This window comes from Heteronotia binoei, chromosome 8, assembly GCF_032191835.1.
Source record: "Heteronotia binoei isolate CCM8104 ecotype False Entrance Well chromosome 8, APGP_CSIRO_Hbin_v1, whole genome shotgun sequence".
In the NCBI taxonomy this organism is placed as follows: domain Eukaryota; kingdom Metazoa; phylum Chordata; class Lepidosauria; order Squamata; family Gekkonidae; genus Heteronotia; species Heteronotia binoei.
This window is the reverse complement of record NC_083230.1, coordinates 41,521,909-41,593,997: the sequence shown is the minus strand read 5'-3', so window position 1 is coordinate 41,593,997 and position 72,089 is coordinate 41,521,909. Positions and strand designations below refer to the sequence as shown.

At 42.2% G+C, this 72,089-nt stretch overlaps 1 protein-coding gene across 3 annotated transcripts; it reads left to right on the top strand.

Moving 5' to 3' along the window:
- The first annotated feature begins 16,176 nt into the window (after positions 1-16,176).
- Positions 16,177-62,883, top strand: SLC38A4 (solute carrier family 38 member 4). Of its 3 annotated transcripts, none has more exons than XM_060244958.1 (16): positions 16,177-16,312; positions 23,559-23,796; positions 26,027-26,117; positions 29,499-29,614; positions 31,516-31,589; positions 32,556-32,648; positions 38,932-39,013; positions 39,108-39,190; positions 39,311-39,369; positions 40,089-40,364; positions 40,853-40,932; positions 42,484-42,584; positions 46,903-47,027; positions 57,775-57,919; positions 60,149-60,246; positions 60,872-62,883. In XM_060244958.1, exons 2-16 carry the CDS (start codon positions 23,678-23,680, stop codon positions 60,971-60,973), a joined length of 1,644 nt encoding a protein of 547 aa, XP_060100941.1. In that variant the 5' UTR covers positions 16,177-16,312; positions 23,559-23,677; the 3' UTR covers positions 60,974-62,883. The 3 variants fall into 3 exon arrangements, with proteins under 3 accessions (XP_060100941.1, XP_060100942.1, XP_060100940.1); XM_060244959.1 differs by lacking the exon at positions 16,177-16,312 and adding an exon at positions 18,886-18,908; XM_060244957.1 differs by lacking the exon at positions 16,177-16,312 and adding an exon at positions 20,269-20,373.
- The last annotated feature ends 9,206 nt before the right edge of the window (positions 62,884-72,089 follow it).

The following is a 72,089-nucleotide window of genomic DNA, read 5'->3' as shown; positions in this document are numbered from 1 at the left end:
TCCCAGCAGTGAAGGATAATGAGCAGAAAAGAAAGATATTTGTAGTCATGGTAAAAAGAGAAGGAGGGGAGATATATGTGCAGGTGTTAAGGTACATTCAGATAACTCAGGTGTTCTTCCTACTGACTGCAGAATCAGTTACACAGTAGCTTTGGATTTCCATGGAACCGGTTCACCTGAATGTGGCCACTGCATAATAGACACTGTAGCTGCCGTATTTCTGGAAACCCATATGTCTTTCGCAATGTCTTGGCATAAATGCAAAACAATGCCTAGGAGAATTGCAGAATTTATATTCTTATTCTAATTAATCTAGACCTGAATTCATCCCAGATTATATTCACTCATTCATTGCTATGCAGATATTTAATTATATTCTATTCCAAGGGGGGCCAAACTTGCTTAACATAAGAGCCATGCAGAATAAACATCGGAGCTTTAAGAACAACAGATGTTTGAGAGGGAGGGAGGGGATGGAAAATAGATTGGGAAGGTGAAGGTGGGAGGAGGTGGAAAGAAAGCAACTTTAACTTTAAATGCATTCTCTAAGCTGCCAGCTGGCTTGGCTTGAAGAAATGATTTAAAGAGAAAAATACCTTCTCCAAGCTGACTGGGGGTGGTGGGGGGGGGGGGGGCTTCAAGAGCCACACAGTATGTGTGAAAGAGCCACCTTTGGCTCCTGAGCCACACTTTGGCCACCCCTGCTCTATTCCATATCAGTGCTCTTGAATAAATTATCACTCAGGAACCTTAGCTGGAAATTTATGAGTGGAAATAAAGCTTATATTACGATAAGATTTTTAAGCAAGTTACAAAAATAATGATAAACATTTTTAAAAAGCAAATTACTGAAATGTTCACTTTATCAACTTTTTTTTTTGGTTCTTACAACCTAAAAGTTTCTCTCGAAAACCTCACAAAAACCCACCTGTTAAAATGCACAAAATTGGTATCATATATATATAACCTCCCACCCTTAGTAGCATGTGAATATATCATCCCAATTGTCTTCTTTAATTTGCAAGAAAGTATCTGTGTCCCCAATGCCCAATTTCAACAATCAAATCTGTTCGCATACCAAATGAGATCTTTCAGTCTTACTGCTATACTGCTGATCACCAGAAGGGTGCCCCAAAACTTCTGCTTATATTTTTACTACAAAAATTAGGATAATTTATACAACACATGCCAGGAAACAATGTAATTGTATCAGCATAGAGAGAATGTCATCTCCAGGTTAGCATAACAACCTTCCCTTTGACATCTGATTGTAGCTTCATGATAAAACCTAATAGCATATCCAGACAGCTCTGAAAATCTTCCTCGTTTTTGTCACTTTGTTGCATTCTCATCTCTACTTTGAACCAGGAAGCAGGTATCATATTCATATCACGTTTCAAGTTAGACACATGGAACCAACCAACACAAGCTCTTACTTTCCCCTTTAAAGTGAATGGTGCCCCTGCCACACAAGCCTGAAGAGGTATTAATAGAAGCATCTGGGAAAGTAGCCATGTTCCCCACATGCTAGTTTTAATATGAATGTACCACACTTACCACAATCTGCTTAATGCTGTTGATTTTAAAAAATTGACTGTAGAGTCCTTTTATGGCTAGCCTTGCTGGACTAGGGGGAAAATCCTATTTAGTGCATCAACATATTTGACTAGTGCCTTTGAGAAAGGATTCAGGAACAAATATGTACCATGGCACTGAACGGCCGCATCTACGGATTTCAAGCTAAGCAAACATCTGTTGGAAAGTCTCATAATGGAATTGTTTTCTCAGATTCTTTTTTACCCAGGGGTCAGGGACATAACCTTGTGAACTGTGTTTTTGACATTAAAAAAGTTGCTAATCAGCATTATCACAAAATTACACAACAATGTAATGACAAGGCAAATGTGTTACTAAATGGGGAAAGGCATTTGTTGTTGAAAGCAAATCTTTATCCTTTTTCATGGCTATTATGAGTAGGTAAAACATTTCATGAGGGGTCAAATACAAATACTTAAATGGCTTCAAGTGAAAATAATAGGTTTTAAAATAATATTTTAATGTAAAATTATGCTCATATGAAAGTATAGAAGTTCCATTTAACAAGTTTTAAAGTGAATTCACACAGCTCATGATTTCCAAGTAAGCACCATTTCTATCATATCTTAGTTTCATGAAACAGAAATATATAACAACAGAAAGGGCAATTTCCTCTGCCAAGCTGTTACAGATTTCAGCAGCACAATAAAATATTTTGCTTATACTGTTTCTTCTGAGACTTTGCAAACTTAGCCCAAAACTCTTTTAATTCCTTGTCTGCTACATTAAGTGCCATTTTAAACACAACTGCAGAATCTCCAGTGCTTGAAACCTAGAAACAATACATATTTTTAAGGACTCTAGGCAGAGTGGGCAAGTGTGTGGACTGCCCCAACACTGATTTTCTCAGGACTTTTTTTTTTTCCAAGAAAGAAAGTAGGTTTTCAAGTTTGTGATATAATAATTGGAAAAAACTTCTTTCTTTAGATTAGGAAATGTAAAATGCAAGAGACAGGGTTCCTCAAAAGTGTGATACTTTAAACTCCATTCACTGTTCCTGTCCAGCTGTCTCATCCAAGGATCTTATTCATTTATTTATTTAATTTATATTCCGCCCTCCCCTCCAAAGGCAGGCTCAGGGAGGCTCACAAATTAAGGGTCACACAATCACATTAGTGTGACCAAATAAGATAAGACATCAATAAAAACATAAAAACAATTTCTAAAGCATCTACATGTGCTAATATCATGGTTTCAGACAGCGATTAAATTCTAGTGGTGGTTAGTTGTTCTAAGAGGTCCCAGGATCACCACAGCATGATGAGGTGAACCGTTGGTAGTATTTTTATGTGCCAGTCCAATTGCTGCAGGTGTTATCATCATGAAAATGCATGATGGAAGAGTGCTGTTTTGCAGGCCCTGCGGAATTTAAAGGTAATGACCAGCATCTTGAAGCGAATCCAGTACACTATCGGTAGCCAGTCAACTTCAACTCCCCCCCCCCCCAAAAAAAAATTCTTGGTCAACTTCATGTCCTGCCAAACAAGCTTGGAGTTCTGTGTTGGTATCTCCCAGCAATTTTTGAAACTTAATTTTCAGTTGCATGGAGCTCAGTTCAAATTAGGACCATAGTGTGCAGGGAGAAAGAGGTTTAAGCCTTTCCCCCACCCCTCTGCTATCACAATATGGCCCCAGGAAGCCTCTATTTGCCCCACAGGTGAAACCTCCATATATACTATAAGCTCATGTAACCAACATGTCTGGTCTGCATCAGAATCCAGCGTACACCTTGGCTTTGTTCATATATTCCTTCTTTAAAGTGTGCCTCGCCTGTCACGACTCCAAGCCAGCCTCCCACTGGGAAGCCAGGGGAGAACTGGAGGATAACAGTAGGCTGGGTACTACATGGTGAGCAGCACTTGGGATGAACTCTGCAAGCCTCTGACCTTGATTGAGTGCAAGTATTACTAAATGCTGTGTGTTGTTTGTTACTGTGATAGTCAGGATGGCCACAAGAGGCTGGGAACTGCCTAGTTGGGATGGTGAGGAAAGACCTTGTGGACTGTTCTATTTGTCGGGGCTTTGCAGAAGCTTTCAGTTGCCAAGGGTCTAGACTATGTGGCTGGATGGCTAAAATAGAGTTGGTTGAAGCTAAACCGAGATAAGGTTCTTTGGATGGAGGTGGACTACATTCGGGGTGCCAGCTCTCAGCCCTTCATGGGGTGCTTCTGGTATCAGCGCCTTCTGTCAAGAGCCTGGATAACTCTGGATGTCTCGCTGTCATTGGAGGCCCAGGTTGTGAAAGTTGCTAGGCTGGGATTTTACCATCTATGCCAGGCCCAGCAGCGGGCTCCCTACCTGTCCTGCACCAAACTAGCCATGGTAATCCATGTAATAGTCACCTCCAGAATAGATGACTGTAACTTGCTCTGTGTGGGCCTTGGGGGTTGACCCAGAAAATCCAACTGGTCCAGGATGCAGGTGAACGGGTCATGACAGGGACCCACAGGATGGCACATATACAACTGGTGCTACATTAACTGCACTGGTTACCAGTGGAGCAGCAGATCAAATTCAAGGTGCTGATATTGCCCATCTAATTACCCTCCATTCACCTTTCTTTTCTTTCAAATGTCTGCAATTCTTCCTTAATATTTGCACATGTAAAAATAGGTGGGTTGCACCATTTTAGCCTCTTGTAACCATATATATGCAATATCACTTACCAAATCTGCATGTGACATTGCTGGGAAACAGTTGTCTCATTTTCAACCTGACCAGAAAACATTTCATAATGTAACAAGCGGGGTACTGAATTAACTTTTTTATTACGGTCATAGACCAATATAAAAACTATAACACATAATGTAAAAACCCTCCTAAACTAGATAAAATACAATAAAATACATAAAACTTTTCCTCACCTATGCAGGTCAGGGATAACTAAAATATAATTTAACCAATTTTAAAATCCAGAATTAGTTCAAATTAATATAAAATCCTTTAAATCAGAATATATAAAATCGTTTATAACCTAAAATTCAAACAGATCATACAAAACCTTCAATTTCTTGTTTCTTAGTATGGAACTTCACAAGGTAATGGCAGAATTTAGCTATCTGTCTAGAGATAGATGGACTTGCATCCACCAAAAGTTTCTCCAAACATGCCCTGTCCGCATCTGCTATTGGTTTGACTACAAACGGGGAAACAAACCTGTCCCTATATGCTTGGTGGAATGGGCATCGAAAAAACATATGAGTCATCGACTCCACCTCTCCCGTAGCACAAGAACAGCGTTTATCTTCGTACGGAACTTTTCTATATTTCCCTTCTAACACTTTTGAGGGCAAGGCTGCGCATCGAGCCAATGTAAAGGCTCTTCTGTGAGCTGATACCTCCACATAAGAAAAATACTTGGCTATCCTCATAACATATTTGGTCTCAGTAGACGCCAAAAAAGAAGGGGCCTATTCTAGATCCCTTTGTCTCTCTATATCACAGATTCTTTGTTTGATAATACTTTTTGCTTTGGCATTACTCTGCGTCAAGAGGTTTTCAAGTGAGAATTTGGAGAATACTTTCCAAATTGCTTGCAACCAATTGCTGCCACCTTGGCCTATAGAGGTCTTGAATTATTAGAGGAAAGAGGCCATTTTTGTTTGTATAGATTCTTAGCCATTGGTATGCCGAAGATAACATAATTCTAGCCTCAATTCTCATTTGCCCAGTTTCTAGTCGCAAAAGGGCATTTGACACACCTGGCGGGAGCTGCAAGATGTTACAGAGAAATTTAGATTGCACTTTCTCAAGAGCCTGTAATTTTTTAGCCGAAATGCCCAGGTTAATACCATAGAGCAGTTGTGTTAAAACTTTATATTGGAACAGTTTCAGTGCTACCGGAACATAAAAGCCCCCCTTAGAACGAAAAAATCTCAGGATAGCATACATTGTTTTCTCAGTTTTCTCCACCCTCATATTACAATGTTCAGTATAGGCGCCTGTTTCCTGAATTACCATTCCCAAATAAGTAAATTTTGTTACTTGTTCTATTTTCTCCCCTTTCATAGTCCAATACCTCTTCTTGGCTTTTTTACCAAATGCCATCACTTTCGTTTTTTCAAAATTTATTACCAAACGTTCGTTTTCACAATACTTAACAAAGCTGTCTAATGCCCTCCGCAACCCAATAGGTGTTCTAGATAACAGTACCACATCATCTGCATATAGCAGTACTGAAAGGTGGCGAAGAGCCAGCTTTGGGGGGTGTAATTTAATATCAGTCATATGTTCCACCATATCACTGATGTAATAATTAAATAAGATGGGGGCCAAAAGACAACCCTGTCTTACACCCTTCTTAATTTTTATTGGTTCTGTAAGTAATCCTTGCATATTGCATCTCACCCTAAGAAATGATTCTTCATGGAGGCCACGAATAAGAAATAGGAGCCTTTTATCAATATTGGAAGCTGCTAGTTTTTGCCACAATCGTTGCCTTGAGATGGAATCAAATGCTGCCTTTAAATCAATAAAAGTCGCATATAAAGCGGTTGTACCTTTGCCGGAGTACTTCTCAATTAGCTGTTGCAATATCAGGCAGTGCTCAGTTGTCGACCTTTCTTTCCTAAATCCAGCCTGTTCCAAGGGGATAATTTCTTCTTGTTCCATCCATATTTCTAGTTTTTCTAAAAGATGTCTTGTATAAATCTTACAATATTTAAAAGACTTATGGGCCTATAATAGGCGGGATTATTTCGATTGCCCTTCTTAAAAATAGGGACAACTATAGCTGTTCCCCACTGCTTTGGAATTCGACCTGTTTGATCAACATAAGTAAAAAAAGATGCCAGAAACTGTGCCCACCAATTTACATTCTCTTTAAGCACCTCAGCTGGTATGCCGTCTATACCTGGGGCTTTCCTATTTTCCATTTGCATTATATGGGCTTTTATTTCCTACGTACTAACTGGTGGCCACTGAGGAAGGTTCTCTATGTTACCTGAAAAAGGGGGTTGAACATAGTCATCATATAAATTCTGAAAGAAAGCAGTCCATGTTTCCACCGGGATATACATGTCCAGGGGAAAGGTTGTCTTAAATCCCCCAGTCTTTGTTAGTTTCCAAAAAAGCGTGGAGTTTTTTAGTTTAACAGCCTGTATAAGTTCCTCCCATAATTTCCTAGTATATTCTTTCTTCTTCCTTTGAATAATGTCTTTATAGGTTTTTTTAGGCTCACTAAGGCATTTTGTGTCTCTACCCTTTTTTCTATGCTAATTCTCATCGCAAGGTAATGCAAATGATTTAGTTCTTTTTTTTTTGCTTGAACACATTCAAAATCAAACCAAGGTTTGGTTTTCCTATGATGCTGATGTAATCTATTCCCTATTGGTACAGTCATAACAGAGTAAATCTCCTGAATTATATCTTGGTAAACTATTAGCGGGTCTTGGTTTTTCTCTAAAGCTGTAAATACTGACACGTGCTTCAGCAAATTTTCTGGAATTAAGATTTTTTTCACTTTTTTATCCAGTTCCCCACCCCACCATACTCTTCTCCCCCTAATTCCTATCCTTGTTGTATAACGTGCCTCTTTTTGGTTAGTATTTAATGGGAGCACTATCTGCAGACATAGAGGTAGATGGTCACCCTCCAAGTATGAGAATACTTGGAAATTTTTAATCAGAGTTAATAGAGAATTGCATACCAGCATATAATCAATAGTGCTCATTCTATTCCCAGACATAAAAGTGTATTCGCCTGGATAATCAACATAGAATGCCCCATTTAAAATATGGAGCTCTCTTCTACCTGCTAATTTAGGTAAACATAGGCCAGCAAAGTTTGCCTTACAATCTTTAGAATCTCGTGTGAAGGGGAGTCCATTCTGACCTTGCTCCTGTTCATCTAGCAGGGAATTATATTTGTTTAGTAAAGGCATCATTCATTCCCATACAGGCATTAAAATCCCCTGCCACTAAAATTTGAGCTTCTGGATGTTTCAGGGCAAGATTTATTATAAATTGGTCTAGTAATACCCAATTTTCTTCTATAGATGACTGTTTTGTTAGAGGTGGGATGTATACATTTATGATAATCAGGCTTCCTCTGTCCCATCTCACCAATAAAGCCATAGCTAAATGGGACAGCGAGGGTTTCAGCACACATTGAACCTTAAGGGCATTAGAAATAAAGATACCCAGGCCTCCCCTTAAATTCCCTGGGCCCTTTCCTGGAACTGCCGGTAAATTATAGGAGGAATAACCATCCAACCAAAGAGTTTCTGCCATCTACGTTTCCTGCAATATAATAATATCAAAATCTCTCTGAAAAAAAGGAACCTCTATGTACGAATGGATACATCTTAGCCATCCCGCCATATTCCATGGCAAAATTTCAATAGGTTTATTAGTGATCCCCATATCTTGCACTGAGGACAGTCATGAGCATTTTCCTCCATCAGGAGCATGGGTGACACCCTTATTTCACATATTTTGGGATCGTCAGCTGCGACAATCAGGTTGGAATTATGCTTTCCTTTGTTAATTATTACAGTTGGTTCCAGTGGGAAATAATGGGCCTCCTCTGCAGAGTGGATCCCTTCACCTTCACTCTTCCTCTGCTCACAGGCCTTAGTACTTCCCTCTATTTCCATTTCCCTGCAATCCATAGAACCTTTGAGGCCCTTCAGGGTAGATGTTAGTTGTTCAAAACGGTCTATCAAGGACTCTTCCTCACAGTTTTGTAACAACATAAATTTTGTAAGCAGTTGTTTCTCGAGTTCTTCCTCTGGCCCACTGGCATCCAGATTTTTCTGACCGATCCCAATATCTCCTGATGGGAGTACCTCTTTGTCTATGTTAGTCGGGGCAATAATGGGCTTCAGCGCAGATTCCATGGAGGGGGTAAATTGGAAGGAGTTGGTTGATCTAAGATTAATACAGAGTTGGTAGGTTTCAGTTCTGCCACCAGCGACTGCTTTTTATAGTCCTTCTTAGCGCCAACATCTTTTATTTTTGAAACTTTTTTTAAGTTGTAGAATTATTAAAATGTCTTTGTAGTCTGATCCCTAGCGCCACATATCTGTTGGCATGAGCAAACAAGTACAAGGGAATTTTGTTTGTATTAAAATGAAGTAAAAAGTGTTCAAATCATATGGGACCTGGCAGTCTTTCCATTTGTATGAGGTCAACCAAAGGGGGAGCTATCCCAAGTAAGTTGGCTAGGAGTCCTTTTGCCTTCCATTTGGGGCTCCAATCAATTAATCTCCCATGCAATGGGAAAATATTTATAACAATGCTTTTTGGATTGTATACCAGTGAAAATAAGTTTTCTTTAACATCCTTTGGTTTCTTCAATGTCCTAGTAGCTTTAGTCCCAGTACCTATTGGACCTCTTAGACCTCCTTTCTTAGCAGCATCTGCTTTATTCCCCTCCTGTGCCTGTTCTTTATTTTCTTTTGCATATTCTCCACCCCTCTCCTTTAGCAGGAATACTATTTCTCGTAAGTAAGTAAAAATTGTCTGCAAGGCTTCTGCCACTAGGGTTGTTTGCTGTGCAAGCAACTCCAGCCCATCCGCATGCCTATTTAATTGTTTATCACTTAGTTGGCAAGGGATATTATCATTCTGGGCTTCATTACGGTTACAAGAGGACTGGCCCACAGGACAAGCTTCTCCTCCTTCTTCTTCTCCCAGTACTCTCAGGACTTCAAATCTGTTTTGTAATTTAATTGGTGCAAAAAAGGCCTCCAACTTGGATTGCTTAGGTTGCTTGTGTGTTGGAGATACATTCTCTCCTTCAAAGGGATATGGTCTTTTCTTCTGCCTCATTTATTACCAAAAGAGAATGGAAGCTCCTCTAATTTCCTTGCAAATCTTCCACATTCACTTCTGCCACTTTAAATCCTGCACTTAAGTCCTGTAGTTTCTATAGTATGTGCTTTTAGTAGAATAGCTTATAAAGCTCTTTTGACACACCCCATACAACTTCAAATGCTGTCCGGGAATTACTTTCATTAGAAACTTTTTTTATCTCCGTGCCTTGTTGACTCAGCAGACCCCTGCTGGAAAACAGTTGTCTCATTTTCAACCTGACCAGAAAACATTTCATAATGTAACAAGCGGGGTATCAAAAGAATATTCTCTGCTGTATCTTGAGCACTTCACTGTTTTGTAACCAATTACGTATGTAAACTGCCCTCTTAAGAATGATTTCCCAACTTACTAAATTTGAGTGGTCATTTTTATATCTGTGTTGTGTGTTATATGTTATGTGTTATATGTTATTTTGCCACTCTTTAGATATGCCAGCTTCCGATCAGAGACCTAGACTTTGGAAGAGTGAGGAAGGAAGTTGCTTCCAGCACCTCACCCTTCCTGCACCCAGTTGATAGGCCTAAGGTAGGCCTTATCACCTGTCAATCTTGGTTGATGTTGGAGAAATATGAGGAAAATTGCTAACATTGGAGCATCCCCACTCTGGTATATTTCAACCTGAACGTTCACTCAGGTATCCAGGATCTAAGCCAGTTCATTGGTCAGGAATGGGCACCCAATTAGGTGCCACCAATGAACTTTCTATTGGCTCTCGCAGTAGTCCAGCCCTTATGGTCACTGCAAAGCCTCCCCTTTTTGTGAGGTCATGCATCAGCTGACCACCTTCCTCCTCCCTCATACCTCCCATCCCCTAAGGGCTCAAGATAGTCCTTATAACCTGTGGACTAGCTACTCACAGTCTATAGAAGAATGGGGAGAATCCTTGGGTGGAGGTGTGCTTGAGTTTATCACACTTATCTAAAAGGTGACAATAGAGAGCCAAATTGTTATATAAGGTAACACCTGGTTTACACAAAGAAACTTGGCTCGGGCTGAAGATGGTCTTCCTCTTCTGTCTTCTTCTTGGTACCAACCTTTGTTTAGAGTTCCGCTGAACAAAGACAGTGGCGGTTGGACGATTAGCCACTCCTGGTGTGGGTTGATGGCTTGCAATCACAGGTGACATCTGAGGAGTACGTGATCTGTTCACTTCACTGGAATGGAGTCTGGCCTGGTAGGAAGATGGCTGCGTGTGGTGTTAGCCCTCCACGGTGGATTCCATGGTCAGTGCTTCAAAACCGTTTGTTTGGATAGCTCCTGGCGGCGCAGTCTCCTCCGCTTCATGGCCGAGATGGACGTCATACAGAACCATTCTCCACAGGGAATAATGGAGTGCCCAACAGACATTTCCCTCCCCTCCTGCATTCTGATAACCCTGAAGTAGCGGGAGGGCCTCCAAATTGGGGGATCCCCTGCCCCCAACTGGGGATTGGCAACCCTAAATGTTAGTGTGGTATAGCTGTTAAAGCGTCAGACTGCAGTCTGGGAAATCCATGTTCAAATCCCCATGTTGCTGTGGGAACTCACTGGGTGATTTTGAACTAGTCACATACTTTCAGCCTAACCTACCTCACAGAGCTGTGAGAAGAAAAAGGAGAAGAAAAGAATGTAAACTACTTTCACTTCACTGTGGGAAAAGGTGAGGTATATATGAAGTAAATAAATATTAAATATAGCTCAAGAAGGGAAGCAGATGAAAGATAGGTTGGTGAATGGCTAAGAAGGAGAAAATGAGTTAGTGAAGGGAAGATATGGAAGTTGCCAGGAGGAAGGAAAAAGGAAATCATGGGAGAGGGATTCAAGGGAAGGTGAAGTGCCACCCCCAAAAGCCTTGAGCATTCCTACTAATCAAGTGGCCTGGCCCAATTTCTAGCACCACACAACTGAGCCACTGTTTTCCAAGGTTGATGCTACCAGGGGAGGTGGGGGTAGAGGGAAAGCTTAAGACAGAGGGGCAGATAAAAATCAGTTGGCTGTTGGTAGAAGATAAGATTTATCAACTCCAGGTTAGGAAATTCCTAGAGGTTTGAGGGTGGAGCCTGGGGAGGGTGAGGTCTGAGTAGGGGAGAGACCTCAGAGGGGAATATTGCCGTAAACTCCACCCTCCAAAACAAGAGCACATCACCTGGAACTATAGCTATTCTCCAGGTGACAGAGATCAGTTCCCCAGAGAAAATGGCTGCTTTGGTGGGTGGACTTTATGGTATTATACCCTTTTGAAGTCACTTCCTTTCCCAGACCTCACCCTCTTAAGGCTCTGTTCCCCAAATCTCCAGGAATTTTTTGGAGTCAGCAAGCCAAACAATGAGAGGAGAAAGCAGGAAAGGGGGGAGAGGCTATGGGGACTTTCAGGAAAGCAAAAGAGGAAATAGTGGGGCAGGGAGAAATGAGATTCCTCCCACAGGTCCTTGGGGGTTCCCACTTGTCTATATCTACTTGCCTCCTGACAATGAGTCAAGATGCTGGTGAGAAAAGACCTTAAAATTATGGCATTAAACATGTACTTTTCTCCGCTACCTGATGAAGCATTTTGGAGAACCTGAAAGCTTGCACGCTTATTTTGTGGCAATTTTTGTTTGCCAGATCTGACTTGGGAAATTCCTGGAGATTTGGAGGTGCTGTCTGTGGAGGGGAGAATTTGGAGAAATATTTCACCTAAAATCTATAATATACTGTGCAGAGTCCTCCCTCCAAAGCAGCTATTTCTCTTGGGAACTGATCTCTAGTCTGGAGAGCACTTGTAATTCTGGGAGATCTTCAAGCCCAACCTAGAGGTTGGCAAACCCAGTGGTTTATTATTATTATTGTTAGGGAGGTCTTGTTGCCTGTGATCTTGACACTAGTGAAAATTTCCTCTCTCATTTTCCCATCCCATTCATTAGTAAAGCAATTTTTTGGGGGGGGGGGCGTGTCCTAGGCAGCTCTTTCCCCTCACTTGTGAAACATTATTAGTGTCTTGGTCTCTTACTGTATAAATTCCATTCACGTGGGTAGCCATGGTGGTCTGAAGCACCAGAACAAAGTTCAAGTCCAGTGGCACCTTTAAGATCAACAAAGATTTAGCCAGTGTAAGCTATTGTGTGCACACACACTACTACAGATAAAATCCAGAGTTTATCCAATTGACTTTTTAATAAAGTGATTTTGAAGTTTTGTTACTGGACTGGAAGCAAGGCATAATTAACTTTCCTATTTGAGGTCTAGAAAGGATACCACTTTACCAGATAAGATTTGTTTAAATCACGGGGGTTTGGGGTTGTTGGGTTTTTTTGCCATCACGTCTCAGCCAACTTATAGTGACCCCTAGGGTTTTCAGGGCAAGAGATATTTGCCATTGCATGTCCCTGCATAGGAACCCTGGTAATCTTTGATGGTCTTCCATCCAAATACTAATAAGGGCCAATCCTGCTTAGTTTCCGAGATCTGATGAGATCAGGCTAGCCTGGGCTACCCAGGTCAGGGCAAAATTATTATTGCATAATAAATATGTGATGTTGCTTCACGGATCTTACATCACATATGAACTCTGGCTACCTTCTATTTTAACTGTTGCTGAGTAAAGGTAAACTCCATGCATTAGTATTTTTGCACTGTGAACTAACAAGAGGTCTTCATCATGGTGTTTTTCTTTCCCCTAACATTTTGTGGTGGAGATATTGCTTGTTGTTTACTTTCATATTTTGATAAAGTTTTGGGCATGACCTGGAGGAACATGAATTTAAATTGCTATGCAGCTTGGAACTTTCTGAGTGTCTTTGAGCAGATCAGATGGTTTTTTGGCAAGCAACATTAGAGTAAGATCTTTCTATTCAGTAGAGCATATTATCCTATGCACTAATAACTATTCTTTGTCTAATGAGACTACATATTAATGCAAATTGCTGTATTATCATGCAATTTGATAGAAGTTGCTAGATTATGCTAAAATATCTTCCAAGTATTTTATTTTTTTTGCTTTAAAATGATAGTGCTGAATGAAAATCTGCATGCAGATTCCCCTTTCCACTGTACAAGTAATTCCACCCTAACATTCTTCTGCTTATCATTTAACTATGGTATTGAAAACAGTTTCTTCTACACCCTGGTCAAATGAAATTCCAACAATTGTGATAATTGAAGTTTGTAAGTGGGTGTATTGGATAACATAAGAAATTAAAATAAGAAATTAGAATCTCATAATATTACAGTTTTAAATCATCAGAATCTTCCTTCCAGTCACTCTTGTTGCTGCATTTGTGAAGTATTCATATTATGGTTGAAAAGAAACAACGCATAATGTGTTTAATTTGTCCTTGGCAGAGCTTTTTTTTTGTAGAAAAAGCCCAGCAGGAACTCATTTGCATATTAGGTCACACACCCTTGATGCCAAGCAAGCCAAAACTGTGTTCCCATGCATTCCTGCTCAAAAAAAGCCCTGGTCCTTGGTAATTTTTCCCATCAGTTCAAGTAGGTAAAGCACATAAATTTTTATAATAGCTTGGTTGGAGGTGTGATTTCAGAAAAGAGCTGTCTATGCCCAGAATGTCATTCTTGTCTTTTTGTCGGATAGATGGATTTGATCTGGATTTTGTCCAGAAGAAACTGAACAGATAGGGTTGCCAGCCTGCAGGTGAGGCCTGGAGATCTCCCACCTTTACAAATGTTCTCCAGATGGCAGAAATCAGCTCCCCTGGAGAAAATGGCTGCTTTGAAGTATAGACTCTATGGCATTCTACCACGCTGAGGCCCCTCCCAAACCCTGCCTTTTCCTGGTTCCACTCCGAAAGTCCCCAGGTATTTTCCAACACAGACCTAGCAACCCTAGTTTTTGAGTTATCCTTAGATATTTATTTGTATTACACATACCCAACTTAGGTGATGAGAATACGGACTCAGATGAGAATATGCTAATATAGACTCAGAGCTTCAAACTACTTTTCTGCATTTGAAAGAAATATTTTATTTCCGCTTAATCAGACTGTTGTTGGAGTAGTGCAAAATAAGTAAGGCAAATGTATCTTCAACATGTCAATTCACTTCTAAATTTTAAGAGTAAGTGGGTATTTGCACGAGAAATTTCATTTTATGTCATGATGAGAAGTTTGATTCTGTTAAGGCATACATCACCCACCGGATGTTCATTCTTAGAAATAAATTCACACCTACATTCTTTTCTAGATAACAGAATAAATGTTATTAGTTGCTTTTGTGCATTGTGAGGGCTTATCTATGACAGATGCAGATGGCTGAAAGCATGGGGTTTAAAGACTGACTTAAGGTGTGTAACCATCTATAATGCAGATTTACCCAATTTACATTTTAATCTTGCAGAAATAATGTTCTATATTCCTCTGACTAAAGGTGGGGATTACATGTTGGAATGTTCATCCACATGAAAATAATTTCTGTGCATGTAGTAAATGATCACATCAAAAAGAATGGCTTTATAGTCAACTAGTTCTTTATGTCGATATTTTAACATTAAGGAATTATGTGGTTTCCATTCTGAAGCAATGGAAACTGGGAGGGCTGTATACCTTATGATCACTGAACACCATAGAACGAAGATAGCATTCTTACTTGGGTTGCCAGGTCTGGGTTGGAAAATTCCTGGAGACTTTGGGGGTGGAACTGGGAGAGGTCAGGCTTTGGGAAGGGGAGGTGCCTCAGCATGGTACACTGCCATAGAGTCCACCCTTCAAAGCAGCCATTTTCTTCAGGAGAGCTGATCTCTGCCAGCTGGAGATCAGTTGTAAAAGTGGGAGATCCCCAGGCACAACCCAGAGGATGGCAACTTTTATTTATACAGTGCATTACAGGCATAATATATATGCTTATACCTGTTCTTAGACATTGATAGATCCCATAGTGTTATGGATGGGAATCTGAATATGTCACTAAGGCATAATATTAAAATATCCAATAGTAGAGATCTAAAGTGAAAAGGAAAGTCAATATGGGTCAATAAACAGTATTTTTTGTAATAGTATTTCTTTACATTATTCAAATACAAATTGATAAGTTGTGACAAAAAATGGTTCATCAGCCTCTGAGTTTTATCTTCTGAGGACTGCACTGGATACTGCACAGGAGAGCCATGACTGGATCACCCAACATTTTCTGTAAGAGTAAAGAGCAACTATATGGGATTGGGCAAATTGTATCAGGGCCATGTGAAGAAATAACAATCCAAAACAGAGTTACATTCTTCTAAACCCATTGATTTCATTGATAGGATATAACTGTTTAGAACTGCACTGTAAATGGCATGTCAGGGAGCAATTGTGTAGTTGGAAAAAGAGAAGGTAGTTGCTGACTGCTAACAATAGGATGCTTTGGAGAACATTAATTCATAGGGTCACCCTAAGTCAGAAGCAACTTGACAGCATTTCACACACACACACACACATACACGCATGAGTTCCTGGCTTTGAGCCCATAGCTCTATGTGGCTTAATACTTTTGGTTTATACTGAAGCAATTGTGTTGTTCAGAAAGTTACCACACAGCCATTGTACCTCTTGTCTCAAAGTCATATTTAGCAAAATAGGCCATCTACAGTATATTCTCTGCATGACAAAAGTCTGTCAGACTACAGATGTGCATTTTGTAATAATGCCAAGTTCAAAAAGCAAATAGCTTGAGTAATGATGATGTTTGCCCTGGACGTGCGCTAGAGAATTGACTTATCTTTCTTCTTTAAAAAAGAAAAAAGAAAAGAAAGAGTTGACGCAAGTCTACAAAGGGAGGTGTTGAGTTATCTTCTTCGTTGATTGGTTTATCAGATACACTCCCATTTGCCTTTAAAACACTGTCCAGCTGAGGAAATTCTTATATGAAGAAACTCTGAGAGGCAGGTGCAATATTTTAAATAAATGAGCCATAACTTAGTGTAAACAAAGAAAGGAAGAAACTTCGAGGTAATTATTTTTGCATAGTTGGTTATGCTTGTCAGTAAAGCATTTTTAATTAATATAAAATTATAGTTCATCTTTAGATATAGAAGGTGTGGAAACTATTTTTCTGCAGCTAAATTTTTAAAATAGTTACCTTTATTGGTCCATTTATTTTGACATTCAATTTTTGTTGGGCAGGAAATTCAGTGCTGTCTTTGATAATAAATAATTTAGCTGTCTGCTATTTATTTTGGTCTAGAACAGATTTATATTGCTAATTATGACATTAGTAATGTTTACCTTAGTATTGATGCATGAAAGTATCAACCAAAGTATTAAGACTGTATTTTACTCTTCTTATTATAAAAAATTAATACATTCATTTCCCAGACCAATTTGCTTTTTGGAAAATCTGTCTGTGATCTGGCTGACAAATTAATACATCAATTAAACTAGAATTAAATGCGATTAATCCAGTTTACCTGATTGTTGTTTGTTTAATTTATATCCTTTAATTTGTCTCCAAGATAGTATTCATGAGGTTTTTCTTTGGGCTCCCGTTCAAGTACTGATCATATCTAGAACTACCTGTCTTCAACAAAGTTACTTTAATCTGTGCATTGAGCACATGGAATTTTTCTTATAAAAGTCACTTTTATAAGAAAGTGAAAGACTGGTAACCTGGAAATAAATATTTCATCAAGTTGATCTGAATTTGTGCACATTCTTCAGAATATAGGACCCAGCTCTTTGGCTTTTATTATGATTATTTCTATGCATGCATAGCCTACTGAAACCTAGCAGAAACCAAATTCCTGTGACAGCCTAGATTATATTGGCATAGGAAATGCTGAGGCAAGCAATCCTGATTCCTGCTAGAAAACCTGACCGATGATTGAATTTCTGGAGGGCATACAAGGAAAGTTCTCTGTTGCTTTGCAAACTAATTTTATGTTATCATTTTTAGTGGTAGTATAGTTGTGCAGAAATAATTCTATAGTTATTCCACATGTGCTATTGATGCAATGCTTATAGCTAGAAGGTCCATGCATGTGGTACTTTAGAAAACTGTTCATGATAGTAGTAGAAAACATCATAGACATTTGATTACATCCAGACTAAATTTGCAATTTTCACCAATACCCCCTTCTACCATGGATCCCTTCACATCATTCCTCAGGGTCCCCAAACCCCCGGAAGCAGCATGTGAAGGAGATCAGTGGGCTGAAATGGGATGGGGGGGGGGAGAAAGTTCCATTCTACCATTGGAAAATGTAGTCAAGGTCCAACCCATTAATACGTACCTACATCAATGATGGTACATTACATCTTTTAGTGGTACATTGATAATTGTAGAACATAATGTAGACTTATATTTCAAACCTTGCAACTTTATTGTTTTAGAATGAAGGTAAAATGTAAAATAATCCACTATACTAAAAATAACACAATATAGCAGTCAAAAGAAGAGGATGACCAGAAGGAACTGAATTTATAAATATTGGTTAGAGTTCAAACACTTCCCAAAGTGCAGCTGAATTTAGAAGTATTAATGCTATTAATAATTAAACATGGAGGTACATGAGAGATATGCACTCATAAACAAATAGGTAAACAATGGAGATTTGGTCAGTTTTATGTAAGCCAGGCAACAATGTGACCATTATAATTTGAACCTAAAGTAGCTTACAGATGCTTCCAGATGCCTTACATACAATGCTTTGCAATGATTTCATATTGCCATGGAATGAATAACTGTGGCAAAATCAGGGTTTCTGCAGCAGGACTGCAGCTGGCAGAACAGAAAAAGTGCTTTGGAATGCTGATGCCACTCGGACATCCATATTCCGTGCAAACACCTCCAAGCTGTAAAGTTGACCATCTATAGGGAGTGCAACCTTTCCAGAATAGGTTGAATAGCCCTTGCTCACTCTCACCAACAGAACTTCACCTGGTCTGGGTTGAGTTTCAATTTCCTAACCACAGTGTAGCCCACTTCTGATTCTAAACATCTGTTCAGAACATTCATTCACATTTCATCTACTGGATGAGATGAAAAATAAAAATAAAGCTATTTATCATCAGCATACTAATGACACCTTCAGACAACCTTCACCAACATTTTCATATAGATTTAATAGCATGTGAGATAGCACAAATGCCAGGGAGAAGAACAGTTCCCTAGCACCATCCCATGGGATCACTAGATAGGAATGGAGCCAGAGTAGTAAAGTGCTCCCTAGAGCAGGGGTGGCCAAACTTGCTTAACATAAGAGCCACACAGAATAAATGTCAGATGATTGAGAGCCACAAGACATGAATGTCAGATGTTTGAGAGCTGCAAGACAGAAAGGAAGGAAAGAAAATAGATGGGGGAGGAAGGGAGAGGTGGAAAGAAAGATGGCTGGCTTGGCGAAGTGATTTGAAGAGACAAATGCCTTCTCTGAGCTAGCCAATGGAGCAGCGGAAGCTTTGAGAGCCACACAATATGTCTGAAAGAGCCACATGTGGCTCCCAAGCCACAGTTTGACCACCGCTGCCCTAGAGAATATGATAATGTTCAATCTTAATCATGTTTACTCAGAAGTATATCCCACTTATTTAAAGGACTGACTTTCAAGTAAGTATACTTAGGATGGTGTTCATATCTTGTTATCAGTCTTGGTTCACTATGATCTGCCATGAACTATGAATTCTCTCACCTCCTTGCATAGCCAAGATATTGGCCTCGCTTGTGCTGTGATGATAGTCACTTTCCTGCGGTGAAAAAGATGACAAGGAAATGACGTTTACTTTTATTCCTTTAAATAAATTCAGTTTCAAATTACTTGACTTAATTCCTTAAATTAATTCATGATTAATTTTCATTTAATGTAATTTGATACTGTTTGGGATACTATTTTAATAGCAAAAGGTAGGCTATACATTTTCTTTTAAAAAGAGTGGAACAATTTACTTCTTTCTTACCAGGCATCTCAAATAGGCCCTTAGCTATGCAGTTAGACCAGGGGTGGCTATACTGCAGCTAGGCAGCCTCGTCTGGCTCTTTCACACTTACTATGTGGCTCTCAAAGCTCCCACTGCCCTGTCGGCCAGCTTGGAGAAGGCATTTGTCTCTTTAAATCACTTTGCCAAGCCAGCCAGTGGCTTGGAGAATGCATTTAAAGTTGCTTTCTTTACACCTCTCTCCCATCTATTTTCCTTCCCTCCTTGCGATTCTCAAACATCTGACAGTCAAGTCTTGCAGCATCCAAACATCTGACATTTATTCTATGTGGCTCTTACTTTAAGCAAGTTTGGCCACCCCGGGTTAGACCCAATAATGTTGGCCCTGACAAATTTCTAATGTAGTCATTCTTAACAGCTAGTGATCCCAGCGAAGGATGCACATCTGCATCCACATTAAAAATGCAATCTTGCCAGTTCAGTTAAGCCCATGTGAGCTCTGGAATTCAGATGCGCATCCAGACGTGCCTTTGCAGCTATATGAGATATGAGCGATGCAACAAAGACCACTGACATGTAAGGGTCTATGCTGGATCAGGATCAGGTTAGTTATCATAACAGATTTTGTAAACTAAAGAGTTGAAAACATAAATTGACGTTGCCTGGAAGTATTACCTGGCTGGCTTAGATAGTTATACAATAACCTAAATCCTTGTCCAGATAACCTAAATAGTATCTTTGCTAAACCATTTTCCCCCAGAAGTGAACTGATAATCCCAAAAGTAGAGGGTGGCGAGGAGCAAAGACTATATTTGTGTTTGAAACCCATGTTTTCCTACAGTCTTCAAATTTGATTCCACATATCATTTAAAACTCAGTTACACTTCCCAATCATTTTAGCATCTATATGTAGATTTTAAGCATAATTTGGCCATTAGGCAATTTCATTCTGCTTGCCAGAGGATAAAATACCTGTTTTTATGCCTCTAGCAAAGGAAAAGCAATTTGATTTAGTGTTGCCATAACTGGAGTTCCTTGTAGCTCAGGAATCAGGCCCCTGGAATGTAAGCCTGAGCTAATGCCAGATTCAGTGTTCACTGAGTGATCACTGGAAGGAATATACAGAACGGCATTCTCTGGTAGGAAACCCTGTTAAACAGCTCGGCATAATTTTGTCTCTCCTCTGGTTTTAGATTACAAATAATGGGTCCTGTGGTCTACTTGTAACTTTTAGCTGTTGTGCTAATACTAGGAAATGCTTTTATGATTTATGCACATCCTTTTTATTGCTCTCATGCTATAACTAAGTGCTATAAATAAATGTATGACTGAGTGTTTGTTTGGAAGGGCATATTTAGACCCAGAAGAACTGTGACACATAGGAAAAAATACTAAAATTCTTATCAAATTAAAAGAAAAGGGGCTAAAGACAAAGAAGGAAATTGCAATTGTTTATTTTTCTGAGGCTTCTTATATAATCTTTTCATTTTCAAGTATTGTAAATATTTCAAATACATGTTGTGTTTGATATTTAATGGTGCTGAATTTTCTGAAATATTTAAGGTAATGTGTTATACTAGCAGACCTAGGATTGGTAGTCTTTTGGCTGATAACTGTGATTCATTTGCTTCTTTTGTGTAAAGGTTTTATTCTTGGCAGTAACCTTCATTGTAAGTCATTAAATAGTTTTTGAACTATTGAAGGAAACTGGCATTAAACAATTAGCATGTACGTGTACATTTGGATAATAATGATAACTTGGATTCAATGTATGTGAACTCACATCCCTCCCAATATTACTAGGAATATATTCTAGGGTAAATAATCTGTAATATATTAATGGGTGTGTGGAGTTTATAAATGGTGATTCTTTATGGTAAGAAATGTATATATTGGTAATGGATGACTGCTTGATAGTGATTGAAGTGTCTGTGTGATTGTTTACCACTCCTTTGCCCTTTTTAAGCTTTTTGTACTGTTAAGCAGAGATCGTAACAGTTCGTACATGTTGTTCTATCAAATGGTGCAATACGAACGAGTTACCACAATGCAGAACCTCACATGGATGCTAATTTATACACAGAATTTCTAGACATATACCTCTTTCAATAAAAGGATCTGTACCGGTAAAGATTCTATATTTGAATTTCATTACCCAGAAGCAACCACCATGTCACAGCAGCTATATTTCTTTACAATAGGTACTCATAGATTACCAATACTAATCAAAAAGGAAAGCAGGTGAGAACTAGGTTTGCCAGCCTCCAGGTGGCGTGTGGAGATCTCCCACTTTTATGACTGATCTCCAGGTGGCAGAAATCACCTCCCCTAGAGAAAATGGCTTCTTTGAAGGGTGGACTCTATGGTATTGAACCATGGTGAGGCCTTTCCCTCCCCAACCCCTGCCTTCTTCCAGATCTACCTGCAAAGTCTCCAGTATTTTCCAGCACAAACATGGCAGCCCTAGTGAGAACCCCAAGGATACTGGGAAAGCGAGAAGAAGTGGGTCAGTGAAAGAGGAGGGGAAAGTCATATTGCAGTATCTCTAAAAAGGCTTCTATGGTTTCCACACTGTGTGTATAATGGTAGGACTGAAAGGGAGACCACAACTATCCGAGAAAGAACAAGATGCAGAAAGAGCTGGTGGCTTCTGTAGTTGGAGGTGTCCTCTACAAGGAAGACAGCACTGTTTATATCAAGGAAAGAATGACTGAACTGGACAGTGTCCCTGCTGCGGAAGAGGCAGCACTTGTAAGCAACAGGAGAAAAGAGTTTATCTTGAAGTTGGTGATGTCTGAATAGAATTAGGATATAAACTCGGTGTGATTGGGAGGAAGCTGAACTTTTGAAGGGCTTTTTTCTCGACATCAGGTTGGAATAAAAACAGATGATTATTATTATTGTTTGACATTGTGTGTAGTATAGCCAGGAGATCCTAAGATTGTTTGGCAGCCAAAACTTGGCTCTTTAGTGTTATGTGCCACTAGGTGGTAAGCTAGACTTGTTTTTAAGGCAAGAGATGTTTCAGAGGTGGCTTTGCCATTGCCTACCTCTGTATCATAACCCTGGTATTCCTTGGAAGTTACCTTTGCAAATATTAGCCAAGGCCAACCCTGCTTAGCTTCTGAAATCTGACAAAATCAGGCTAGCCTGGGCTATAAAGACAGAAATAATGCAGAAGAAAGAAAATACATGAATAAGGAAAAGCAGGTGACTTGGTTATGTATGTAGTCTTGAGTCTTTAAATATTTCTTTGGTGTCCTTCATCCTCCTCAGTGGGACTTCAGGGATATTGCACCTGCCTTCACAATTGTACTTCATGGTGCAGCTTTTTTGTCACAGGGGTGTTCTTCTCCCAGGAAAAGCTGCCAGAATATCCAGCCAATCAAATATGGCTGAAAGACAGACACTTTTCTCAAACGTAGGTGTTAAATTGCAGTTACAATCAGTTACAATAAAATTACTGCATGGCATAAAGTATACATCACTTCAAAAGCAGGGTTCTGCTGCTGTATCGTTACATAAACACATTTAGTGTAAACAGGACATTTCCGCACATTGCATACTTTCATATGGAAAGCACCATTTGTGAATCTTGTCAATTAAAGACAGAAAACAGAAATGAGTCCATTTTAAATTGATATATATTTTCAAACAAATATACCCAAAAGAGGAATATCTTGATTAAAATTAGGGTCTCCTGACTACACTATATACATGGAAATCAACTATACAAGGGGTATAGGAGATTGTATCTGTCCCCAAATACTCCATTATATGAATCTGACCAAGGTAAAACATTTAGGACTGTGTTTGAAATTGAACATTGTTTGCAAACTGTAATAGGGTGTTTATAGCACTTTTATAGCACTTTCTTTTTAGGCATGTGTTTCCTTTTTTAATTGAATAGTATAATCCTAAGAACATTTTCCTGAAAGACCAAGAGACCTGCAGCCTGCAAAGGGTTCTGTGTAGACCTGATTAAGATTGCTCTCTAAAGATTGCTTTCTACAATATTTGGTATTTAAAGCTGCATTTTTAGATATCAGTTGTGTTTTTAACAGGGTCATTTTAAAAAAAAAAAATAAGCTTCCTTGGTCCCATTTTGGGGGAGGGAGGGTAAATCTGAGTCTCACTATATTAATTATGCTGAGGTAAATCACATGATTATGGAACATTAGAAATATTTCTTCTTTATTTGAAAATAATTTCTTATTGCCTAAATTCCTGTTTTATTACAAAAAAAACCCCACTAAGAGTAAATCTAACTAATTTATATAATTTGAGGAGAATGCTAATGAGGGCTTTTGTGTCCTGTTTATAGAACAGAGTGTTCTGATAGTCAACATATTGTGGTGGCAGAACCTTTAAAGCAGAAAGTACAGTTCTGTTGACACTGAAGACGCCTCGGGGTGTGTATAGTGAAAATTGCTGACAGCTCAAATGGATCGCATGGAGCTGCACAAAATCAACATAGAACTTGATGAGGAGAGCAGCAGTGGAGAAAGCACTGAAGACAACTACACTGAGATGGGGGATCCAGAAAAGGCCACTATTAGCAGGTATGAAAGGCTTTAACTGCACAAGAGAATTGGCAAGCATAGTGCCAAGAGCCCAGATTTCACATTTTTGCAGTGGTTTCATTTTTCAGTTCATTTGCTTTCTTTAGTTTTGTTAATAATTTAAATATATTAATTTTAGTTATTGCACTTGGTTTGGGTTCCCACCACTTTCAATGAAAACTCATTTCTGACTGTAAATCCTCATCCACTCCCAATCCAGTTGAGCAGAAATGGTAAGGGACTGTATCCCTCACCTAAGGGATCCTACCTGTCATATTTCACATTAATAGAATAAAGCATTTTAAGGAATTAATTTTTTTGCTTGCACAAAGAGGCAGATAGAAGCTGAGAAAGAAGGAGCAATGCAGAGTGGCACAAATACTGTTACAAATAAAGTGCAACTGAGCACTTCAGTTACTGGAAGTGTAGGGCAAACTCTGTATCAAGCATGCAAGGGGACTGGGTGAGGAAACAGTTTGCAGAGTCAACTCAACAGTGAACACCAGTGCTCTGTGATGTAGGTGTATAAGTCATTCCTTCTTTTCTCCAAGGCAGAACAATGTGCAATATGCAATTCATGATCCTTTTAATTGACATTATTTTACTTCATGCTAGTACTTGGAGAGCAGTTTCAAAAAGGCTGACAGGGATTTTTAAGAGCTTCCTATGAAGTCATTTTCTCCTCCAGTACAGAAAACTTTACACTACAGCATCTGTGTGTGCATATGTGTGTGTGTTCATTACTGTGGTGCATATTATTCACAAAGATGGCAGGAACTCCCTGGAGTCCAGAGGAAAGCTAGCATAGCATTAAGGAGAATGAAACCTGTATACCCACCAGTGAATCAGTAATGTGATTAGAGGAAACACTTTGAAAAGAGAGAACTATCAGTGTACTTTCCTTTGATAACAAGATTTTAGTAACTTTGTTGCCTGGAACACATTTCTGTCAATTCCATTATTCACTGTTTCCAGGCCTCAGATTCAGTGGGAGCTCACAGGAGCGCAGCTTCTGAACCTTTCTGAGTTCCTCCTCCTCCTTCTGAGAGTTCCACCTCCCTGTCCAATGAATAGTGTGTGCAGCTGCATAACAATCCCTCGATGAGCTCCACCACCTATTTTTCTACAAAACAACCCCTGGCTGTTTCAGTCTCTCTTCACTTACGTCATTCTTTCTAACTTCTGTGAACTCTAAGCCAGAGAGCTAGGTACTAGAATGACCTGTAGCCATCTAGCCATCTTAGGTATGATTGTGACCTATAGCACCTTATAGCACCTGTTTATCTATTTTAATTAATTTATATAATTGAATTGTATTTTAAACTCTTGTTTACATTGTATTTTATTCTACTCATGGTGTTCCATGTCTGTGAGCCGCCCTGAGCCCGCCTTTGGCGGGGGAGGGCGGGATATAAAAATAAATTTACTTTACTTTACTTTACTTTACTTAATAGAATAGTGGGACAATCTGAAGATTTCTAGGTACTAATGTTGTTTTTCATTTTGGATTTAGTTGAAATAAGTTTATTCATAAACTTAGAAATTTGAGTTGCCACCTTAATTATTTACTATCCATATGCACATTCCCAGCTTCTAATAAAAACTTTAAAAATAAATGACATGATTTAAGAATTGGATTCTGCTGGTAAAACTTGTGTTTATTGAATTAAGCAAACTGTCTTTTTAAATTCAATTAGCTGGGTGATTTCCCCCTACACCATATCAAAGATATTGATTTATATACAGTTTGTCCATATAAGGTTCTGATGATATGATGATCAATTCATAATTATTCAGGTCAGTTTACTCTGCATTTTAATGTGAAATTTCAGCAAGTTCTAGGTTAGCCTTTTTACACACTGCAGAATGCCTCATTGAACAGTCTATCCCCTCTACACACACATACACAATCAAGCAGCAATTCAGAAAGGATTCGAGAAGACCAGCTAAGGGAAACAGAGAGGGCAGGTTACAGGCTGCAAATTGGAAGTCTTCTCCTGGACTACTAATTTAGCATTCCTATCATAGGCAAATCTTACTCAACTCCTGGAAAAGTGGTTTCATTTTTAGTGTGCAATAGAAAGGCAAGGTTTCTTCAACAATTTTGATTGTACTGCATAAAAAATATTAAGACTTCAGTATGTAAAACCTAACCCAGTTATGACCTAGAGTGCAATGAGATTTATTCCTTATTTTATTGCTGTCTGTCTGTCTGTTTGTTTGTCTTCAGTCAGTTTGTTGGTGATGAATCAGAAAGTCAGAAGTTCCTTACCAATGGATTTCTTGGTAAAAAGAAATTGGAAGACTATAAGGATGAATATGTAAGTTTATTAGTAATGTGAGAGTTGTAGGAAAATAAGTGTTTGAAAGCAAGGATGCCCTTCATAAATTGTTGCTTTGAAAGTATTTTCTCAAGCCAATTACAACGGCTAGCAATTTAGGACTGCTGTCATTGGGTATCCTACCAGTTATCCAATGACAGAAGAAGGACAAAGAGTGATCTTGCCCAATTCCCCAGCTAACGTTAATCCACGAATGCACATAGCTGTTTGTCCATGAGCACTCCCTCCCCCCTCAATATCTTTTCAGGAGTCATAGGAGATTGCTGGGGGAAATATCTCCTTCTAATGGTGGAAGTTTGGAAGAATACAGCCCACTGTTACTAATAGGCTAAATCCAAAGGCACCTTCTGCAAACTGAAGGTACTTCTGACCATGGAGGGAGTAGTTTTTACCATCTTTCATAACCCAAGATCATTATCTACTCCTGAGAGTAGAATCAGCTTTTCAGAGAGCAGAAGGAGCAGGGGAGTACAGTCAAGAGTATTTTAAGAGTCAGCAAATTGTCATTAATATAATTTCAAACAACATTTGTGGCAGACAAAGGTGGGCAGGTTTTCTATGAATTTTTTGTGTCTGGCACCAAAATGTCTTGGGCCAGTCTAGCATTGTCAGGCCAAACCTAAAAAATTATGGGAGTATTGGAGAGATGGTGGGGTTGGTGGCATGAGCATGATAATGTCATTTTCAGAAGAAATCCTAGAGCTACAACTTCCTAAAACTACCATGGTCACTCCTGGGTTTTTCCCAGAAGTGACATCATCATTATGTGACTTTGGTGAGTTTTTTAAAAAAAATTTCTGCAGAACTGCTTGAAGGGGGGTTGGCAGACTTAGGCCAGTCCTTCATACAGAGCACAGAAATTACAAAATAAAGGTGTAGTCTTGCACTTTCTTACATACACACAAGTTCAAGCAACCTCAAAAGAAAATAAATTGCAACTTGAGTTTCTGCATTTAGAGTGTGCTATTACAGGCTTCTGAACCAAGCTGGGTTTTCCCAGAGATGCTCCCTGGCCCTCCAGAGTTTCTATCCCCATATACAAAAGCGGATTGTGAAGGGACTGGTGCCAGTGACACTGGGGCTTGAAGGAAGATCACTTTGGGAGAAGAATTTGGGGGTTTCACAAACCCTTGCCCTTCTCTCTTCCTTCTCCAAATGGTCTTTCAGGAAAAAAAAAACAGCAGCTGATCTGCTGGAAAGTATTTGCACTCCAGCTCTATTTTTTTGCCTAGCTATCAAAACATTGTATAACTTGGAAACAACTTTATTTTGTTTCTTTCCCTCATAGTTACCTGTAATGAAATTTCAGGTAGCTCAGTCATTCCTTGAACACAATCCCATTATGTATAACTTTTGAACTTGTAGTGATGAGTCTTTAGGGAACTTTCCTGTACTACTGTTGTGAGTGATTAAATGTAAGCTTTAAGATTTCAGATACCAAACTAACAAGTTTTCATCCTGATGTAAGAATATAAGGTTATTGCCTAGCAATTATCATTTAAAATGTGTTCTTTGATTGTGTGCAAGAACATTTCAATTGGGATTTTAAAATTAATTAATGGGGAGAAAACAAGTCACAGATACACAATTGTTAGTTCTTTTTATAGAAAAGAATGTTTTTTAATACGATGACAAATCTTAGAGCAACAATGCACATTTCCAATGAAGTGTAATGACTTTCAGAAATTAGTAAACTCATAGAATGGATCATTGTGCAATTTGCAGTTCTCACATACTCTTCAAATTTCAGTGACTTGGGGTATTTTGCATTCACATTCAGTTTAGCAGGTTCCTGACATGAAATGAAAATATCCTTTTTCATACATATTAGAGATCCAATAGAGTTTCAGTTGAGTTATTTATATATGACATCATAAACCACACCTTTTAAACATATCTTTGCAGTTTTGAGCATTAGATGAGGTTGGATCCAGCCTAAGGGTGTGTTCACACTACACTAAATAATGTATTTTCCAACTAGATTTTTATTGTGCAAGAATAGCAAAAATCCAGTTGCAAAATGCATTATTTAGTGTAGTGTGAATGCATCCTAAAACTACAATTTATACTGATTCCCCTTTTTTGTCATCAGGTCATTCCTCAGGGTCCCCTATCCCCCAGGAGCAGCATTTGGTGGAGATAAGTTGGTTACAGTGGGAAAGGGGGAGAAGCCGGAAAGTTCCACTCTGACAATGGAAATTTTAGTCTGGATCCAATTCAAAGATCTTAATACTGTAACAATAACAAATAATACTCAACTTGGGTTATGGAAAATCTATGGATTGGATTATGTGGTTGAGTGGAAGATGCTCAGAAAGGCAGATCTTTTCCACTTTCTGCTTCCCACAGTCGCCATATGTAATCCCCAAAAGATATTGTCTGGGAGTCATGGGACCCCTTGTGGACAAAAGGCTAGGGTGGGGTTATAGTGATGAGATGGAATCAGACAAAATTGTTCATCCATTGGTTGTTGCACCAATGGAAAGCTTTCTTTGCACTTCCTCTTGCACTATTATAGAGCACTTCCTCTACCAGTGGCACAAGTGAGGTGGGGGTAATTTAACTAGATTCCCTCTCCTCACTGCAGCCTCTTGTACCTGGGAGCTTTTTGTCCAGAATGGTCCCATGACCCCAATAATGTTTTTGAGAGGTCATATGTGGCTGCTGTATGAAGGAAAAGGCAAGGCAAGATCTTCCATCATATGTTTGCTCAGCCATATTCTTACAACCATACGGTGCAAGTCCTGCAAAAATCAATAAAAGAGTACAGTGTCAAAGATGATGCCTATGGAGTAAGTGTTTGCAGAACTAGGATGAAATATAAGATAACAGCAGTTTCATGGGAATCATTTGGTCTTGTCCAGAGTTCACATGTGATTGTTGTCAATATTTATTTATTTTATTATTCATTATTTATTAGATGCAGCTTATATCCCACCCTTTCCACAAGTGGACTCAGGGCAGGTTTCAACAAAGAGTCAACTTCTGTTAAAAGAGTTAACTAATACAAATAGGTTGGCATTCAGTTAAAACAATCCGATAAGAATTTAAGTGACTGACTATTTTAAAAAATTAAAAACCATTAACATCCAGATGGCATAAAACTATACCCATTCTTGATTCCAGTGGTGTTGATGTACCAATAAGGGGTACTATGCAGAAAAAGCCAGATTAAAATCAAATGAACATTTGGGACTATTGTATATCTCACATTTGAATCACAGTATTTAGCAGTTTGTATCACTTTGAGGATTGCCTTCATTTAGCTTGCAAAAGGGTAGAGGTAAGGAGACTTCTTTAACATTACCTTTTTTAACACTGTAATAACCAGCTATACTTTTCCTTGTTGTTTTCTACCAGCACCCAGGAGATACTTCATTTGGAATGTCTGCATTTAACCTGAGTAATGCCATCATGGGCAGTGGTATCTTAGGACTTTCCTATGCCATGGCAAATACTGGAATCATACTTTTTATGTAGGTACCCAGGATATGCATCAGAAAAATAGGTAGAGTTTGATTTAGCATTCTGTTCTACCATCACAGGTGTGTTCTAATGGTAGACTAAGATCTTGAGATTGCCAGAAAGGTCACCAGTTCCAAAGTTTACAAAACACAGAGGAGATTTTTTAAATTTATTAACAATATGGATTATATTATAAAGTCATATTTTGTGCATAGTAGTATATAAAAAAACACATTGCATGTGTGTATTACCATAAAGATATGCGCAGCAGCAGGAATGGACTGGGACATCACTTGAAACAATATATATATATTGAAATTTATTAACAATATGGATTATATTATAAAACATATTTTGTGCATAGTAGTATATAAAAACACATTGCATGTGTGTATATTATCAAAAAAATATATGCGCAGCAGTAGGAATGGACTGGGACATCACTTGGAACAAAATATATATATATATAGACTTTGAAAGTGTAATTAAGGCTGTGCCTGTACTGATCATGTAGTTCCCACTGCTTAGTAAGTGCTTAAAAATATGATGTCACTCAGCTGTTTCAGAATGTAGAAGGAAAAAGAAATGAGCTGTTCCATTTTCCAGTTGAGGATTAATGTCTGTCAGCTTAAGTAGCTAGTTGATTAGATGCTTGGTTTCTGTTGCATGTGCACCACTTTGAACTGCTTATGAATGGCTCAGGGTTTATTTTCTTGCTGTTTCAAGTGTTTTTTAGCATTTCTGAAAGCCACCTTGGATTCCTACTGGGAGAAAGGTGGGTAAAAGTAAGTAAATAAATAAAATCCATAGCTTAATCCTATTCAGATATACTGGTTGGGGTAAAAAACAAACTCTCCCTAACATATTTAAACCCTGGAAGGAGGGTATGTATCTTAAAATAACTAACAACACTGATTTTGTCATGACACAAGTCTGACTAATGCATTTATTATTGGTCAATTATTCTGCATGTGGTATGAATTTATACCTCTGTAGGCAAAATGGGGGAAAAAATAAAAGTGGCAAATCTCTTTATTTTCCATTATGTATTTTCCAACAGCAGCACTGCAATTCCAAGTGTGAAAATTTTACCTAAGGAATAAATAGCTCTCCTAATTATATATTTGTGTAATTAGAGTGCTACCACCCTACTGTGGTAGGCAAATGCTCTCTGTCCATATGGAACTAAATCTGAAACATCATGAATAGTAATGCATCTACAGACTTGTCGTCCTTCTAATCTCTGAGCAAGCCAAATGTGCTAGCAAGGTGGACAGTTTAATGACATGTAGCTGGCATATACTATCTATACAGCATATGTTTTGACAGACAACAACAGATGTCTGAATGAGTTTTAAGCTACAGCTAATTTCTTCAGAGATCTTTTTTAAATGATCCCATTTCAACACATTGTTTTATTTCCTTAAAAGTTTCCGATTACGATCAACCAAAATATCCCAAAATACTGAGCTCAAGCTTTCAAGTTTCCTATAGATCAGACTGAATATTAAGTACTCTAATTTCCCTTCCCTGCTTGTTTTGTACTTAGCATCCAGTTTGAGGCAGAGTTCAAGGGAAACCCAAAGATAGCACTCAATATTCTGTGATAATGTTTCAGAATTTTAAGATTTTAAAATTAAAATCCTTTTTCTTTTCTTTTCTTTTTTGCAATTTGTCATCTAAATCCTATGCTAGAAGTAAATCCCACTGCATTCAATGAGGTCTTGCTTCTAGGTAAATGTGCTTTAATTTGGGCTGTATTCAAAGGTTGATCTTCAACACTTGATGTAAAACTAGCTCATCCCCCACTAAAATTTGAAATTATACCCCCTATGTTGAACTGTTTACATGTTTGTGTCAATAGATGTGTGTATATATATATATATGTAACTTTTATTGTTGTTTTGCACAGAGTTTTACTGTTCAGTGTGGCCATAATGTCTCTGTATTCAGTTCACCTGTTACTGAAGACAGCTAAGGAAGGAGGTATGATATGCAAACTGTGTGCTTATTAATTCAGGGGTTCATTCTAGGGATGTGCATGGCACCACTGGGAGCTTTGGGGACAGAGCAAGGAGTGGATGTGATGTTGCACTATGTCCCAATGTCATATCTGGGTGAAAACCAGGCAGTACTTCTCCAAAACTCAGGCATGACATCAGCTGACACTCTAGAAACTCTGTGGTATTCCTGTAAAGTTTCTAGAGCTGTTTTTTGTCCAGATTTGATGTCAAAACAGCACAACATCACATCCTGCTGTTTCTCTGAAATAGGCAATTGATAATCCCTAGTTCATTCTGGGTTGGCAGAACCCAGCCTGGCAGACTAAATTGACAGGCTAACTAGCATACTATTAAGCAGCAAGGATATATTTTTCTTGCTTGCTTGACAACCCATCCATTCATTCTGGCCCTATCTGGAAGCTCTGAATAGAGAGTTGATGACCTGAGAGAGGATTTTCTTAGTCATGGCACCAAAACTTCTGAACTCCCTCCCAAGGGAGATTAATTTGTCTTCCCTCTTTTGGTGTCTTCTGTCAATGGTTAAAGACTGTTTTGTTATGTTTGGCATGCCCCCAGTAACAGTTATTAGAAATATTTTATATTTTAGTGATGTTTTTAATTGTTTAAATATTTTAATGTTTTCATATTCACTGCCTTGGAGACCCTGATCAGGTGGAAAGGCAGCATTGAAATGTTTTAAATAAATAAAATACACAAACCCATATCCAAGGTTAAATAATTTTTACTTACCACTGATTTCAGTGGGAGAAATTTTAGTGCATGCTTAACATTCCTGTTGAATTTAAAAGTTCTTATGCCAGATCATGGCCTGAGCATCCACTTTTCATTGCGCAATGCAGCCACATGTGTGTACTGCCTCAAAAGTCCTGACAAGCCTAACCTATCAAAAACATTTAAAATAAAACCATTAACTTTTGGTTGCTTCTAGGCTCACTAATATATGAAAAATTAGGTGAAAAGGCATTTGGATGGCCTGGAAAACTTTGCGCTTTTGTTTCTCTTACAATGCAGAACATTGGAGGTAAGTGGGAAATAACCTTTTAATAGTTCTTGAATGATTGGGTGGTCTTCTACATCTTTGAAAGCTACTGAGAAACTATGTCAAGTGGGGCTTTTTTTTCTGCCAGAGCCCACCGGAGGAGAGTCCTACCTGGGCTGGCCAGGGCTCCAGCTGACTTGACCTGCCATGTGGCAGCCACATGATCCCAGGCCAGGCGGGACCTTGAGGCTCCTCCATGATAGCAGAGGAGACTGGAAAAGATGGGTGCTGCTTACTAGGCTGGCTAGAGATGCTGCAAGTCAGCCACACGCCCTCTTCCCTGGCCTCTTCTGCTCAGAGGAGGCTAGAGAAGGGGGGAGCGGTTTGGCGCAGACAGTCCAGGGGTGCAGAATGCAGCTGGTGCCATGTGACCATGTGATGTCACCACCCAGATTCCCTTCACTTCTCTCTAGCCTGTGCAGCTGTGCCAGCGCGCACACACCAGTGATTCCCCCACTTCCCAGTCCCAGAGTCCCCACCAAGGTCCATGGCGCATACAGCACCTGCAGGCCCCAGACCGGATGACCCAGAATCTTCCACTGCCAGCTGTGTGCCTGCATCGGGTGTGTCTGTGACTTCCTCCCTGTTCTCCCTCAAGCAGCCTCTTGTCTCTGCAGCCAGCCAGGCCAGCCAACCTCATCTTCCCAAGTAAGAGGGGGTGAAAAAGAGAGAGAGGGTAGGGGCGGGGGGGACAGGGATCTGGCAGATGTGGCAAGGTGGGCATGGTAGGATGATGACACTTCCGGTGACATCAGGGAGTGTGGCCTAATATGCAAATGACCTCCTGCTGGGCTTTTTCTACCAAAAAAAAAGCACTGACCATCAGTATGGGAAACCACTAAGAGAAATTCTGCATCCCCTTGCTTTGAGCAAGAGGCAGTGCTGGGAGAGAAGGGAAGAACCTCTACCTCAGAAAAAAATGCTCAAGCCTAATTGGTCTCTTTATTTTGTGAAGTGCCAGAATAGGGAATTAGAGCAGTAAACAAATACCTCAAACTTGCCTTCTGAAATTAATGGGCCCACAATAGGATACGTTCTATCTCAAACCAAAAGAGGTCTTCATAAATGTTATTTTGTCACAGTGTGGAGAGGGGAGACTACTGCAGATATTTCACTGGTCAAGGAGAGTTTGATTTGAAAGGAATAATCCACTGTGTATCATCGCCATCATGTGCCATTGGCAACATAATTCTGCTGATATTTCTTCCTTCGGGAAGTCTCTCTTTGGTAGACCCAGCATAGTAGGGCAGTTCCTTTGCTTGACCTATTCCTTACAAGCATCATGAAAACATAGGGTTGCCAGATTGGTAACAAGTTGGGAAATACCTGGAGATTTTGGAGGTGGAACCTGAGAAGGGTGGGTTTGGGGATGGGAGGGACTTCAGTGGGGTATAATGCCATAGAGCAGGGGTGGGCAACGGTAGCTCTCCAGATGTTTTTTGCCTACAACACCCATAAGCCCCAGCAAGCATGGCCAATGGCTGGGGTTGATGGGAGTTGTAGGCAAAAAAAATCTGGAGAGCTACCGTTGCCCACCCCTGCCATAGAGTTTTCCTTCCAAAGCAGCCATTTTCTCCAGGGGAAGTGCTCTCTGTCACCTGGAAATCAACTGTAATCCCAAGAGATTTCCAGCCACCACCTGAAGGCTGGCAATGCTAACTTAGCTGGGTATTCATTCATGTTTTAGTGGGGTTTATTTTTGGTAACAGGAACTAAAAAATTACACTCATGAGAGCACAGATTTGATTCTTTGGATTTGATTCTTTGATTCAGTACAATTAAGCAATAGTAGGATGCTTCTGATAGTGGTATACAGTTTGTAGTCTGAACTGAAGATTCCCAATGTGCAAATGCTTGCCTCAAAATGACTGCTAAATTATATGAATATAATATAGCACCAGGAAGAATAGCACTGGGGTGGGATAAGCAGAAGGAACCATAACTGAGGATGCTGAGGATGTGTGCTGTGGGTTTTATTAATTAATGCATCCTTCCTCCCCACCCTGCTTTTAAAAATAGGAATAATTTGCTTTACAACGAAAGAAGAGTAACTCTGTCAACATGACAACAGGTCTCAAAATTATATGAATAAAAAGAGAATGGCAATTTTATTGCTTAGGATAATACCTGTTTACTAATGATGGCAAGAATGAACTTTCTGATACTGGTAACTAATTTTATGGTTGAATATAGTTTACCACTCCCATACACAAAGAATGAGATTCACAGAGGTCAGACTCAGTAGGGGCAGGAGGATCTATAATTGGATCTTCACAGTGTTTTTGAAAAGTAAATTACAGCCACATAGCTAGGGAAGGGCCAAAGGAAGAGATGAACCATTCCATCCGTGACCCCCACACATACACACCATGCTGTTGTTGGTTTTAAAAGAATGAAATTAAATTAGGCAAAAGATGAATACATTTGTTTTACTCATTATCTAATGCAAATGGAAGGAAGGGATATTTAGATACGTGGAACCATGCAGGGATGAGGGGGTTGAACCCACTTTCACATTTTGGCATGACTTCAGTCCAAATCAAGACATCAGATGATTGCAAAATAATAATAATAATAATAATAATAATAATAATAATAATAATAATAATAATAATAATAATAATAATAATAATAATAATAATAATAATTTTTATTTATATCCCACCCTCCCCGCCTAGGCGGCTCAGGGCGGCTAACAACAATTCTTACATTAACATAAATGGATAAAACTTTAGATTTAACAATTAAAAAATTAAACATATAAAAACCAGTTAGTTAAGTTAAAATACATAATTCAAATCACATTAAATGTGTCTGGCAGCAATAACTGTTCTGGCGCTGGTTCTGCCAGTTTAAATAGTTCCATGATCGTATTATAGATGGCGGTTCTTTGTTCTTAGCAACTCAGCAGTCGATATCACTATAGGCTTGCCTGAAAAGTACTGAGAAGATCTGGTCATGGACCTTCCAGTGTGCTGCCTAGACCAGGGTTGGCCAAACTGTGGCTCAGGAGCCACGTGTGGCTCTTTCACACATATTGTGTGGCTTTTGAAGCCCCCCTCACCCCATCAGCTGGCTAGGAGCAGGCATTTCTCTCTTTAAATCACTTCTCCAAGCCAGCTGGCAGCTTGGAGAATGCATTTAAAGTTGCTTTCTTACCACCTTTCTCTCCCTCTTCCCTCCCCATCTTCTTTCCTTCCTTCCTTCCTTGTGGCTCTCAAATATGTTTATTTTGTGTGGTTCTTACATTAAACAAGTTTGGACGTTATCTATTTCATTTCATTTATTCTCTGTCACCTTGCTAAAACAGACACTTGTCTGTGCCCATTTTCCCCTCTTCCTGTCTGAAAATTAAAGATACCTTACAGAATTGATATAAAGGCACCAGGTCTTCAGTTTTGGAGGGAGACCTGCTCAGCATCCCCAGTCCTCTGCTTCTGCTCCAGGGAACAGCAAGAGCAAAATGGGGGTGGGATTGGTGTCATTTCTGATGAAAACCAAAAAAGAATTTTCACCACAACAGGGCAGTTTAGGGTGAATTCTAGAGTATCACTTTGACACAGTGATGCCACACCTGAGTTACAGCAAATGTGATGTTGCTGAGTCAGAGTGACACTGGTTACTTTGTGCCTGATTCCCCTGATTCTCTTAGCAACCCTAAAATGGCAAGATGCTGAAAATTATTTGTGGCAACATTGAGGAAATATTTTTAGGCTTAATCCTATAGGATTCTAAGGCATGGGCAAGAATGTGGGGGGGGGGGAATCAAAAGTAGCAAAAAGTAGCAAACAGAAAGGAAACGTCTTGTCTGAGGATGTGTTGTGTTATTGACATCAATGTGACAAGAGATAACCCCATTTTAGCAGGGAATGCAAAGCCAGCTGGCAAAGGCATTCAGAAGAGCTGAATTCAGAGCTAGTCAAAGATGTCTGGATATCAGAAAACACAGCACAATATTTGGTATGAACATACATATGAACATATGAAGCTGCCTTATACTTTGGTCCATCAAAGTCAGTATTGTCTTCTCAGATCGGCAGCGGCTCTCCAGGGTCTTAAGCTGAGATTTTTCACACCTATTTGCCTGGACCCTTTTTTGGAGATGCCAGGGATTGAACCTGGGACCTTCTGCTTCCCAAGCAGATGCTCTACCACTGAGCCACCGTCCCTCCCCATTGTGAAAGAACATATGGAGAGGACCAATCAGGTTCTGCCTATGAGCTCTTGTGCTGAGGCAGCCTCTCATGGGATTGGGTTTAAGAGTCCTTAAGGCATTCTCATACATGATGCTGAGGCTCAAAATGAGATTTATGTGAAGGAATGTGTGATCAGGATCCCTCAATTATTATTTTTAAGTTATAAGCAATTGGGGGTGGGGGGGATCATTGCCATAGTACCCAGAAGGGGAGTTAACCCTTTTGTGTATGCCATTTTCTTCTGCAGGTAAAAAGAAAACATGTACCATACAGTTACCTATATGGTTTCTCTCAATGGGGGCAAAAACAGCTCCAAAAAGCTGATTTAAATCAGAAAAACACTGGTCTGTCTCAGCAAAGTTTGAAGTCCTTTTCCAGATGAAGGAGCTTTCTCCAGTTTAAGTCACATTTTCAGATTAAGAACAGTATAAGGCTCTTTACAGTCAGGGAAGGCTTCAGATCTTGCTGAGTAATATGGATAGGCCAATGTAGATGCAGGGAGGAAAATAGCTGCGGGGAATTTTTAAGGTACAACAAAGCAAGGTGTAAATGATCCTGATAGCAAATCTCCTAATCCAGCTTTTCCCATTTGCAGGGTCGTGACCCGGTACCAGGCCACAGAAGCCTCACTACCGGGTCACAAGAAATAGCCCCGCCCCCAGCAAAGCATGAGCTTTGCTCTGCTTCCTTCCTTTCCCATCTCTCTGTTGTGCAAAGAAAAGCTAGGCTTAAAGACTGACACAGGCTACAAAGCCTGAGCTTCATTTTCCTTCCTTCCATCCCCCAAAGTCTGTGCTGTGCAGATAAAAGCTAGGCTTGAAGACTGACACAGGCTGCACAGCCTGAGCTCCATTTTCCTTCCTTCCATCCCCCAACTTATCTATGTTGTGCAGAGAAAAGCTAGGCTTGAAGACTGACACAGGCTGCAAAGCCTAAGCCCAATTTTCCTTCCTTCTATCCCCCAACGTCTATGTGTTGTGCAGAGAGGAGCTGGGCTGCTTTTAAAGGCATGGGAAACACAGGCAGTAAAAAGCTGCAAGCCCTTCATAAATATCCTTTTTGGGATAACTGCAGAAAAGCTTGGATGAAATTCATATAACTTGAAATTAATTCATTAATTGCAGTACAATTCTCTGCTACCTTTCACAGCAATTTTCCAGTGTTTCAGGCAAGGAAAAGTATGAAAAATAGCTATCCAAAGATTTTCTTGAAACCAAGCAAGCTTGGTTGTAGTTTGAGGCAGGGCTCCAGTAGTATAAGCTGAAGGAAGGGCCTACTAAATGTGTCAGCATATTTTGAGGTAGAGCAGCTGCCAGGGCTCAGTGTGGATGGTACACAGTGCTGGCATTCCTGATGGCAATGGCAACAGATAGGTACATGCAGGTGTGGGGATAAAAGAGCGGACTCTGGGAATATATGAAGAAGTTGCAAACTGCCCACTTTCCACTCCCATTTTGGCTCAGCATGAGTTTCAGAGAGATTTTTCTAAAAATGAAGTTACTTCAGAAGAAGAGGCAGGTTTGGGGGAGTGCCCCAGAAGTGACATCACTTGACCCTTGACCTTGAAGTGACACCACAGGAAATGGCATAATTCCTGTTTCCCAGCTCCACCCCCAAAGTCTCCTGGCTCCACCCCCGAATTTTAGTGGGCCATGAAGGAGAAGTGTAAAAATAACCAGGCCACGGGGGGGGGGGGAGTTTGGGGAACCCTGTCCTAATATATTTGGGCCCAGATTTGCTATCAGGATCTTTGAGCTTCTTGTACTGTAACTTAAATTTTGCATGGTCATTCTCTGTCCTGACCTGGATAGCCCTGGCTAGACTGATCTCATCAGAACTCAGGTGAAGCAGAGTTGGCCCTGGCTAATATTTGTATGGGAATCCACCAAGGACTACCAGGGTCATGACGCAGAGCCCAGCAATGGCAACCCACTTTTGGATGTTTCTTGCCTTGAAAACACCACAGGATCCCTTTAAACTAGCTGTGACTAGATGGCAAAAAAAAGTCATTTTCAGTGTTCTGGTCAGTCAATGTAAACTTTACTAATTAAATGTATTTGTCATTACAGCAATGTCAAGTTACCTCTTTATTATTAAATATGAACTCCCGGAAGTAATCAGATCATTTCTGGGGCTTCAAGAAAATTCTGGGTATGTGTTCACATTTTTAATTCAGTCAAAATCATTTGTCTGCTTATAAACTTAACATAACTGATTAATAGAGCATCTCTTTTTTCCATTCAAGGGAATGGTATCTAAATGGCAACTACCTCGTGATATTTGTGAGCATTGCAGTTATTCTACCACTTTCACTTCTAAAAAATTTAGGTAAATGTCTGTCCTCATTAAAATACATACATAATTGTTTATTTCCATTGAGCATTTGTATTAAGAGCTGATTTTGCTTGAGGATTAATTTTCTGTGCATTCATTTTATTGTCTTTGTAGGGTACCTTGGTTATACGAGTGGATTTTCACTCACTTGCATGGTGTTCTTTTTGAGTGTGGTAAGTAACTGTACAAAAAGCATTGCTAGTATATGTTGAACCTTTATACTATAAATAAATGTGAAACAGTGCTTGATGAGTGTGGATGATAGCTCCAGCTTTTTGCAGTGCTCATCCACAATTGTCTTCCACGGGGCTTTTTTTGAGCAGGAACGCACAGGAATGCAGTTCCGGCTGGCTTGGTGTCAGAGGTGTGTTGCCTAATATGCAAATGAGTTCCTGCTGGGCTTTTTCTACAAAGAAAGTCCTGGTCTTCCATATAACTAACATTTTAATATGGCTTCTCTGTGTTCATTAACATAAGGGTTTGGTTCCCACTTAAAATTTCCATAGATGAAAGGGGAGTGTGATTTTTGCCTTCCTCTCCTCCAAAGCAAACTTCCAGCTTCTCCATCCCCCAACAAACTATTCTTGGAGGTTCCCCATCTCCATGGAGCAGTATTTGCGGCTATAGGAGGTGGCAGATGCTGGGAAGTTTCACTCTATGTAATGCAACTTCCCTTCCATCCTCAAGAATTCTAGGCAGGATCCAAGCAAAGAATTGTTCTGATGTTAAGAAAAGTTATCTAAGATGCGAATTCCAGCAAAGGATGAATTCTCCCAGCACAAGTTCTGTCTCAGATTTTATATATATCATTATGTATATCATGATGCTGATGCAACTACAGTAGGGTAATGGTACTACCAACCAAAACCTAAAGATTGTAATCTTATTTCAGGTAATCTACAAGAAGTTTCAAATACCTTGTCCTCTTCCTGTCTTGGACAATGATCTTGGCAACTGGTCCTACAATAACACCACAATTCCGATACACATAATGATGTTACCAAATGATTCCGCTAATTCAGGAGTCAATTTTATGATGGAAAGCACCCATTTGCATTATTCAAGTTTTGAAGAAACCAAAGATCAGCATCAAAGTGGAGTTCAATATGAAGCTCACAGTGAGGACAGTGACAAGTGTCAAGCCAAGTATTTTGTGTTTAACTCACGGGTAAGGCTCTGTGATCACTTGTTTGGCAGAAAATAGCCTATTTGGTGCCTGCATGTTCCCCAACACAAAGGAAGCTTAGAGTCTTATTTAACTTATATTCATATTCATAAACTGAAATATTTACACTTTGCCTTTCCTCCCATCCAATGGGGTTCAAGATTGTTGAATAGCCATTGTCGTAATGGCAAGGGTGGCCAGTTTGTTCCACTTGTTGCTCAAATTGACCAGTAGACAATCGGTCTTAAGGACCACCATAATTCTAAAACTACCTCAGATATCTTTTATTATTAGAAAGTTTGTGACTGCTCTGGGTCCTGCTCTGAAATATATTTATACAAAATATTCTTTCATACTGGTCATTGTATAGCATTACAAAAGAAAAGGATACCCTTATTGTAACCTGAAGCTAGTCACACTGGCCAAATTTAGACTACCCAGTAAGAAGAAGAAATATTAAACTGGAACCATTGGTTTTGTTTTGTTTTTAGACTGCCTACACAATACCAATCCTGGCATTTGCATTTGTGTGCCACCCTGAAGTTCTACCCATATACAGTGAACTGAAAAAGTAAGATTACTGCTCACAGATCTACCCTTCCCAACCTCTGTAATTAAGCATGGATCATGTTAATATTGTTTTTATATTTATACTCTTTGGATATTTCTGCTTTCTATTCTGTGCCTGTTTCCACAATATCAAGGCATGTAAAAATTATTATTTTCACACTGATACTGCCTTTCCAATTATGAAAATGTTGTATGGTCTGTCTGCAACAAATTGGGAATAATAGCCTTTCTGTGTAGGATCATTGTACTCCTTCTCCTTCTGCCTTGCTGCTAAATGAAATCTAGCTATCCATACATTCTGTGCGCAGAAAAAAGCCCAGCTTTTTAAAAGTTTTAAAGGAATAAAACTTTTTTAATGAAGTGAATAAAATAAAGCTATACAACAAGTCCAGGAAAAAGTAAGATGTTGGTATGCAGAATAACTGGGCAAAAACTAATGTAATGCTGTATCTGCAGTGCTAAATTATACCAGTTTATTTTGGTCTTTCCACACAGCTAGAGTTGTTGGGCCGGTGGGGGTAACATAACAATTAATCCAGTATAGAACTGTTGCAAATGATGAAAGAAAGACAGCAAGCGGAGTAGGTCAGAAATATAATCTCTAGAAAAGGCTTTGGAATATATGTACCGTATTTTTCGGACCATAAGACGCACTTTCCCCCCAAAAAAAGTGGGGGGGGAAGTGTGTGCGTCTTATGGTCCGAAGGAAGGTACCTTCGGGAGGGGGGGCGATCTGCTGCCTCTTCCTCCGATCCGGCGCTTCCCCCGCGCCTGCCTGCCTGGCTCCATCTTCTTCAAGCAAGCGCTGGGATCGCTCCACGTGGCCCCACCGCAAACCCAGCACTTTGCAAGCGACGGCTGCGGAGGGGGCAGCGTGCTTCGTCCTTGCCTGTGTGCCTAGCTTCAGCTGTGATGTTTAAAGCAAGCGCTGGGATCGGAGGGGGGAGGGAGCTTTAAACATCACAGCTGAAGCTAGGCACACAGGCAAGGAGGAAGCACGCTGCCCCCTCCGCAGCCGGCGCTTGCGAAGTGCTGGGTTTGCGGTGGGGCCACGTGGAGCGATCCCAGCGCTTGCCTGAAGAAGATGGAGCCAGGCAGGCAGGCACAGGGGAAGCGCTGGATCGGAGGCAGAGGCAGCGGATCGCCCCCCAGGAGGAAGGTGCGTCCTATCCTCCGGAGCGCCTTATGGTGAGAAAAAATTGTAGAGCACCTGCTTTGCATACAGAACAACTCAGGGTCAGCTCCATCCCTGTCATTTCCAGTTCAAATAATCAAGTAGATGGTGATGTGAAAGACCTCTTCCTGTCTCCACAGAGAGCTGCTACTGACTTTGACAGACCAAGAGTCTAACTCAGTAAAAGGCAATTTCATGTGTATGTTCATACTGTTCTTGGCTTGTGCTGCCAGAGAAGAACTTCCATTCAAAGTAGACAATATAATGCTAGATGGATCAGTGGTATGAGTGGGTACAAAACATCTTATGTCCTATCATCTTTTTTTTTAATCCATAATAAATTAATTGTATATTATTTCTTCATATTTTCTTCTGCAGCCGATCACGGAAACGGATGCAAAATGTTTCCAATGTCTCCATCACTGGGATGCTTGTCATGTATCTACTAGCTGCTCTGTTTGGCTATCTTACCTTTTATGGTGAGTCTCTAGAAGTCTTGTAAAATTCAGGATGAGGATGATAGTGATGCCTCTGTTTTCTTGTACTAAATATTTCCCTAATTGTTTTCAGTTTTTCTTCTGCTTTATAAAGGGCTTTTATAGCTTTGTGAAAGAACACTGGGTTAGATCCAACCAATTTTTCCAATGTTGAAAAAGGCAGGAAGCACCAAAAAGCTATGCTGGAGATCATGGGGCCTTCATGGACTAAAACAATGCAGGGTGAGGGCTGCAATAAGGAAGCAAATTGGGTTAGATGAAGAGAAAAAGTAGGCTGTATCCAACCTGTCAATATATTTGATTTGTTAACATGGCCCCATCTGTGGCTTAATTTCAGAAATTGTGGCTATGAATAGACAAGTTTCAACAAACCTGAGGAAAATGACAGATTTGCAGGAAAATGTGAAGTTTAAAATTTTTAAATGGGAGGGGTAATCCCCCAACAAAAAGATAGAAGCAGCACCTGTAACCTTTAAGAAACACATGTCCTGAGTGACTGTTGCTAGGCAACCACAACAGTATTACTAGGCTTAAAGCCTTAGTTTGTCAGTAAAAGGAAGAGGGAACGCCCTTTCCAGGGGTATTTTGGCCTTAAAGGAAGGATTCGAGGCACCAAGCATGTCTTCTGGTCCTTTTTTGGATTCCTTCACTCCACTCAGCCTGGAGGAAAACAGGACCCTTGTTACTGTGCACTGTACCACCTGTGGGTTGGATCCATGCCCGTCTTGGCTGGTGAAAGCCAGCCAGGCGACATTATGTAAACCATTCCAGGTGATTATCAACAGATCCCTCTATGAAGGGATCTTTCCCATGCCCCTTAAAGAGGCTGTGGTCCACCCCCTCTTTAAAAAGCCATCTGCTGACCCAGCCAAAATGGCAAACTATCGGCCGGTGTCAAACCTACCCTTTTGGGGTAAGGTCAGAGCGGGCTGTAGCGGCTCAGTTACAGGGGTTCCTGGGTGACACTTCCTTGCTGGATGCATTTCAGTTCGGCTTCTGTCCAAGTCACGGGATGGAGAAGGTTCTGGTTGCCCTCATAGATGACTTCCTGCGGCATCTGGGTCGAGGTGGCTCAGCGGTGCTGCTGTTATTAGATCTGTCAGCCACATTCAATACGGTTGACCATCAGCTACTGACAAGTTGCCTCGCCGACGTGGGGATTCAGGAGTCCGCCTTGCAATGGCTGGCCTCTTTCCTCCAAGGTCAGGGACAAAGGGTGGTGATAGGGGAGGAATCATCCCAGAGACACCCACTTATATGTGGTGTGCCGCAAGGGGCAGTTCTATCCCCAATGTTATTTAACATCTGTATGCACCCCCTTGCCCAGATTGTCAGGAGGTACGAGCTTGGGTGCCATCAATATGCGGATGCCACCCAGCTCTGTCTGTTGATGGGTGGCCAGTCCAGTTCTGCCTTTGACAACATAGACCTGGCATTACAAGCCATGACATCCTGGCTCAGGCTGAGTCGACTGAAGCTGAATCCGACGAAGACGAAGGTTCTCTGAGTCATGGTGGTCCAGGAAGGGAGATTCCCTTGCTGGCCTTTGACGGGGCGCTGTTGATACCGGCCCCTAAGGTCAGGAACCCTGGGAGTTCTGGAGCCCTCTCTGACTATGGAGGCCCAGGTGGCAGCTACTGCCAAATCTGCCTTTTTTCATCTGTGGCGGGTACGGCAGTTGGCCCCTTTCCTGGAGCACCATGACTTAGCAATGGTGATCCATGCTACGGTCACCTCAAGGATAGACTACTGTAATGCCCTCTACATGGGGCTACCTTTGATTCTGACTCAAACTGCAGCTAGTGCAGAACGCTGCAGCACGGTTGTTAATGGGGCTCCCTCGATGGGAGCACATTCAACCGGTGCTGAAAGAGCTGCACTGGCTGCCTATTATGTACCGAATCCGCTTCAAAGTGTTGGTATTGACCTTTAAAGCCCTATATGGCCAAGGACCTGTCTATCTAAGGGACTGCCTTTCCCCACATATACCCCAGAGAGCACTGCGTTCAGGAAGTCAACATCTGTTATCCATCCCCGGACCAAGAGAGGCCAGATTTTGCTCTACATGGGCGAGGGCCTTCTCTGTGGCAGTGCCTATTTTATGGAATGCACTCCCAGAGGCCACGAGAGCCTGCAGGATCTCTCCCAATTCCGCAAGGCCTGTAAAACTGATCTTTTCCGGCAGGCCTACAGTAACTAATGTGGGAGGAACTGCCATTGTTATGCTGTTGAATACTACTATCCATCTATAAGACACTTAATAGAGCCATTACAGAGAATTAAGAATTAAAATGAAGCTGGATGGCCTATGTAGGAAATTTTATAGCATCATTCTTAACTTTAAATTATAAATTGTTTATATGTCTTTTGATTTTATAATTATAAGGTATTGTTATTGTTGCATTATGACTGTGAGCTGCCCAGACTTCATGTGTGGAGGGGGCGGCATATAAATTTAAAGTAATAAATAAAGAATAATAAATAATTCATCAGTCAGGCCTGTCAACAACCATAAATTACTTCCTACCATTCATCTCACATGACCTACCCAAGCCAAGCTGCTACTTCTTAACAGGCTTGCTACTTTTTAGCAGCAGCAGCCACCCCATGAAGCCACTGTGGTGTAGTGGTTAGGGATTTAGATTAGGATATGGGTCCAAATCTCCAGGCTGATATGGAAGCTCACTGGTTGACTTTGGGCCGCTCAACCTCACAGGTTTGTTGTGAGAATAAAAAGAAGCAGAATAGAATGCTGTAAGGTGATTTGGGTCCCCACTGGGGGAAAAGGTTGGGTATAAATGAAGTAAATAAATAATAAATATATCCGGGCCTTGAATTCAGCAGGAGCTCACAGGAGCACAGCTCCTGAACCTTTCTGAGGGTTTCTCCTCTTCCTCCCCACCTACCTTGTCCATTAAATAGTTGGTGGAGCTGCATAACAATCCCTGGATTAGGAGAGCGGGCAGAAAGCCAACCACCAGGAGCTTTACCACACCCCCAGCAGCCCTCATAAACCCTTGGAGAAACCCACACCACCCTTTCTCCACTTCTTATGTGATTTTGGGTGGCCAGTGCCTTGCTGGCCTTTTGACTCTGGGGGGGGGCGCAGCCAAGGAAAGCCCCAGGTGAGTGAGGCCTGCTTGAGCTGGCTGGAATTCTAGCCAGCCCTAGCTGGCCTCACTTGCCCAGGGCTCTTCTTTCTTGCATTGGGTTGCTTTTGACTGGTGGGGGGCAGCATATGCTAATGAGTTATGCTAATGAGCTCCACTACCTATTTTTCTACAAAATGACCCCTGAATATAACTGATTATTGGAGGCAAATAAGAGGCAGGTTGGCTGATGGGTGGGAAGGAAGCAGGCAAAAAGGAGAGGATATGGGGGCTGCCAAGAAAAGAGAAAGAGGGAATTGTGTGGGTAGGGGTTTACAGGAAAAAGTGAGGTGCCTCCTGCAAATCCTTTAAGCTTCCCTACCATGCAGCGGGGCCAGAGTTTTCCTGGAAAAAGGCTGCCAGGGGAAGGGAAGGAGGAAAGCTGAAGACTGAGGGACAAATAAAAGTAGGTTGTCTAGCAGGTGGGAAGGAGACAAGAAAACAGGTAGAGGGTAGAGGCTATGGGGGTTTTCAGAAAAGAGAATGAGGAAATAGTGGGGGGAGATGAATGAGATTCTCCATGCAAGTCCTTTCAGGGGCCCCACTTGTTCTAAAATTCCTTTAAGGACTATTATTATATAGCAAGAAAGAAATGGTAGATGCAGGCATGAAATTCTTGGCTCTGCAGACATAAGGCTATGGTAGGTTTTCCTTATTCATGTTTAATCATTACATTTTAGTTCTTATGCTCTAAATAAAAATCAACCGAAACCAAGATACGAAGCCATGTTTTCAACAGGAGTTGCCAAGAGTGGGTTGTATGAACCATGGTTAATTGCTACATCTACACAAAACAGAGTGGCAGCTACCTCATCTACTCAGCCTCTCCACTTGCAGGGTGATATGCAATTCTCAAAAACAATGACAAGACTGTTTACTTTTACTGCAAATCATAAGCAGAGTTAATATTTCTTCATCCATTGAAGTCAACTCAATTTAGGACTATAGTCAGAATCTCAGCCAGGGGTTAAGGCAGTAAATTATTACCAGTTTTGACAAGTGTTATCTCTATACTAGATCTAAACCAAGATCTGTAATTGTCTGCCTTGTGATACTATGCCTTTTTTATTCAGTCCATTTTACCTTTTGGGATATATATTTTCAGTGGAAGAGGGTTGTCTGAGTTTTTTTTTTAAATTTCTTTTCTGTAGGGGAAGTTGAAGATGAGCTACTTCATACATATACCAGAGTGTACACTTTTGACACTCTGCTCTTGATGGTGCGCTTTGCAGTGCTTGTGGCTGTGACACTGACTGTGCCGATAGTCCTGTTCCCTGTAAGTCAGAAGACTATTCATATGTTACTAGCCCAAAGCTGAAATAGAGGTATTCCATCTCTCTCTCCCTCTCCCTCTCTCTCTCACACACACACATACATACATACAAATTCATGGAAATTCATTTGTTCATTTGACAATGTTTCATCCTGCCATACATTTGAACAGGGTTCCTCAGTGTTGTGCCATGTTATTACCTTGGCACCCATCAAGCTTTTCAGAAAGTAGGTGATGCCATTGTGAGGCAGGGCTTGTTGTCGTGTGCCTTTATTCAAAGGGTTTTCCATTGGAGGATCAGGAGAACAGGTAAGCACCCAGGCTTTTTTTAGGGTATGGTTCTATTCTCTCTTCACTCTTTCCACTTTCCCAAGAGGTGTAAGGGGAGAGGTATTCCATTTGACTCCAACTCCTTTGGCAGCCATTTTAGGGTGGTGCTTCCTACCCCCTCTCAAAATTCCAAAGGTGACCACACAGACTTGAAAATATAGTGAACCCCTGGTTCAGCTTTGAAGAAATCCAAGCACCCCTCTGTTTTATTGTAGCTTCAGCAGGTAAAGTGTAGTCATTATAATTCAGAATACTAGTCACCTTTCTGTCTAAGTTGGTAGTGCTTACACTGTGAATGGTGATCCTACAATGGGTTGAAACTCCCTCACAGGACAGCCTCTCTGTCTCCAGAGCTGAGAGCACCTTTCTTCCTGCAAGAGGCAGAGTGGCCAAATTATCTCCTTTGCCTTGCTCATTTCCTAGAGGCGTGGCTCATTCTCAGCTGCTGGCCATACAGGAGGCAATCGCCATAGACTATGCCAGTTGCTTTTGTCATCTGAGCCCCAGCCTTTGGCACTGCTAAGCTGCAGGGACTTGGCCTACTCCTGGCTGGTGGTGGCATGAGAGATGGTGGCCATAGCAAAACCCTTGTCAGCTCCCAGACTTGCACCAGCAACAGCTAGGTCCACACTGAACCCCGACAGTGATGTTGGATCCCATTTCCGAAAGAAGTGGATCCCATTTCCAAATGTTTCAGAACTACTAAATACTGCCATAGTTTCATTACTTTCTTCCTCCAAAGACTTGGTGCTCCTTTCCTCCATTTTATCCTCGCAATAGCCAGGTGACACACAAGTTAAGCAAAAAGAGAAAGGCATCTCTTTCACATTGCCTTAAAAATCCACTTGCATTACTTGATGCTAGTGTGTTTTTTCTGTTCAGACAACTTTGTAAACATCTTACAGCTGTCTCATTTCTTCTCTGTCCCCCCCCGCACACACACGTTCCTAATAAAAATGGTATCTCCCACACTTTTCTTTAAAAAGTGAAATGTATTCACAACAAAGCCTCCACTCCTAATCTGAACTAAGTTTTTTGCATTGGTGACTTCCAGCACAACCTGCCCACCAGCACAACCTGCCCACCAAAACCCACCCAGAAAGGTTGACAGATTTGGGTGTTTGTTTGATCTTCTTCGTGGTCTCTGTGCTTCACACCAATGGGATATAGTGTGCCTGCACCAGTTCCGATCGGTACTTCAAAGCTAATTCTAGAAGGATTTTTATGCCCTATCCAGTGGGCATGTGCACATGCTCCACCACACATGCCCACTGGGATAGGCACAAGGATCCCACCAGTTCCCTTCTGACCGGCATGCAAATCGGTTCCCTCTTCATCCGCTCGTCGGTACTCACCTTTCCTTTTCGCCTCTCAGTATGTTTTGTTGACCGTTCTCTCCTGAAAATAAGGGAAGAAATTTTCAGTGGCAGGGTAAGCACTATTACCCGGATGCCCCCTCCCCCAATGGGGGAAATGACCCCCAACCCACCCCGGCCTTTGGGGCGGTGTGGTCTCTGGGCACCACATGGAAAAACCCTGGGGGTTCTTCAAAAGGTGCAAGCGGTGTGGCAGTAAAATCTCCCCTCCAGACGGTCATGAACTTTGCTCATTGTGCCTCAGGGAAGCCCATCCACCAGACTCCTGCACACATTGTGTAAAATTCTCAAAACAGACGATACTCAAAATGGCTTTCATGGAATCTGCACTTACCGCGCAATCCACGGCTCCATCTCAATCCAATTCCGGGCTAGCTTCAATCTCGACTGCTACTCCCTTCTCTTGATCCGATGCTGAATGGTCGGTGCCAAAATGCTTGACCCCGGCGCCTAAATTGAAAGCCTCCACTCCGCAAAAAGATGCAGGGAGGACAAAGAGCATAAGAAGGAGAAGGAGAGAATGCACAAGAAAGACTTTGCTAAGAGCTCACACCCACCTCCATCATCACCAGGCCCTATCCCAGCTCTGGAGAAAATACCACTGCTCCAGCTTCTGCATTCTCTGATACACCAACTGTCAGGACAGAAGGGAGGCACCCAGGACCAGGGGCGTAGCTAGGGCTTTGGGGGCCTGGGGCCCAAGATTTATGTGGGCCCCCCTATGTGTGTGCACGCCGCCAGAAACAGGATATGATGTCACTTCCGGTGATGTCACTTCCGCAAGATGGCCACCACAGATAAGAATTCACTTACCGAGTTGTAAACTCAGAAGGCATTTAAAGTTTAAATCCCTTCTGAGTTCACTTGACATGACTTGGCAAGTAAACTCAGCAAGTTTTCCAAATGTGTGCCCAAGTCCCAATATAATACCAATATTGGCATTTGGGAAAACTAATGTTTTTCATATCCTGAATTGGAAAAAAAACATTTTTTGCATGCCCCTTGAGTGAGGTGAGACACTTGATGCTTAAGAATAGGCAATAAGCACATTTGCAAGCTTCATACAAGCTTGTATGTGAGGCACATAGTCGTGGCATTGTTGCCTGGAGTTGCCTTTGCCATGGCAACCCAAAACAGCACTGGAGAGCTCCCAGGACTACCTTCATGAGACTCTGCTAGCATGTGATACTTTTAAAAAAAGGGTTAAGTTGTTTTGTGAATTCCACATCACTCTCTAGGACAGTGGTCCCCAACCTCCTTGGTACCGGGGACTGGCATCAGGGCTGACTCACCTACCACTGCCCCAGGGCTGGCAGAGTGGGAGCACAAAATTTGCCTCCACCCCCCCGTGCCGCAGTCTCGTCACCTGCCCCCCCCGTGACAAGGCTTGGATTCCCCCCTCCCGCCACCATCTTCCCTCTCTCCCCAGTACTACAATGCAACATGGTGCTCTGTCATTGTCTCCCTCCCTCCCATCGCGCCGAGCCAAGCAGCGCCGAAACTGAACCTTACCAGCTTTGCTGTAGCCGCGTCGTCTAACACTTTGGAGTTCGCGCGAGAGAAGACCTCCTTCCCTCCTTCCTGGAACCGGAAGTGAGGGGGGAGAAGTCTTCTCTTGCGCGAACTTCAAAGTGTTAAATGGCACGGCCGCAGCGAAGCGTTTTGCGGCGCTAAAATGTTTCCGGGCAGGCACAGCGAGCGAGCGCGAGGAGAAAAGGCGGCGCGGGGAAGCTGCCTGCCTCACTTGACTTGCAGGGCTCTCGCGGGGAGGACGGCCGAGCACGAGGGGCCCTTCTGCGTCGCCCGGCGAACTTCGCGCCAACTTGCAGCCGGCGGCAGGTGAGTGGGGACCCCCCCTTGGCAATGCGGGGGCCCCCCAGAGCCCCCAGACCTGGGGCGACCCGCCCCCCTCCCTACACCACTGCCCAGGACACCAGCTTGTCTGACTTTGAAATCAACTTGACCCAACAATCATCCAGATCTACCTCCTCGGGATCGAACAACTCTTCCACACAGCCAGCGGACCCTGCACCGCAGGGTCTTCCCTTGACACCGAAGACACCAACCCAGCCAAACCCAGAGCAACTGATACCGAAACAGCTGGAAGCTCCGAAACCACCACACTGGGACCCACCGCAGTGGCCCTATATGTATGGGACCTGTCCCATGCCATTCCCTTGGATGCCCCACTTGTACCAAGATTGGGATGCATGTTCGATGATGTCTCACCACTCCAAACAGCGAGACCGAGACAGGCCACCACCCAAAGTGTTGGCACCGAAGAAACCCAGACGGGACCATACCCCTCCGCCACCAAAGCCGATTCCAAAACCGAGCAATCTACTTCGATCACCGGGGCTCTCGGAAGGTGAAGTGACCTGTTCTGACTCAGAGGCCAAGTCCAACCAGTCCAAGCACCCAGAGACAAGCACAGAAACCTCATCACCTCAACAACCTCTGGAGGAGGGCTCCATCTCTCCCTCCAAAGATCTCAGCGCCTACAGCGATTTCATCAAATGGATGGCACAAGCCCTCTCGCTTTCGGTATCTCAACCGAAACCCACAATAACAGACACGGTCTTCAACATCGTACAAAAGGATGCTTCGACACCGATAGCTCTTCCCATGACTTCCGTACTTCTCCAGGCTGCCAAGTCGCATTGGGATAAACCAGCTTCCACACCGATCTCCTCGAGGAGGATTGATCATATGTATAAGATCCAAGAAGCCGAAGCCAGTTTCCTTTTCAACCATCCTAAGCCAAACTCAGTGGTAGTAACATCCTCCTCCAAGAGCAAGAAGACACACTCTTCACCCCCCCCCCTCCCCGAGAAGGAAGGGAAGAAGCTCGATGAGATGGGCAAGAACTTCTACACAGCTGAAGCATTGGGGATAAAAATGGCCAACTACACAGCCTGCATGAGCTGTTACCAGTATGCCCTATGGGAGAAAGCCGCACAGTTCACCTCACTGCTGCCAGAGGACAAACAGCAAGACTTTAAACATCTTCTGGAGGAAGGGATGTTGTTCGCAAAGCATCAGGTCAACACGGCGAAACACTCCCTGGACATCTCTGCTAAAACGCTTACATCTGCAGTCGCCCTCCAACAGCACTCCTGGCTTTGAGCGACAGCACTCTCAACTGACACCAGATCTTGGATCAAAGACGTACCATTTGAGGGTGAGGGCTTCTTTAGCTCAACCACAAATACCGCCTTCCAAGAGCTCAACAAGAGCATTAAAACATCCCAAAATCTAGGAGTCTCTACATCCTCCAGAACTCAGAAGTAGAAACCATGGTTCAAACCCTGGTCTAAAAAACCGTATTCCAAACCATCTCCAGAACTATGGTCCCCCCCGGTCACAACATAGCCAATCCAGACTGACCTATGGGACAAAACAAAAGTTCACCCCGACTCATCAACAACTGAAGCACAAGGGCACCAAGTCAGCCAAACAGGGCCTTTGACTTTACCCCATGAGACCCTCCCACAACCCAACCAACCTGTCTCTACCCGTACTTACCTGCCTGACAGAGGATAACCTCCGACAAGTGGGTCCTCACAATCATCCAGGAGGGATACCACATAGAATTCCTTCAAATTCCTCCTCCCTCCAACATCATTGTCATGCCTCCAACACCCGTCCTGTTGGAGGAAGTACAAAACCTCCTCACCAAAGCAGCAATAGAATCAGTCGTCACACCCACCCATAACAGTAGTTTCTATTCATGATATTTTACTGTTCTCAAGAAAGATGGGGGCCTGCGCCCCATCATGGACCTCAGAGCACTCAACACCTTCATCGTCTACAAAAAGTTCCAGATGGTGTCCCTGCAGAACATCTTGCCTTTCCTTTGGGAGAATGCCTGGATGGCCACCATAGACCTCAAGGACGTGTATTTCCATCTATCAATTCATCCTTCATCCCATCCTTACCTTCAGTTTGGCATTGGAAACCGACATTTTCAATATATGGCCCTCCCCAATGGCATCTCTACAGCTCCCAGAGTGTTTACAAAGACTATGGTGGTCATCGCAGCACACCTACATCTGCAGGGAATACTAATATTTCCATACATCGACGACTGGCTGGTAGTTGCAAAATCCCCTCAGCAACTCCAGGACCACCTACAACTCACCATGACACTACTATCGCACTTGGGGCTCCAAGCCAATCTAAAAAAAAATCACACCTCACACCTTCCAATCAGGTGCAATTCATAGGGGTGATCCTAGACTCATCTCTCTGCAGAGCGTTTCTACCCCTCGACAGGATCCTTGCGATCCAAACCCTCATCCGCACCACCCATCTGCAAACATTCGCCACAGCGCTCCAGATCCAATGACTTCTTGGACTCATGGCATTCACGACCTTGGACCTGCTACTTGCGCGGCTGCGCTTGTGACCGCTTCAGGTGTGGTTCATCCGTGTGCTGAATGCATCCAGGTACCTCCAGTCTTGCAAACTCACCATACCACTATGTGTGCTGCACTCCCTGACATGGTGGGAGTCAAACCACAACCTGGAACGGAGAGCCCCCTTCAAGCTCCAGACTCCCTCCAAGACCATCATGATGGATACATCCCTCTGGGGATGGGAAGCCCACCTAGCAGGGATCTGAATATGGGGTCCCTGGGAGCCACACCGCCTACGGTGCCACATAAACTTTCTAGAACTGCTGGCTATCCAGTATGCTCTCCACTCCTTCCAGCATCTGATTCAGGACCAGGTGATCTCTGTGCTGACGGACGACACCACAGCCCTCTACTACATCAACAAACAAGGAGGTACAGTCTCCCTCCAGTTGTGCAAATTGACCATGGACATATGGGAAGACTGTCTGACATGGCAGGTTCATCTGATTGCCTCTCATCTCCCGGGTATACAGAATGTGACAGCAGACTCCCTCAGCAGAGGAGGAGCATCCTTTCACGAATGGGAGTTGAACTGCCTATACCTGAAACCTCTCTTTCAGAAATGGGGGTACCTGGACATAGATGTTTCGCCACCAGGGAAAAAAGAAAATGTCTTAGCATTCTGCTACAGAGGGGGTGCAGACCCTCTAGCACTGGGGGACGGACTCCTTTACCCCTGGCACCACAGTCATCTCTACATGTTCCCTCCAATACCTCTAGTGACCAAAGTCTTGCACAAGATAATGGAGGAATGACCAGTGGGTATCCTGATTACCCCGGGGTGGCCTAGGCAATATTGGTTCCCAGCACTGCTTTGTCTCTCCAACCAATCGTGGCACCAGTTGCCTCCAGTGCCAGACCTCCTGCTGGAGCACGGGGGCACGGTATTGTACCACAACGTACCTCAGCTGAAGCTGACTGCATGGGGACTGCCCTGACTCAGCTGACGGATAGGATACAGCATGTCCTGCTCAATAGTCATCAGCCATCCACAGGAAGTCCTACGTGGCAAAGTGGGAGGCCTTTGCCCGTTATTGTATATGCTGAGGAGCTCATGCGCCCCAGGCGGACCTTACCCTAGTCTTTGGCTTCCTGCTCTCCCTCACAGAGGGCTGAGTTACTCGTCCATCCGAGTGTATCTGGCGGCTGTCTCAGCAGCACATGCAGAGGTGGACGGTTTCTCTGTATTTACACACCCCTCCACTAAAAGTTTCCTCAAAGAGCTGACTCACCTTTTTTCTCCATCTCGCAAACCATCGCTAGCATGGAATTTGCCCCTCGTATTATCCAAGCTGACAGCGAGAACTTTTGAACCCATGGCTACGTGCTCACACCAGCTCCTGGCATGGAAGACAGCCTTCCTGATAGCAATCACATCCTCACGTCATGTGGGGGAACTTTGGGCATTGCGTTGCAACCCACCTTATCTCACCTTCACCCCGGACGGGGTGAGCCTAGCCCCTGATCTGAACTTCCTACCGAAGGTCATTTTGGAGTTCCATTTATCAGAGGACATTGTTCTACCTACTTTTTTTCCTGCTCCCTCCTCGGACGAGGAGAGGAGATTGCATACTTTGGATGTTAGGCGAGCCCTGTCCTTCTACCTCCACAGGACACAAGAGTTTCGCCGTTCTCCCTCACTCTTTGTTTCATATGCAACCCAGACTAGAAGGACTAGAATTTCTGCTCAGCGGCTATCTAAATGGATTGTACCCAGGTGCTGAAACATTTCAGCAATGGAAGGTGATTGCATTGAAACCAGCAGTCATTCTCATTGGGGTTCTCATTGGGGGCACCTTTCTCTTTCCTTTGCCTTGTGAGTGTGCGTGTGTTTGTCTGGTCTAGTTGATCTGGTCTCCTCTCTCTGCCTTTCGCTGCAGCTTGAGAGGGTTGTGATCATGCCCCCCCCCTTGCTTTATACTAGAATAGACATACTCAGGGGTCGTTTTGTAAAAAAATAGGTGGCGGAGCTCATTAGCACAACTCATTAGCATATCCCCCCAGCCAAAAGCAACCCGATGCAAGAAAGGAGAGCCCTGAGCGATCAAGGCCTGCCCAGTCAAAAGGCCGCCCCACCCAATCAAAAGGCCAGCAAGCCATCCGCTGCCCAAAATCACATAAAAAGTGGAGAAAGGGTGGTGTAGGCTTCCCCGGAAGTTAATAAGGGCTGCTGGGGGCATGGCAAAGCTCCTGGTGGCTGGCTGGCTGCCTGCTCTCCTAATCCAGGTATTGTTGTGCACAGGCCTTGGATTCAGCGGGAGCTCACAGAAGCGCAGTTCTTGAACCTTTCTGACAGTTCCACCTCTTCCTGCCCACCTTATCCATTGAATAGTAGGTGCAGCTGCATAACAATCCCTGGATGAGCTCCACCACCTATTTTTCTACAAAACAACCCCTGGTTACGCAGCTGCACCTGCTATTCAATGGACAAGGTAGGTAGGGAGGAAGAGGGGGAACCCTCAGAAAAGTTCAGGAGCTGTGGTTCTGTGAGCTCCTGCTGAATCTGGGGCCTGGACATACTATTGAAGCCAGTGGTACTACTCTGATGTAGAATCCACCAGATTGTCTCTTGACCCTTCACACCTTTCTCCCCAGTTGCAAAAACTGTTACATTATTCTAATGTTTTCAGTTTAAAAATGCCAGGGGCTGAGTGATTGAGCTACTCATGCTCTGTTAGCCTAACCTACCTCATAGGGGTGCTGTGAGGATGAAAGGGAGGAGGAGAGAAGAATGATATATGCTATTCTGACTTGCTTCAAGGAAGAGTGGAATAAAATGTACTAAATATATATATATCAACTTGCTTTCTTGTCTGTGCAATGACTTTATTTAGTTTAAAAATGGTTTTCTTCTTAACTGATTTACTGTAGCCAGGGGTGGAATTCTAGCAGGAACTCCTTTGCATATTAGGTCACACACCCCTGATGTAGCCAATCCTCTAAGAGCTTACAGTACACCCTGGAATAAGAGCCCTGTAAGCTCTTGGAGGATTGGCTACATCAGGGTGTGTGGCCTAATATGCAAAGGAGCTCCTGCTAGAATTCCACCCCTGACTACCTAAAATTAAGCAGTTTACTGTGCTTGTGGGACTCATAAACAGCTATTGGGGGTGGGTCATAAGAGAATCTGAGGAGCCCTCAGCTGTTTAAACAACTGAGGTGGTGGTCATTTCTATCTTTTTTTTAGAAAAAATGTTCAAAGAAAACTGGCTAGGGCACAAGGTCATCACTAAGAAAAGGAAAAAATTCTGCTTGGTTCTGGCCATTCAGTATCTTTCAGTGAGTTTCCAGGACTCCTTTTTGTGTTGCAAAAATACCAGTGAGTATGCTTTCTTCAGGGAAGCAACAGCCATGCAGAGGTAAATGCAAGTATTGTTGACGGAGACCACACAGTATGCACTTGACTTCCCCAGTTGATGTAGTACAACAGCTCTCAGCAGACTGAGTTTCTCAAATTACAGCTGCACAAGGTCTGGAAAGGCTATCCTATTGCAAGGAGTGACGCTTGCATTCTGTTCCATAAGTCCCTGACACTCCCTGCTTTCAGGCAGCATGCCACATTCAGCAAAAAGTAATACTATATGCCCACAGGTGTATAGAACTCCAGTAGAAGTCAGACACTCTCAAATTGGTCCCAAATTGCCAAGTTTACTCAGAAAACACTCACAGTTAGTATAGACAAACTAGGTAAAGAGGGGGAAGCCATTTGCAATCCTCCCCACCCTTTCCAAAGTGTTCCTCTCTATAGCTGCTTTCACTTGCAAATGCACTTCCCATGTGAAATTGGAAAATCAACTTGCCAGTAATCACTGAAGTGCATTGAAAGTGTATTATTCAAGGTGTGTGAAAGCAGCCCAAGATTCTGTAGGCTCTCAGGTATGAGCTGGTAAATCCCCCACTTTGTTCCTCACCCCCACTTGACAGATTCTTTGCATCACCAGGCTATTTTTGAGTAGCCTTATAGTAAATTTTACAAGTCATAATGATCTGACTATCTGGGGGATTCCTTAAGTAGGTAGACATCCCTGTGGTAGGATTAAGGGATTTACTTTGCTGGCCCTGGTCTCAAGCTGCTTGACCTCAATGAATTCACCTCTCCAGCGGTACCTCACCATTTCCTTTCACAAAAAAGATTTAGTCTCTGCTGCAACCATCAGTCTGAAGACGTGAGCAGTGACTCATGAAAGCTCATACACTACCACAGATTTTATTCGTGTTTAAAGTGCTTTTAGAATCAGGAAAACCTCCAAAATCTCCGAGTTGAGATGTATCAGAGCTAAGCAGGTTCTGACTGCCTCTCCTCAGTGCTTGGGTAATTTATATGTGAGCCGAGTTTGGAGGTTTGTCTATTGTTGCAAAAAAACAAGTAACTCCAATATCAGAAAATTTTGTCTTTAAATATGTAAGTTGTCATTCAACAAAGCAAGTAAAATTGTATTGTTGAACAGCAAAAAAAATACAGCATATGAGCACAGGAAAAAAATAAACACAACCCTCTTTTGTTTGGGCTATACATTATTTGTATTATGTTAAAGAGATATACAAAATATCTTCATAGTTTCGGATTCTTTGTTCAGGCTCTGTTCTTCTCAGTATGCTGATCTATCATTTCTACTTTTTTTACAGATTCGAACATCAGTTTCTACACTTTTGTTCTCAAAAAGGCCTTTCAGTTGGATAAGACATTTTCTGATTGCTGCAGTAATCCTCGCACTTAACAACCTCTTAGTAATTTTTGTGCCTACTATTAAAGACATCTTTGGATTCATAGGTAACTTTTAAAAAAAAAAATCCTCCATTTACCAAGTCTTCCATGAGAACAGGATAGCTTATGTTAAAGAGAGAGCCGTATTATGAAGTGATTCCAGTGTCCAACTAGTAAAGAGTCAAGTAGCACCTTTAAGACTAACAATTTTTATTGTAGCATGAGTGTCCAACTGGGATCTCAGTGACCTTGATTGTAATCCTTCTTTGCCATGGAAGGTTGCTGAGTGATCTTAAGCCAGCCATACACTTTCTGAGCCTAAGTTGCCTCATACAGTTGTTGCAAGGATAAAATGGAGGAGAAGACAACGATAAAAGCCACTTTGGATCTTCATTGCGAAAAGGCAGGGAATAAATGAAGTAAATAAATAAATACGTGTAAAGTAGAATACAGTAACAAAGGTCGTCTTAGAAGGTATGAAATTGATCAAGTTTAATGTACAATAAAACCATACCTGTCTGGGACCTGATTTTCACAAAGAGCATATGAGATGGTGAATCTGTTTCTTGACCATGCTGCTTGGGTTCACCAGCTCATGTGCTTCCTACAAAAACATTTCTTGTACACAGAAAACGAGATGTTGGAGTGAAGAATTTCACTCTGGCCTATTCTTCCTCCTCCTATCCTTATTCCCGTTGAGTTTGCATGGTGATTTACATATTACAGAAATGCCAGATCCTTGCTCCTAAGTAACTTAACATCTAAAATTTGATCGGAGTGAGATACAAACAGAAATAAACAGCAGAAGAAAATGCATTCATTTCAGTTATACAAATGAGGCTTCGTTTCAGTAGCGGATGGAAACTACAGGTTTGAGCCACAGGTCTGGGAGGCAAGATGAAGGATTTTGAAGAAAATTGTAGAAGTGGCACCACATAGGTTTTCTGGGAAGCCATTCCAGTCTTAAAAGGCAGGAAGGGAAGAGAGGCAAAAATTATTTGAGGCGGCAGGAGAGTCAGCTGAAGGTGGTACAGTGGAAGAGTCCAGCTCATAGGCAGGGCCGGCCCTTCCACTAGGCAAACTATGCAATTGCCTAGGGCACTGGCCTTCTGGGGGTACTGATCAGGTGACCACATATGACTCAGTGACATTATCAGTGCTGGGGGGCAGGACTGGAAGTTAGCCTTGCCTAGGGTACCAGATAATCTACGACCAGCCCTGGTCATAGGCAGGGATATATCATAATATGAGAACAGAAAAATGGGAATAAGACTATAGCTCTATCAGGCAGATGGTTTCAATGGCAGGATTGGGTGAGGAGCAAACTTCCAGCTGAGTGTTACTAATCTGTTGGTGGAATTTAAAATGATGGGATTTGATGTCTGGAGAGAGAATGGTGGATGGCTGAGGGCAGACCATTAAGAGGTCCCAAGAGCTTCAAGCTTTCTTCTGCATAAATGTTTAGCAAGCAATAGGTGAGATAAATTAGATCCAACTAAGAACAGAGTCTTGAAAACTCAGGGCATGAAGGGAGTCAAGCAAGGAAGAGTAAGACTGCATCAACAGCAGAACTCAAGAATATGCTAGTTTTCTCATGGGAATGGTTTCAAATGAGCCTCCACCCATAGGCTGAAGAGGTACATTCCTCAAAAAGATTTTTGAAGAAGTAGTTCTCTAAAAGGCTGGAGGAGCTTAACTAGCTCCCACAACAGTATCTAGTTGTAAGTTTGTTCTGAGACTGAGCAATTTTTATCTATCGGCAGATAAATGCATTAGTCTGTAAGCTTGCCTGTATTCATGCAGTAACAAAGGTCTACTTGGGATAATTGATCTATAATAATTGATCTATCTGTTTCACACCACAGGATGGTTACAGTGTCACATCACACAGGTCTGTGATAAGTACAAATATTATTTGCATTAGATCAGTGCCAGAAATACAGGAAAGTCTTAAATCATCCACATCAGCATATTTTATGCCCCTTGCTGCCATGTATCAAGGAATCTCAATCCAGAGCAACTAGTGCAGACACCAGCAGTCACTACACTACCACTTACTTCTCATAGGAGAATGTACCTGTGCTTTCCTGACAGGCTTGCAGATATGTGAAACATTATTATGCAAGATTCCCACTTTCTCTGCAATGTTCCCAGTTGTGCTGATACAATTTACTGGGAGCCTAAACATATGCCATGCTATAGAGATACATCAATATATCTCTACTCAGTGACTTGTTTTTCCCCTAAGTGTTGTGTCTCTTACCACATCATAACAATCTGCATTTCTTATCTCAGGTGCTTCTGCTGCCACAATGCTGATTTTTATTCTTCCTGCTGCCTTCTACCTTCGTATTGTCAAAAAAGAACCTTTGAGGTCACCTCAGAAGATTGGAGTAAGTTGGCCATCAATGGGTTTGGTTACTCCAGTATTTTCAAATAGGAATGGGCACAAACCAGCTCACAAACTAAAGTTCATAATGAATTTTGGGTGGTTTGTGGTTTGCAAACTGAAGTTTGTGGCAGGTCAACCAGCATAAACTTTCAAGCAGCTCATGAATGAATTTCTGGACAGCGTGTCTCTGTTCAATCAAAATGTTTACCAAACTTCAAAGGCAGGGTGTTTGGTGTGTGTAGCTTGCAGGGGGTTAATTCTATACACTTTTGAACCTGCACCTGTCATTTCCCTGGAAAGCGCTTTCCTGTGAGCACCTTCTTGGGGTGGGCATAACTTGCCCCAGAAATCCAGTCCTAACCAAACTCGGAAGGCAGGTAGAGGAGAGTCAGCCAGCGATCCCCTGCAAGTTTGGTATCTCTACTATGCCAGGTGTGATTCTACTGCATCACAAACTGAACTGGTTCACTCGGCTTCTAAAAGTTCATGATGGTTCATGGTTCACAGTCTGGGCACTCCACGAACCATGAACTGAAACAAACTGCAGTTTCCTTGTTTATGCCCATCCCTATTTTCAGCTCTCTTCTGTATTCATCTGGGATTTTTCCTTTTTTTTTCCTTCTCAGGCTTTGATGTTCCTTATTGTTGGCATCATCTTTATGATTGGGAGCATGACCCTCATTATGCTGGACTGGGTGTACAACTCTCCCAGTTCCAAACCCCATTAAACTGGAGAAGAGAAAGGGGCCTGTATTTTCCTACTCAAAATGGTCAACTGCCATCATTTCTACACACAGAGGAAAAGACTTTTGACCACATAGATGGGGACAGTACTTCTAGTCAATAACTAGAAGATTCCAAAGACTTTACTAGTAATGCTACTAGGAACCTATGGAATATTAAAGCACCCTTTTATAAGGGTGAATTATTTATGTATCAAAACCTGTGCCGTGCTTTTCTGGCCCAGGCGAAAATGACAAAAATGTGTGCTGGAGGATGCACAGAGTTCATAGTGTACATAGTACTCACAACTGTTACTGTTATTGATAACCAGCATTTCTAGAATACTGGAAGGCAATGCAGAAGTATGAGAGTTAACTTAGTGACTCTTAAAACTAAGACAGCAAAGCTGGAATGTTTATAAGTTATTCAAAAGCTGAGATTATCAAACTCTCAAGAGTAACTGCCAAACTTAAGAGAGTATATATGTATGTATAGTGTATATACATGGACACAGAAGAGCAAACAAAATAAAAATTGTTGTTTAAAATAGTTGTCCATGAAGTCAGCAAGTACAATCAAGTCAGGCTTTGCTCATAAGCTGCACATGCCAACTTTGGTAAGCATTTTACTCATTAAGCAATAAGTTATATTAATCAAAGTATCACCACAGGAATGCTCAGCATTAGAGTTGCGCTGATAAATTCTTTAGTGATACCTCCTTATACCTCCTTTCAAACATATGTTTTTGTCTCTTACAAAACTGGCCACCGTTGATTTCTGCAGAACTTATGAGCCTTCTATAGCCGGAAGAATTATCAAAAAATGTGGCCATATCCCTAACATGATGGTTCTCATTAGAAGCACCACATTTAAGAGATAGAAGATGACTCTGGGGCCAGGCATTCAGTAATGCTGGTTTGGTAGTTATCAAAATGCACTTTTTATCCTATCTGTAGCATTCAAAGCCACATTAGTGCACTTGGTGGTAAAGCTGCAGTACTGCAGTCGGAGCCCTCTGCTCATGACCTGAGTTCGATCCCGGCGGAAGCTGAGTTCAGGTAGCCAGCTCAAGGTTGACTCAGCCTTCCTTCCTTCCGAGGTCAGTAAAATGACTACCCAGCTTGCTGGGGGGAAAGTGTAGATGACTGGGGAAGGCAATGGCAAACCACCCCGTAAAAAGTCTGCCATGAAAACATCATGATGCGACATCACCCCAGAGTCGGAAACGATTGGTGCTTGCACAGGGGACTACCTTTACCATTTTTTATTGCTCTCAAGTGCTGCCTGATCACCACTCTAGTTGTAAAATTTATAAGCATTTATAAGGGGGGGTGATCATGCTGAGAGCCTCTATGATTTGTTAAGCACTTCTAACCATGATGGCCTGGCTGAATAGGACTCGCCTTGTCACAAAAAGACTATTTCCGGTGAGTATCATCATGTCATGTCTATGCCAGCCTAACCTGTTTTGATTTAAAATATTGAACAAGCACTATCTAAGCCTGCAATGCGTCTTCCATTATGACTCAAATAGATGTAAGGAGAACATAGGGAATGTGAAAGCACCCTAACCAGTATTGTCCAATGCATTTTATTTCATAAATGTTCAGTGCGGGAAACTGTAATCATTGCTTTATATGTACTATATAAATATTTATGTATATAATCTTTTCTCTATCAGAATTTTCATATATGATACAATGTTTTTGATTTTTATATCTCTATTTGTGTAGTTGTTGTTTGTTTTCATAGACATAAACTTTATACCCATTTTGAAGTGGGGAGGAGTTACTTTGATAGAGTCCTAAAAGCTTGACTATACATGTCAGTGCTTGAAATTTGTTATCTGACTATACCAAGACAGTCCAGTATTACAAAAAAATTGGTTACAATAAACTTCAAGAATTCAGGGTTATTTGCTGTTTTTGTCTGTCTGCTGTTTAAAAAATTACATTTAGGTCAAATAGACCAGTCTTTGAGTTCAATACAAACATGCAGTCCTAAGCAGAGATAACTCTTCCACTGGAGTCAACAGGCTTAGGGGATTGCTTTGTAAGACTTCTTGCTAGAAACATGTGGACAAAGGAGACCCAATAGATGTTGTTTACCTTGACTTTCAGAAAGCTTTTGATAAAGTTCCTTATCAAAGGCTCCTTAGTAAGCTAGAGAGTCATGGAGTAAAAGGACAGGTCCTCTTGTGGATCAAAAACTGGCTAATTAATAGGAAGCAGAGAGTGAGTATAAATGGGCAGTCTTTGCAGTGGAGGACGGTAAGCAGTGAAGTGCCGCAGGGCTCAGTACTGGGTCCCATGCGTCAACATGGCAGGTGAGGTTCAATGTGGCCAAGTGCAAAGTAATGCACATTGGGGCCAAAAATCCCAGCTACAAATACAAGTTGATGGGTTGTGAACTGGCAGAGACTGACCAAGAGAGAGATCTTGGTAGATAACTCACTGAAAATGTCAAGATAGTGTGCGATTGCAATAAAAAAGGCCAACACCATGCTGGGAATTATTAGGAATGGAATTGAAAACAAATCAGCCAATATCATAATAAGAATGTAAGAGAAGCCATGTTGGATCAGGTCAATGGCCCATCCAGTCCAACACTCTGTGTCACACAGTGGCCCAAAAAAATTATTTATATGTGTATATACACACACACACTGTGGCTAATAGCCACTGATGGACCTCTGCTCCATATTTTTATCTAAGCCCCTCTTGAAGCTGGTTATGCTTGTAGCCGCCACCAACTCCTGTGGCAGTGAATTCCACATGTTAATCACCCTTTGGGTGAAGAAGTACTTCTTTTTATCCATTTTAACCTGACTGCTCAGCAATTTCATCGAATGCCCATGAGTTCTTGTATTGTGAGAAAGGGAGAAAAGTACTTCTTTCTCTACTTTCCCCGTATAAATCAATGGTGTGGTCTCATTTGGAATACTGTGTACAATTCTGGTCACCGCACCTCAAAAAGGGTATTATAGCATTGGAAAAAGTCCAGAAAAGGGCAACTAGAATGATTAAAGGGTTGGAACACTTTCCCTATGAAGAAAAGTTAAAATGCTTGGGGCTCTTTAGCTTGGAGAAACGTCGACTGCGGGGTGACATGATAGAGGTTTACACGATTATGCATGGGATGGAGAAAGCAGAGATGTGTGTATATATATATATATATGTGTGTGTGTGTGTGTGTATGTGTATATATATATATATAATTTTTTTTTTGGCCAGTGTGTGACACAGAGTGTTGGACTGGATGGGCCACTGGCCTGATCCAACATAGCTTCTCTTATGTTCTAGCTGCATAGAGTCCAATAAAGCACCCACCCATGAGAGATTCTTTGGCTTTGAAACTGCCCGGCCTAATGGTCTGACTGGAACCCATGTCAGCATTCCGTCCTTCCTTATCTCACTCTTTGAAGTTACAGTCATCTTGACTTCAGGTTCTCAATAGAGCAACTTCCATTATTTCTGCTAGGCCTCAGCCTGAATCATGGTTTGAATTTACAAGAGACTATTAGGCAAGACTGGGAAAGGCAATGGCAAACCACCCCGTAAAAAACATCAGCCATGAAAATGTTGTGAAAACAATGTCACCACAGAGTTGGAAATGACTGGTGCTTGCACCTTTACTAGGCAAGCTAATCCCTAGATGACCGTGTTTCCATGGATGTTTCGTCTGCTTGTGTGTATGATCAGTAACTGAGGTGCTGCATTACAGCAACCTGTGCAGACCAGGCCCGTAGCTACGAGGGGGCCTGTGGGGGCACAGCCCCCCGACTTCTGGGTGAAGCCCCCTGACTTGGGGCCCCCAAACAGCCCCCGGGACCTCTGCTGCATCCTGGAACGTAGGGCAGGGGGCAGAAGCAGTCCCCAGCCTCCCAGTTAAAAGAGCTGCGAGCCGATCAGCTAATCAGCAGACCCTTTAACCCAGCATGGGATTCTACTGCTCCATAGCTATTGGTGCTCCTGGCTTGGCTGGTGATGAGTAGTGGGGGTGCACTAGGACCCTGTGGAGCAGACCCTGCCGGGTGCCTGTTGTCAGCCAGCTGCGACTCTCTCGAGGCGGCCGGGAGCCTCTATTAATTTTAGCAGCATTTCAACATCTAAAAGTTTCCCTGCCACACACATCCTGGTAAGTAAATGTTCCCATCTGACTGCAAAACTTTCACCTTCTGCTGCATATTTGAAGCTCTTCATGTTCTTTGTAATTCAGAAGGTAAAACTCGCTCCCTCCCCCCCCCCCCCGCCTTCCTTCCTCAGTCTCTATAGCAAGCCATTTATTTAGTTCCAGCTTCACAAGGCTGGTTCCTACCAAAAGAATGACTCAATGTATATTTAAATAACAAGACACCCTGTATGTGTGTTCACTGTAACTTGTGAACAGGACTGGTGTGTGTGCATGTGAGTTGGGAGGGGCGGGGAAGGCTGGGAATATGCTTTCAATACAGTTATCCTGTATTTGGATAGCAGAACTGTGATATATGGGTTTTAATTCATAGAGTTAACAACTCTGGCTGGTAAATTCCTGGATATTTTTGATGGATCCTGAGGATGGCAGGGACCTCAGTGGCATGTAAAGTCCACATCCCCCCCCCCCCCAAAAAAAAGCCTTTCTGTACAGAGGACATTATCTCTGTAGTCCAGAGAACAGTTGTAATTCTGGGTGATCTCCAGGCCCCACCAGGAGGTTGGTAGCCCAATATCTTGGGAGTAAACCCACTGAATAAGCGGACTAAAGGTAGTTCTGCTTTCCATTGCTTCAGATGACCATCCTGTAGTTTGCTTTAATTTTCACACACACACACCCTCCCAACTTTGTTATTCCAAGGAGGTCTCCCATCCAAATACTTGCCAGAGCAATTTCAAGTTTTTGAAAATTGGTTACCAGTGGGGGGGGCAGTAGGGAGTTTGAGTGTTCTGGGAACAGAAACAGATTTGGGTGGGTAGCAGCGTTGGTCTGAAGTAACAGAACAAAATTTGAGTACGGTGGCTCCTTTAAGGCCAACAAAGTTTAATCCTGGCTGTGTGGGGCACCAGCCAGTGAGATGGTAGGTCAGGTGGCCATGAGAGCGGCTATGTGTTGGGGCCGTTGAATACCCCCCCCCCCCAAAAAAAATCAAAGGCCCCCATGACCTTCCAAATCCTGACTATGGGGCTGGTGCAGACTATAGCCTTGGTGTAGGCAAGATCTGTCTTCCTTCACTCTTTCATTACAATTCCCATGATCCATTACAATTTGTGCATACAAATAAAATACAATTTACAATGCTTGGGGGAAAACAAATTTTATCAGTATTAGTGTTCAGTTAGAGATTAAGCAAGAAAAGTTCCCACATCACTAATCATTAAGACAACTTTGTCTGACATGCCTTTGCTATCAGCACTTGGTGCACAGCTAGCAACAAGGATATACTTAGTTGTTCTGAGACAACTGGATAGATCTAAATGGAAAATAATTGCACACATTCCCAAACTTTGCTCCAATAGGCATGACTGCAATACATTTGCTCTAATAGGCATGACTGCAATACATTTCACAAGCATCCAAAATATTCCCTTACCCTGTATTTATAGCCTTCATTGAGCTGGTTGCCAGTAAAGCATGTAGAATGGTAGAGGGAGCTTGGAATGGACTACAATTCAGTTAGATGAACTAGAAAATATTCCTTTGCTCCCAGTTGTACATTGCAATATGCTGTTGACTATACTAACACATCACTGCTGTGAAAAATCTAAACACACATAAGAACAACAGAAGCATGGGGATATTAGGAAATGTCTGTGCTCTAATTCTATTGATTTGATGTCATTTATAGTCTGCCTTTCTTACTGGGGCCCAAGTATGATAAAACCTTTCAGTCAGTCAATAAGTGAATTACAAAACATGTTAACATTTGCAAAAAATTCCTAGTAAGACAAACTAATGCTGTTGAGCTGAGATTGTAAAATAGGAATGACAGAGGAACAGAACACATTGCAAAGCTTTTTGTTTAAGGCAACAAGATCATCAGTGTAGGGAAGAGTTTTCCCTAATAAAAATCACTTCCTGAGCTGAACCATTGGATTGCATGAATACCTGCTTGAACAATTCTGTTTTGCACAATTTACAGGAGAGAAGTGTGGAGGTCTTCCTAATAGCTTCTGGTAGACTGTTCCGTAACTCTGGCCTGATCAGGCTAGCCTGATCTTGTGAGATATCAAGTGATAAGCATGGTCAACCCTGATTAGTACTTGGATCAAAAGCCACCAAGGAAATCAGGGTCACTAAACAGAGGCAGGCAATGGCAACCCATCTCTGTTCATCTCCTACCTTGAAAACTCTTTGCCATAAACTGGCTGAAATCTGTACTTTCATCATAGATTAGTGACAGGGTTGTTGTGAGGATTTAAAATGAGGAGTTGTCATGATCCTAGGCCTAGTGTGGCCTACAGGCTCCAAAGAATCCTGTATCCAAGTAGCTACAGGAGCTACATTTCCCAGGATCCCTTCTGTCCCCCTGATAGGGTGGGAAGCAGTTTTGAAGGGCAAATTTGCCCAGTGGAGCCCAGAGGGGTGGCACCTGGAAGAAAGGGGGGAAAGGCCAAGCTAGAGACAAGGAAGTGTTCTCTCTGGAGAGGCTGCAGTCAGGAGAGTTCTTTCTGAAAAGGCCACAGCAGGAAGGTTCCCTCACCCAAAGGGTGGTGAATCTGTTGGCATTAGAGGAAGGGAACGTTTAATTAGTCACATCAGACCTGTTCTTTTCTCTGCATCACCTTTACTGTTTCCACCTTTCATTGTTGCACTAATAATTAAAACTTACTTGTTTATTCTTGAGCAGTAACAATAAAACTATTGTTATACTGTCTGGGTCTTCATATCTCTTCATTCACGGATGGAGATATTTGCTGAGAAAGACAACACAGGATAGGGTTGCCAAGTCCAATTAGAGAAAAATCTGGGGACTTTGGGGGTGGAGCCAGGAACAAGGATGTGACAAGCATAATTGAACTCCAAGGGAGTTCTGACCATCACAGCACGCCTTTTTAAATGCCTTTCTTCCATAGGAAATAATTAAGGATAGGGGCACCATCTTTTGGGGCTCATAGAATTGGACCCTCTGGTCCAATATTTTTGAAACTTGGGGGGTATTTGGGGGAGAGGCACTAGCTGCTACACTAAAAATCTGGTGCCTCTACCTCAAAAATAGCCCCCCTAGAGCCCCCAATACCCATGGATCAATTCCCTATTATTCTCTATGGGAATCGTTCTCCATAGGGAATAATAGAGTGCCTAGTAGACATTTCCCTCCCCCCCCAAGCTTTCTAAAGGGGGGGAGGGCCTCCATACCAGGGAATCCCCCCTCCCTCTCTCTCTCACACACACACACAAATACTTACCGTACTTGGTCTTCTTCCAGCATAATTTGCTCGCTGTGAAAATGAAAGCAAGGCTGCACAGGAAAAGAAAGGGAGGGGTCGTTCCTGTTTCCTGTGCAGCCTTAAAGGGACACATTTTAAAAATGGATCCCAAGCTGTAAAACAACATGATACCTACAGGTATGTTCTCTCTCCCCCCGCCCCCAGATTTTTTAAGAGCGGGGGAGAAGGCTGAAAATTCGGTGGTCCCCCGCCAGGGCGGGAGGGTTGGGAAGCCTAACACAGGGGTTGGGTGGGTGTTCTGGGTCCTTCCAGTCTCATACCAGAGTGGTGGCAGCCAGTAGAAGGCCCTCCCTAGTCCTCTGCTTGTGACAGAAGTGTAAGATGCTTTAGTCCCCACTGTTGAGAAAGGTGGGGTGTAAATGCTGTAAATAAATATAGCAGAAGATGGGAGACAGATACAAAGACAGGGAACAGGGAGAGGATATGGGGGTTGCCAGGAGGAAGGAAAGAGGAAATAGTACAAGGAGGTGGATACAGGGGAAAATGAGGTGTCCCCTAACAAGTCCTTGAGGGTTTCCTATCACATAAGTGGGCCTACCCCAGTGGCCACTGCAATACAATTGGACCATAGTTTTCCTAGGTATGGATTGCTGTGGGGAGGGAAAGATGAAGATATTGAGGCAAATAAATGTAGGTTGGCTGTTGGATGGAAAGGAGAGAAGGAAGCAGGACAAAGGGAGAGGCTATAGGGGCTTTCAGGAAAGGGAAAGAGGAAATAGTAGGGAAGGGGTAAATGAGATGCATCCTGCAAGTCCTTGCAGGTTCCTGCTTGTGTATTCTAATTTTGAACATGACAAACTCTGAGGATACCTAACTCCAGATACCAGAGCTGCAAAGAGATAAGACAGATTTTTGTATAAACATGGAAAATGCCCTAGGTTTGCAGAAAAAAACTGAAAACTAACTAGGCAGGCAGGCAGGCAGAAGGATTTAAAAACCCAAAATGATAAAAAGACTGTTTAAAAAAAAAAACACCTTCCCTGGCTGTTACTGGGCAACTATAACAATTTGACCAGCATTCTAGGCTTCATTTCTACCAGTAAAATGCAGATGGGTGTAGGGCCCTTTCCAGGTCTCTTTTGGTCTTTGAGGAGGGACTCATCAGATGATATCAGACGGCCGGTTTGGGGCAGCTTGAAGCCACCCCAAATAAAGCCGGCCAGAAATAGAGTGTTCCGGAGCTTCCAGATAGCACTCGGGGAAAGGGGTGTGCTGTGGGCACCCAGGGAACATCAGGAAAGCTCGTGCATCCCATCCGTGGCTCCCTGGTCACTCTCCAGGTGCTTCCCAGCCTTCCAGATGGTGGGAGGCACCTCAGAGGTGCCCCAGCGAAAAGGAACCACTTTTGGAGTGGTGCCTTTTTGAGCCTGGTGGATTGACCTAGAGGACGTGGTGAGTACGGGATGGGGCGGGCAGCAGATGTCTGGAGGGGGGTTTTGGGTCCATCTCAGAGGCGTCTCTAAGTTGACCTAAAGTGCCAGTCTGTTAGCAGCCATCAGGTCCAGGCCTGGGAGCAACCACTGACAACTCGATACAATGCAAGGTCTATGACTCACCTAGGCCCAGCTACTCACTAACGTTCAACATTAGTGGTTAAAATGTGGAATTTGCTGCCAAATGATGTAGTGGTAGCCACAGGAAACAACAGTTTCAAAAGAGGATTAGATAGATTCATGAAGGATAAGTCTATCAATGGCCACTAACCATGGTAAATGAAGGGGACCTCCACATTCAGAGGCATTAAACCTGAATCCCAGTGTCAGGAGGTATCATCAAGGGAAAGCTTCGGACTCTATGCCCTGTTGTTGACCCTCCAGAGGAACTGGTTGGCCACTGTGTGAGACTGGCTGCTGGACAAGATGGGCCATTGGTCTGATCCAACAGTGCCTTTCTTATGTTCTAAGAGCAGCCAACCCACAAAAGCCATTATGGTAGAATGGTTAGAGTTTCAGAGTAGAATGTGGAAGACCCAAGTTTCAATCCCCACTGTGCTGTGGAAGTGACTTTGACTTAGTCACTCACATTCAGCCTAACCTACCTCATAGAGTTGCTGTGAGGATAAAATAGAAGAGAGATGCTTTGTGGAGAAAAGTGCTTTGAGGAGAAAAATGTGACATAAATGAAATAAATAATGGACATAACTAAAGATGGGGCAGAAAAAGGATAAGTTAGTTGCTGAGGTGAGGAGAGAAAGAAGCAGACAACTGTGGGGCTTGACAGGAAGAGGGAAAGAGGAAATAATGTTGGAAGGTGATACAGGAGAAAATGAAGTGCCCATTGCAAATTCTTGCAGGTTCCCCACTGTACTATTGTCCCTCACTTGGTGACCATGTGAGCAACAGGCCGTGGTCTCCCAAAGATCTCCCATAATAACCCACTGAGGACTGTGCACTATGGGAAACCATCTGTAATGGACTATGTTTCAACTCCTAGCAGTTAGCCAAATATTGCTAGGAATGGGGAATTTATCCCAGACTAATACAAAGCTATGCATAAGGCTCTGAACACACATTTCAAACATACAGTAACAGGCAGGAAGACTACCGTCCCAGTCATCCCTCATCCCTCACCAGGCTTCACTACACTGAGAAAGTTAGGAAGACAAAGGAAAAGCCATTTTCAAAGGGAGGGTGGAAAAGGAAACACATCTTCCCAGTCACCATTACTGCAAAGCAGCCACATTACATCCACAGGTGCGATCACGTCTATGCATATCGACTACTGCTGGCTCAGATGAAAGGAGGTTGCACCAATGGAGCCAGGAACATCAACAAGTCAATGCCCAACATCGAGACTGGCTGCTAATTGGCCACATCCACCATTTCTCTTTTCCTCCTTTTTGTCTTGTTAAAGGTTTCCAAGAGGCGTCACAAGTAGTTAGTATTTGGACCCCAAATTCCCACATGGTAGCAGAATCCCAGACTTCATTGGTCCTCCTTGGGAAACAATCCATAGGGCACGGGTCAGGTATCCCTTCCAATCAGAGCTATTCCTTAGTGGGCAAAGCCCCGCTTCTGCTAAGTTAGGAAAATAGACTATTTAAGGTCATGCACATAGATGCTCTGGGTTCTCCTGTTGGTACCCCCACGTATTGCCAGCAGAGATAACCCCCATACCTTGATCAGGTTTGGGACCCTTGTCCCTTTAGTAAGATCTGCTGGTCGGCTCTTGCTGTTCCCCCTCCCTTGCTGTCATTGCTGTTGAGATCTCTTCTCTCCTCTCGTCTCCTCTTCGGACAGGTAGTTTGTATTACCCATGATCATTGCTTCAATCCTGCTAATGCAAATGTCCCTATCCAATTTTCATCTCTGTATTTTTAGTTCTTTATATGATTTTGTGAATATTAGAGTAACTGTATGATTGTGTAACCTATACTTTCCAATAAAAATGTATTGAATTTTAACAACCACTTTCTTCATTATTGGGTCTCTGGGGAATTCCAACTTCCATAGACATAGGTTGTTGATCCTGCTCTGGCCATTTGCCTATTAATTTAATTCCCCAATACAATCTCAGAGGCAATTTGGCTAACAACCAGCACTGTGTAAATGTTTTCCCAAGTAGAGGCTGCCAGATGTATGGGAGGAAAACGATAAAAACCTGGGGGGGGGGGGGGGCAGATAAAAGTAGATTGGCTGGTGGGTGAAGGGTTGCCAAGTCCAATTCAAGAAATATCTGGGGACTTTGGGGGTGGAGC

Excerpts from the sequence above, each read along its gene's own strand:
- SLC38A4 (XM_060244958.1), top strand. The coding sequence starts at position 23,678 with ATGGATCGCATGGAGCTGCACAAAATCAACATAGAACTTGATGAGGAG. Across the intron at positions 39,370-40,088 it reads TGGTGTTCTTTTTGAGTGTG|GTAATCTACAAGAAGTTTCA; the intron begins GTAAGTAACTGT and ends ATCTTATTTCAG. Across the intron at positions 47,028-57,774 it reads TGCCGATAGTCCTGTTCCCT|ATTCGAACATCAGTTTCTAC; the intron begins GTAAGTCAGAAG and ends CTTTTTTTACAG.